Source organism: Varanus komodoensis, unplaced genomic scaffold (genome assembly GCF_004798865.1).
Source record: "Varanus komodoensis strain SLA01 unplaced genomic scaffold, ASM479886v1 scaffold2, whole genome shotgun sequence".
NCBI classification, from domain to species: Eukaryota; Metazoa; Chordata; class Lepidosauria; order Squamata; family Varanidae; genus Varanus; species Varanus komodoensis.
Window position 1 is genome coordinate 27,529,258 of NW_025335568.1, and position 72,089 is coordinate 27,601,346.

Genomic DNA, 72,089 nt, shown 5'->3' on the forward strand with positions numbered 1-72,089 from the left:
TCAAACTAACAAGCACAAGCAACTGTTAATACTGTGACTCCCAACATAATTATAACTAGGTATTAATAGCTAGAGGTTCTTTCCCTGCTAGTACTGATTCAGTTGTCCCTAGTGCTGTTGATATTCAGGTACATGGAAGTATAAGCAAATATGTTTTCAGTCTGGTGATTGCATTTTATTATATTTGTAATTTCAACATTAATATGTTAATGGTGTTTATATATATTGTACTGTTTTATATGGATTATTAGTTACGCCCTGGGCTCATTGTGAGGAAAATTGGGATATAAATCGAACATATAAATATGAATAGGTAGGTTGGACTCATTCTTTATAACAGGGGTATCCAAATGGTACCCAGCGGTAGCAGTGCACCCCCAGATACCTTTCTTGGCACCTACCAAGGAGCTCCACCCTCAAAATTTTAAAAATAGATGAATAGAGAATAGAGTCTTTTAGAATAGAGTCTTTTTTGGCAGGTTACCTGTCCTTTGTCATGCTTTTCTTTGGTACCCAGGATAATTTCTCAACATACTTAATGTACCCCTGGCCCAAAAGTTTACCCCCACTTAATGAGGTAAGTCCAATTTAATTCTACCCTTGCATGGGGATGATTAATGTCTTTTTGACAACCAGCTGGAATGCCACTTGGAAGTACTAACCATTACTAATGTGTGTTGTTGTTTTTTTGAATTGTTACTAATTTTAGTACAATAGAAATCATAGATCTATATCATATCACCTATTAATAGAATATGTGCTATATCTGAATATTTCTTATTTCTGAATATTTATTAATATTTCAGTATGTGCTACGAACTTTCTCATGAGTACCAAGAAGAGAAAAACCCCAAATAATTTACTACAGACAATGTCTCCAGTCCTATGTGTTGTACATGCTTTATGGGCCATTTATCTACTTCAGTTATTTTATATTTTATTAGTGCCATATTTCTAAGAAGGGTGCTATGCCTTTCCTCAGACATTTACAATACCCAGTTCTGCTTCTAATATTTTGTCTATTATTAACATACTTGTTCTCGGAATACTTCTGCAGTCCTTCAGTCATGTGAAAAAATAGTTCCATAAGATGGTTTCAATTTTCTAGCATCCTAAAAATGCTTGCAATTTTTTAATGATGTGGGGATGCTTTCTGCTGACTATTTATCACATAATCTATATGTGAAGTCACTTAATGGAGACCTTATGTCAAATATGGTAATGGGAATTGAACCTCAGATGCTGGAACAAAGAAGAAATGGATGGATAGGCTGAGCTAACTTTTGTGCTCCTGTGTTCATTCACAGGAGCAAATCAGTTGAGAATATATAGAAAGAATTTCCATGATCCAGCATCTGATACTAGTCAGCTGAACCAAGTGCTTCAATTTGGAGGTGTGCCAAACTGGCAGTGTCTTTCCAGTCACATATATCTATAGTATGCTTCGCCATGTTTCGCCAATACTCTGGGTCCAGACATCAATTTCACCTACTCATAAGCCTTTTGTGTTTTTCCATGGAAGGAAAAGGACTGTTCTTGTGAATTTTTCCATTAGACAGGATAGTAGCTCAGCTCCTTCTCATCTGTAGCACTCTCCACTACTTAGAAAGCTTCAACTGTGGGACAGTATAGAAAGGAAATAAAAATAAATTTCCCCCTGCAAGTGGTGTACATAGGCCTAAGGCTTCTAATACTAGAGGCAGGTTATAGTCGTCAAGACCAATAGCCATTGATAGTCTTATCTTTATGCAGTAACTTTTATCTCATCATAAAACTGGAAGCGCTTGTACCTTTTCTAGACACTTATGTTCTAATGTCAATATGTGAAACTTTGTGTAGTTAATTCCCTGTCTTCAGAGGCCTAATGAACTCTTTTACTAAGTTATGATGTGGAATATTCTGTGAGGAAAAACACCTTGTGGAGTTGAATTATACCCACTTTTGGTGCTTATGAGAAGCAAGTTTATATGATTGGAAGGAGACCTACTGACAGCTATATATACAAACACATACCAGGGGATTAAATGAGAGATAGACTGGGTGGTCCATGTCTCCATTTACAAGGGAAAAAACCAATCATCAGGAGATGATATATCCTGTAATATAAACCTTTCTGCAAAATGTCATGAGCCATGGATTTTTTTTCCTTTCAATGTTGTTAGAACTGAGAATAGACTCCCTTCACCTCAACGAAGAAGAATATCCTTCAAGTCTTCCACCGATAAAGGAAGGCAGCCCTTAGACAGGCAAAAGCTTTCCCAGCACCACTGGGATCACACTAAGCCACTGTGAATTGTTCTCTTGAGGGGCCACTGTCCCCCTTACCTTAATGTCTGAACCTGGAATAGTTTTTTCTCTCATGGGTTTGAAATTTGTGCCATTTTTCTTTGCATTTTACTACTCTCCTATAGCATTTGCTCAATTTCTCCTTAGTTCTCCTGCTCTGAAATTTGACCAATATCTTCTGCTTCACTGCTCTGTTATGACAACTTTGTAGGCTTGGTGATTCTGCTGTGTAACCCATCTATACATCTGACAGCTGACAAAGAGTCCATTAGAGGAAAGTGACAAGCACAAAGGCTTGTCAAAGGCAAAGGGGGTGGCTTTGCTCCAGAAGGGCTGAAGTGGAGGATGAACTGAAAAAGGCATTGACAATGTACAGGAAGTTCCAGAAAGTATGCCGATGTAGGGGGACAAGGAAATTAGGATTTATGCCAGAAAGATTCCAGGAAACTGGAAGGACTGAGAGGACCTGAAGGAGAAAGAACACACAAAAAGCTAATGATCATTTGTAGCCAGTAATGAACAAGCTACCCACCCACCATCTATGGTTTACACTCTTGGCATACTGTACAAATGCGATAACCTGAGATTTGCAGTCTCTGGATTTCATAAACGCGTCCTTTAAGCACCAAATTTTCATTGGACTTGAGAAAATTCCTACTATTCTTATTTTCAGTCATTTCCTGATGTTTCCTTAACTTATATTTCATGATACTAGACAATACATATTGTTGAATGTCTGACAGTTTTGCCTCCTGTAGAATTTCCCGCATAGCAGGCTGTTGAATTGTTAAATTGGAGGTGAGGCAAGGAAACTCATAAGGAAAACATAAGGTGTCACTATTTCCAGGGTAATGTTCTTTTTGTGGTGCAAAGGCTACTAACAATATGAAAACAGAAGTCTAAATGGAGGTGTTTCAATTTTTTATTTTTAAACCTATTGTGGGATGGAAGATTTTGGGAAGTAAATCCTAATCCAGACTGGAGCTGTGTGTATTTATGCTGGAATCAAAAATGAAAAAGATAAAAGTGGGCTCAGCTATACTGTGTATAATTTTGACCTTTAGTTGCTACTGTTGAGAGGTGTACCATGCACTTATAATTAATTCTATGTCCTGAAATGCCAAGTATCAGCATGGCCTCAATATTTATTTCCTTGTTAATTGGCATCAAACTGCTAATAATGATTTATTTCACACAGCACAAAAGTCAGACTTAAATAAGCAACATACACTTGAAAAAATTGTGAGTTTCTGGGGTAATATTCTTGTCTTCCTATATTTTACTTCATTTTAACCAACAGCCAATTGATTTTCTTTTTCAGTGTGAGTATACTGAAATTTTGCTTTCTGCATGGACTACAAAGCTATTGAACTAATGGGCTATCCAGAAGATTTCTGCATGACTTTCAATTCTGTAAGGCCCAATCCTACAGAAAAAAGCCCTATAGCTGCCAACATAGCCCAGCCTGTAGGACTGGGGGTTATTTGCTCTGCTGTTCTATATGTTCCATTATGCAACACAAGGCAGTGATCCTGCAAAGGCTTTATTTAGGCTTCACTCAGCATTTCTGTAGTGAATAATGGCATCACTCAAGAAAATAATGCACCATCCTTGCTCTAAAAACCCCTGCAAAATGGCTGGAAAACACTAGAGAGGCCCTGGCTGCTAATGATGTTGTGTAAGGACCTGCAAAGCATCATGAGTGAAGAAGCACACAATAAATGCCTCATGTAGAGAAGTTCTTACTCCTTATATTAAAAATGCTAGTATTGGTAATACTGAACTGTAACAGTGCTATTTAGATGTCCTGCTTTTATTAAAGGCATTTAAATGAGATATTCCTTCTGTTCCTCTACCTTAAGAGGATAGTCTGTTGGAGAGAAGTATTTACTGAGATCTGGAATTCCCTTTCCAGGCACTTGTGTCATTAAGGTACCTGGCAAAACCGAACCCATGCACCTGTGCTTTTAACACTGTGACAGTGCATTACTGAGTAACTACCATACTGATGTTGACTGCTGATTCTTATGTTTATTAGATTGCTTATTTATTCTGTTTTGATTGTAGATTTTCAATGTTGTAAGCTGTTTTGGCAATTTTCTTATTGCAAGAAAGATGTGGTATTATTTAAAGAAAGTGAAAGAAAACTGTATTTCCTTTGTGTATTTGGGCTAGTCTGCTGTACCACAGTGCCATCCAGAGGTTGTGTAGTGGAAAAATAGGGAAAGAAATGCCCTTTGGATAGTGCTTAGATTGTAATTCTGCAATGAAACTGAAAGTAGATGTAATAGATTTAGAGCCTCATGCAGAAAAGCTTACAGATACGTGTTCCCTATATTCAAAGACTCACAATGATTCTTTATATAATTCATGCTAACCTGGGGATAGATAGCCTGGTGCCTGCCCAGGGTTGGATTGCAACCCTGTAGGTGCAAAACAAACAAACAAACAAACAAACAAACCACACACAAAAAGACCCTGCTTGAAACCCTAGAGAACAGCTGCCAGTCAGTGATGGTAGCAGTGCTGGACTTGATGGATCAATGGCCTGAGTTAGAATGGATGTTCCTGTGAGGCTCCTCTTGCATTAGTGGGTCCTGGTGGGCTCATAAGGCGGCAGCAGTGAGGAGCTCCTGTATGTGGCTGCCATTTGCTTTACCTACTCTGCTCAAGATGATGCTATGTCAGGAGCATTGCGGGAAACTAAAATAGCCACTAGGCTATTTTAACAGGGAAACTCAGGACAATCTTTAGCGGTCAGCCTTGGTAGGATCCTGGCAACATTGACAGTATGGTTGGTGCTCAGACTGGTCTTGATTACATTACTAGCAAAAAAAATGTGGTGGGGGGGGGGGCAAAACAGCCAGGGATAGAGTTATGTAAACACTACAAACAGTATCCTGCTAGTGTAGTAGCCACTGTTTATATTTTTAGTAAGGAAAAGAGGAAAGGAAAGGAAATCAAGCACATTACCTGTTCAATCTTTTTTGTGTTTACAGAGCAAAAAGTCCTATTACTCCCAGCATCCTCTAGCCAACCATATTGCTTGGAGAATACTGGGAGTTATATGACTATTTGCTGTCTAGACATATGTAGGAATGTGCAATTTTATTCAATTCAATTTTAATTATATCTGAACAGATCTAATGAAGAGTACAGCTCCTATTAATATATTGAATGTAAGGAATGAATTATCTTTCCTACCCCCAAAATGCAATTACCTTCAGACCTCTCTGCTGAGTGACAGATCCAAATCTGTGTTTATCGGGCCAGTGTTGAATTTATGGTGTTGAGCTTATATAACTCTGCAGCTGCAGGGTGATTAGTTCAGCCATCTGCAGCTTCAGAGTAGTTTTGGTCAAGAGGAAAAAAAACTCTTTAATTGTTCTTTACAGTAATCAAAAGAAACTAGAAAGTATGACCATTTTTGGAGAAAGACGAAAGGAAATGTCCAGCTAAGAATTTAAGGGCTGCAATCCAATAAATATATCCCTCAGAGTAAGCCCCATTAAACACACTGGGACTTACTTCTGAGTAAATAAGCACAGGATTACCTTGTTAGCTTGCAATCTTATATCCATATCCTGGAGAGTGAACTCTAATGAATGTAATGGGGCTTGTTTCTAGTAAACAACTGCTTCAGGAATAATCTGCCCACACTGTAGCAGTGTGTGTTTTTGGCAGGTGTTCAGTTGCTGTTTCTTATAATGGCGGCCCCAAAGGCAGCAGCCAGTTTTTATAGTGGCAGCCATTTAGAACTTCCTAAAATTCAAAAACACCCCAGGGGAGGGGAAACAAAATGGTGGTTGCTCTGATTTCCCTTCCCGCCAGGAAGGTTGTTTTCTCACCAGACAATATACCCAAGATAAAGTAGCTGATTTTAGAGTAGGCAAAATGGCTGCAAGATAGTCCTTATCTGTTCAGTACAACATTAGCATCAACTGTCCAATGTCTTATGGCTTTTTCAGCTTTGCTGTCTGAGAGACTACTAAACTGGAAATATTGGAAAGTAAATCAGACAACTGTTGTATGCAAGACATCTGTTCCGCCTTGGCCTTTCACTGGAACTAGCCTTGCAGGGATGCCACACGAGCACTTTTGCATCAGCAGGACAATGAGGGCATCTGCCACTGCCCTCAGACTTCCCTGTTCCCTCTGTGCTGTTGGGATCATTTGGAATAGGAGGCATTGGAAGTGGTTACTATGCAGAAGCACCCTCAGAGCTAGTGATGTTATAAAAGTGCATTGATCCAAGATTTCATGTTTGTCTACACATACTGTGCTATTTTCAATTTTTATGGTTGCTGTTGTGTTTGCCATTTTTCTACTTATATTATGTATTTTTTATTTTATTATTAGATTTATACCCCACTTTTTTACTTTTTTTAAAGAACTCAAAGCAGCTTTCCTCCTCCTCCTCCTCCTCCTCCTCCTCCTCCTCCTCTCAGTTTTATCCCCACAACAACTCTGTGAGGTAGGTTGGACTAAGAGTCTGTCACTGCCCCAGAGTCATCCAGTTGGCTCCATGGCTGAGTGGAGACTAGAACACAGATCACCTGAGTCCTGGTCCCACACTCTTAACTACTATGCTGCAGTGCAGTTCTGAACAGTCTATAAAAAGCTTAAATAAATAAATAAAACATCACTTCACTTCAACAGCACACTGTGAAAGGTTACATTAAGATTAAACTGTGGTTCAGATTGAAAGTGTTATTCTTAAAAATATGGTACGTTTATTCCCCAGCCAAGATTTTTGCTCAAAGAATAATACCACATATTGGAAGGACTACAAATATATACACAGCTGCTTAAAATATCTTGGTTCATGCATGGGTCATGGTGTCAATATTTATAATATGTTATTGGAGTTATTTCTTGGGACAAAGCAAATGATACATCTGTTATATCAGTACATCTTTCATATCAGACATGTTGATACAAATTGGCATTAATTAATTAAAGGGATGGATAACATAATCAAACTGGCAAATGCTACTTTATTATAATATGGAAGTAAATTGTCTTACCTCCTAACAAAATAGGCAACCAACTACAAAGGTTGGTAAACTGATCTCAAGATGGGCGTTGTGAGATGAATACCATATAAATATTGCCATACAGGCATAAATATAACTGTGGTGACTAAAAATCATACTCCAATAAGGAGACAAAGACATTTAATCCCATTTATTTTAAAGGATCCAAGGTAAACATATATCTGATTTCTGCCTGTGCAGTTTAGTGCTCCTGATTATGGGTATTTAATCTCACAGTATGAAACTAACATGATCACAGTTTAAAATATTACTATTATACTGGGGAGAAAGCATCACAGGGAGTAATTTAAGAATAGAAATGGACTTCAGTTTAGGGACTGCAGAGTGAAATGCTGAACTTCATGAACAGTTTGGAATAGGGAAAAATGTTCATCTAACACATCTATGTGTTAAGAAAATAAGGTGGGAAAAGCACACCCCTTGCATCCTTTTTCTCCTGCAACAACAAATTTGAAAAGTGTTGCAATGATTAAAATAAATGTTCAGGAATAAACTAACAGCACAAGCAGGACAGATATCACTAATCTGTTGTGACTAGTGTCTCCAACTTTGTTCAAAGGTCTCCTCCCTCCTGTTACTTTTATGTTCACAACCACAAGCACCTTTTATTTCTTTAGAGTTCTGTTGAACACAGTTCAATGTCAGGTTGTTCTTCTGAGGTGGAGATAGCCATCATTGGAGCCAAAAGGCACAGTAGGCATTGCAGATGCTTTGCCTTTTTACGCCACTTTCCAACCCATTCTTTGTTCACCTTCCCTCACATTCAGCTGACTACTCTCAGTCTGTTGGTTTCTTTCTCCCTCCCTGCATTCCTCCTGGTCCAACTTCACATGTCACAGCCTTGCTCACTAACCATCTTCCAAGAGCATGGGTGCCTGGAGGCAGCAGCTGCTGGCACCAATCCAACCAAAAACCTGCGAGGCAGGTAAACGAGGCACTGGGCAGGTTGTGTACTGAGGCCCACCTGTAAGTGGGTTGAGGTCTCTTGCTGGTTCTCAGCTCACTGTTTAAGAAATGCTGTATTCTATTAACATTATCTCAGTCCTGTGCACACAATTCAGTGTTGTACACCCTGGACAAGATTGCCTTGCCTTGCCTATGTTTTTGAATTTTGCACTGCAACATGAGTGTTGTTGTTTTAAAGGAATCCACAAGGCATTGCATGGCAATTAGCACAGTCGAATTATGTTTTCTTGGACGGATTGCTTCTTGGCTAAGCCTCAGCGATCCTATGCAAAGTTACCTGGGTGGGGATAAGCCTGATGGATTCTGTGGGACTCGTTCCCGAATTAATTTGCATAGTATTGAACTATAAGTGAATGTGTTCTAATTCTTCACCGTGTGCGCGCGCGTGTTAATTTCCCCCCTTTAAGTTAAAAAGAGAAAAAAAAATAATCTAATGTAAAGGGGGGGGGCGAAACGCTGCAGTCTATATTTCATACCATAGACTTTTAATCTTTAGATTTACAGATGCTAATCCTAACGCCCTTTTGGAAGACTGGACGGAACTGAGAACTGCTTCTTTAGATCAGTGCGAAAAGCTACGATATTATACCGTAGCTGCGCTTGGGAAAAGTTTGTCCTTCCATCCCCGCGTCCCAAACGGTCGGAGGAAAGTTTCTAATCCAGATTTGAATACGCACATAACAGAGAAAACCACAGCCTTGAGTTTACAAGCGCTGAGCAGCGCTGTCAAGGGCAGGACATTTTGGAGCGCGGTTATATGGTCACCATAATTTGACGGCACATAAGAACAATACCACACGCACACAAAAGCTGTGTTTGGCTTGGGGGATTGGGTGGGTCTCAGAGAACAATTTAAGAGGCTTGATCTTTGTTGTAGCTTGTTTTGTGTGAAGAGTTTTTCCGGAAATAAACTATTCCAAGCTCCGTTTGAAAGGAGTGGCTAACGCAGCAATCTCGTACGCGTTTAGACAGGCAAATAAATAAGCCCACATTTCGCAGCATGACCTTATGCCTGGGAACTGTGTGACATTTTCTATCCAATCATACCCGGGAGAGCGCCTTGAGACATTTTTTCTCAACAGTAGAAACATTTCGGAATAGTAGAAACACTTTAAAATGTTTAAAAACGCACCGTCATCACCTCTATCCTGCCCATCAATAAAATCTGAGTTAGAAAACTTAAGAACAATTTTCTTTTCTGCTACATATTGATTCCGAGTGACCAAGCTGATAGATGCTGTTCTATCATAGGAAGACAAAAAAAAATCTCGTATTTTAACTTAGATTTTTAGAGGCAGCTATCACCTTTCTTTTTGCCCTGCCAGAAAACCGCTCAGAGTGAACCTAGAAATTTCTCATCCCGCTAATGAGATGAGTTCTTCTAATTTCTTATCTCTATAGTGCACTAAACTACCTCTGTGGGGCAGAACAGCCAGCAGAAACGCTCTTAGAGTGAACGCACGCTATACAATAAAGATATTAAGGCGCATGCGCTTAATGCCAAGGCATTTCCTTCCGTTTTGGGGGGGAAATCGGTCGATTCCAACTACGCATGCGCAATAGTGGCATAGAGGAGCCGGGTGACGAGGAAATATGGCGGAGCCAGAGTAAGTGCTTCAGGCGTTTGGTATATCGAGGGAGAATCTGCGTCCATCCCCAGCAGGGTGGCTTTCTGATACGTCTGTGGGATAGACTTGAAGTCAGATACGTGTAATAAGAATGGGTGTCTTTGAATGTACGCTGTATTTGGTTGGAAAACTGTAATATACAGGAAATTACTGCTAATAGGAAGCTGTTTGTGGGCTTACCAGAACATGCGGACCTTAAGTGAAAGGGGCTTCAGAGAGAGACAGTGTCATGAGATATTTCCGAATTTAGAAACTACTGGTGAGGGGGTGGAAATCCACATTCTACCTGCATTGAAAAAAATTAACTGCTGTTCAGGTTTGTTGTTTTTTACTAAACATGCTTTCTTTTGAATATGTTCTTGGATGTTCCCTCCGTTGCCTAACCTGCATTCACTGTTTGTTTAGACCACAAAAGAAGATAACTTTGGTGCCAGAAAATCTACTGAAGAAAAGAAAAGCATATCAGGCAATCAAAGCCACCCAGGCAAAGCAGGCACTATTGGACAAGAGAAAGGTAGGGAAAATATAATGTAGGGTACAGCATTCTACAGGTGTTTGTATATTAAATATAAAATCGGCTCTGGTGTGAGTCTTTGCAGGTTTTAAACTTAGAAGACTATTTGATTAAACAAATTGATTCACTAAAGGTACCGTGTAAGAAATATAGAGTGAACTGAATATTAGAGAGTGGAAATGAGATTTAGGTTAATATTATTGAAAAACTTCTAGAAATAAAGTTACAAGCCTTAATGCTTAATGTACACTCATAACGTTTCCTACTTGGGCTTCTGGGGATTGGTGTTGGTCTGATAGATTCTCTGGCCTTCCATTTTTTGTGCTGTAACTCTGAGGATAAATACTTCTCCAGCTCTCTTTCAGTTGCAATATCTTCCCTTTTGGTTCATTAGAAATTTTGGATCCTCTCTTCACTAAGCTTAACAAAGCCTTGTCTGAACCATTTTAGTGTGGCATATGCTTTACATCTTATAATAGATAAGTCAAGCATGTTGTAGATATAGTCACCTCTAGGTGATGCCACTTTAGGGCAGCAGAAAGAAACCTGAATATGCAGTCTCCAAAGCAGGGGTCTCAAACTCGCAGCCCGTGGGCCCATTGCCGGGATGGGCGGTGCACGGGGGAGGAGCCCTGTGGCCTTCAAAGCGCCAGCGGCGCCCGGGCCGACCTCCGGATGAGCAGCCCACCACCACCACGGTGGTGGAATACTTGATGCGGCCCAGCCTCACCCAGACTCTACTTCCAGTGGCCCCCAGGTAAGTTGAGTTTGAGACTCCTGCTCTAAAGGGTCTTGTGGAATGTTAACGACTAAAAGTTATGTTACGGCATAATCTTTCATGGACTGCAGGACACTTAATTGGGTACATTAAGTGTTACACTGAGTTGAAAGCATATATAACCAAGGCTGGTGGTGGATGGGGAGGAATTGACTTCAAAGGAAGTACAAAATGTACCTACAGTGACATTATTTATGGTATGGATCACTGTATTTTCTACATTTGAATTCCCTTTCACAACACTGTTTACTATTCTGTCTGCTCTATGTATATATTTTGAACTTGGAATAAACTGTAGTCTAAAAGTTTGTGCCACAAAAAAAATCTTTAAGTTGCCACAAAACACTTTGTTGGTTTTGATACAATGGGCTAATGTGATGGCTCTCTTGAATATTGAAGATGTATCGCTGACCACATCTGACTGTACGAAGATATAATGAAAAGCACTAGTAATTCTGAATTCTTGGCTTGAATTAAATTGCTTATATGCCTTCATATAACCAAAAACCAAATAGCCATTCTGTCTCATCTGCTTTTACACTGTATTCTCTCGTCCTCTTCATAGTCAGTCCCTGACCTCTCTTTTTACTCACCTGTCAAATCTACATTTAAAGCTGCTTAGGCAGAAACTATATTGTTCTTGAGTTCTGTGCAGCAGCTGGCAAGTCATTGGTAGTGTGCAGATACCTGGTATTAAAACAGCATGTTAAATTTCTTTAAGCATGACATACAAAACTGGGTACAAATAGTGATGACAAAAATAGAATTATGGTAGCTTTAAAAAGAAACCTTTCTTATCTTAGCACCAAAAAGGAAAACAGATAAAATTCAAACGGCTTGAGACATTTTTGCGTGACTCACATCGAAAGCACAGAGATGATGTTCGTTTGCGGCGTATGGAACAGAAACCTGGAGTGCTGCTGATGCCTGAGGGACACAAGCTGGCATTTGTTGTACGGATTGCAGAGTAAGAAACACCTTTGGATCATTCTCCAGTAATCTTTTGGTTCTTTTTGCTTTGCTCATATCTACTTTGATGCATATTGAATGCTTGGTGAATAAAACTAGAAATGACTATGTGCGTGTTCAGCAATAGGAGAGTTCTTTAGTAATACTATATATAGTCTAATTGGGCATGGAAAAAAGTAACAATTTTTCCATTTTAAAACATGGTATATTTAAACTTAGTGTACAATGCCCATGCGTACTTCTGAGTTTCTTCTTTCACTAGAATCCTGTAAGTCAGACCATTATTTGTCTGAAGTAAAGATGAGAGATAACAAATACACATGGCCTTCTAGAAAGCCTCAATGAGCACTGGACTAAATTTGGTATATCTTTGTGATACGGGAAAATGCAAAGAGTTTTGGAGTTTGAAGATGTTTTCTCCAAGATGAAAACTTGGCTACATCTAAAGTTTGTTTTACTTCTTTGATTTAGAATTAAAGGGGTGAGTCTTCAGGTGAGACATGTCATACAGAGGCTACGGGTGAGAAAGATTTACAGTGGCACATTTGTTAAACTGTCACCAGCGTCACTAAGAATGCTGCGAATTGTGGAGCCTTACGTAGCATGGGGGTTAGTATGCTTTTGCTTCTTATTTTGTACTGAGAAGATCACTCAAGGAAATTAACAGACTTAAAGTCCTATCTCTGTATTTCCTTTTGTTTGTTTTCTATATTGCTGTTCTGTGATTTAGTAATGAAAGACAATATTGATATTAAATTGTATTTGCATTGCTGGTTACAGATTCAACAGCTTAGTGAGCCCTGTTTGAGTGCCTATTATAAAATGGAACATTTCTTATTGAGATATTGTGTTAGCCATACCCTGCATCCAAATGGAGAGAGATTTGTGCTTCTGATGAGGGATTTAAAAGTCAGAAATATTTAGCAAGTAGCAGAGAATGTAATGTATTATAAAATGACTCTTCTTGTTATATTCTATCTGTTGGACCTAAATATTCTCCAGTTAGCAGTTCACCATTACTTGTAGAAGTGAGTTGCAGTTTCAGTAGGTTGTCTGTTTAAATTTCTGTAGCAACATACCACCAATTTTATATTAATGCAGATATCCCAATCTGAAATCTATCCGAGAGCTGATCCTGAAACGAGGCCATGCAAAAGTCAAGAATAAAAAGCTTGCCTTGACTGACAATGTGCTGATAGAGGAACATCTGGGTAAGTGATTAAATGAAATAGGAACTGAGAGGTATAGGACATGGTAAACTTAGGGGAAGCCTGTGCTTCATTTCTGTCTACCCAAAGGGTAGTTAAGTGTGACCTGACGAAGAATAGGAACTACTATGTTTCTAAAATTCTCTTTTTTATTTCCTTAGGAAAGTATGGTATTATTTGTCTGGAAGACCTCATTCATGAAATTTATTCAGCTGGGAAGCACTTCCATGAAATCAACAAGTTTTTGTGGCCATTCCACCTGTCAGTGGCTCGACATGCTGCCCGTAATAAAATAGGGTTCCACAAAGAGATAGGCGATACTGGATTTCGAGGCAATGGGATCAACCAGTTGATACGTCATTTGAACTAGAACCTGGTGGGTGCTGTTGTCAAATCACATATGAGGAATGCATAAGCTCTACATGGCCTTTGGCTTTGTGCTTCTGGGGAGTTCTGCTAACCCACAGCTGATCAGCCAGCAACTGTAGGGTGGACAAGAGATAGCTAATAAAAGAAGAGAAGTTGATCTGCATTTTGGGATTGCTGCCAGGAGTTTGGGGTTATTTTAAAGCCTGCCCTCACACCCTGAGCCATACTGTTGCTTTTCCAGATACTGTTAGTAGTGACAAAATAGATTACAGGGGAAGAGGGTGCAGAGGTTTTAATCTTGTCTCTCCCCAGCAGTTCTGTCCCGATTTCAACACCCCTATCCCTTTAATGCTTAAGGGTATGTGTGTATGATTAAATCTTGTGTACCCCTCAACCCACCACTTTGACCAAAATGTCACCCTCTGAGGCAAAAATATTGCCCTTGAATTAAAATAAATTTAAGCAGTGAATTTAGGAGTTCCAGTGTTGTTTAAAATAAATCTCTGGGCTTTCATCTCTTGGATGGTCAATTATCTGTTGGAAAGTTACGAAGTTAAAATCTCAGCCAAACCATTTTTATCTTGTCTGTGTCATCAGCCACCTTATTTATTATATTTATAGCCTGCTAGTTATCCTTTCAAGGAACTCAAGGTGGCTCACATAATACTCCTCAATCTTATCCTCACAGCAACGACCTTATGAGGTAGGCTGAGCTGAGTTTGTGACTGGCCCAAAGCCACATAGTTAAGATTCATGGCTGAGTGGGGACTACAATTCAGATCTGCATCCCAGTCCAGTGGTTTTTAGAGAGTGTTTCATAAGACTCCAGTCATAATTATAGGAAGTTCTAACATTCTGTATATTCTATTTTTTTCCAGAAAGGTAATCAAGAACAGTATGGCAATGTTCTGGAAGCATTTATTTGTACTCTGTGATGTACATCTGTTCTTCAGAAATGCTCAGGATGGTGCAGCACTACATTGTATCTGTTCTCTTTTAGATGCTTTGAGATGATAACATAGCTGATGAAATGACTTCATATGCATTGGAAGACATGTAATGTGTGACTTACCTGCTACATTCCATCACAGATTTGTACATTGGATGGAATGGAAAAACCTAAGAGAAGGCCTTTTTACTTCTCTCTGAAATTAATAGACATCTGCAAAGACATTGGAAAAGCTTTGAAGCCAAAGTACTGTTTTTGTGTTCAGTTGCATTATATGCATCTTAGTTACTAAAATGGAAGCACCTGCCATGTTGGTTCCTTTCATACACCATCCATTCTGCTAACATGTAATTATGAGAAGGAAACCTAATATAAACTAAACCTGGTGAAATGCTTTGACAGTTGTGATCTAAATGCATCAGGATCACCTCCCTCAGGATTGTCTAATCAGCTGGTGCTTTACTTTCTTACCAAGTTTCTTGATGGCCTGCCCACATCTCTAAAATTGGTATTTTAGAGGAAGATTGTGCAATCTCCTTTGGTTTTTTCCCAAAGAGTAAAAAAGTACAATATATGTGTAGTAATAAATTATAACATTTTGAATGTAGTCCTGGAACTATACTTGTATGTAGAGACTCTGAAATAAAAAGCTTTATTAGTTTCTTCTTATTGTGGGACGTTTTTCCCCCTTACAAATGCCAGAAATGGATTTGAGAACAATGTAAAGTTCTGTTTGTAATTAATGTGTTGTCTTTAGTTCTTGCACTTTTGGTTAGAAACAAAAGAGGCACTTGTTCCTATAGCTTCTGGAAAGATAGCCTTAATAGTATGCCATTCATCTTAATGGGTAATTGCTGAACTATGTAATCTAATTTAGAACTAAACCTCTCTGAACCTAAAAATCGGAATCAATCTAAGGTTATCCTGAATGTGTAATGCAATGGGCAATATCCAATGGGGTCACTGTGCCTCTGCAGGTACTTTTTGGTTTGTGGAAACCATGGCCCCCTCAGCAGGCAATTGTCACTTCTTTTTTTTAAAAAACCCTAAGAACACTGGTTTCATCAAGGCAGGTTAGTAAAGCTCCCTCAACTTCTGGTAACCTGTGAATGTTACAGCTCTTATTAGGTTATGTTTAGAAATATCAAAGCCCCATTGCAAGTATATGAGCACAAGAGGATATTATCTGATGTAGTAATGTTAAGATTATACTCCACTGGTGTTGAATTTGTAATAACTACTAGTTTGCTTCCTTGAATTCTTTGTTTTGATTGGTCAACCAATTCTGAAATATTCTTAGCTTCTTAATATATGAGACAATGAGAAAATTGTGTGTGCAAATTTAATTTAGGAAGGTGAGATCTTCACTTAGTGAAATTTAGCTCACTAGTACTAAAACCTTTATTACACTGCAGAGGAGGGGCTGAGATAACATTTCTTATATAACTGTATTCTACCTCTATGGAAAATGAAAATGTCTCCCAGAGCATAATAGCTTTAGGTAGATCTTGGATCCAGATGCATAATGTTTGCTCACTTGACAATTGTGTTCTACTTAGTCAAGCTGAGTCTGCCTGGAAGCCTGAGGGTTGCTCTGTTGGCTTCTCATGCACATTTAGAAATTATTTTCTTCCCCCCAGAAAGATAAAAATGCCTCTTAAAAGACATGAAATGTATTTACATGCTGTTAATGTATAACACTATGTTTGAAGGTTTTGTTAAGTACAAAGACCTTTGGTTGAATCTTTGAATAGAAGGGTTGTTTGCAGAATGTCACTCTGTCCGGTTTTCAGATGTTCCTGACCCACAACTCATCCTCTTGCAGAGGATGTGCGATGCTTTAAGGAGGCAAGAAGTGTTGCTGCAGGAAGTCAGTTTGCCATTCTAGTTGTGTATGCCTAAATCTATAGCCAGTCCCTTGATTTTAATTAAAACTTAAAGTATTTATTCAGTGGTAAGAGATGAAACAGCAAGATGCTACATTTGAAGTGTTTACATATTATTTGATCTTTCCCTAGTTACAAAGTTTGAGTATTGATATCTGCATCATGCTTAAACAAGCTCTCACTAAGTATATATACTTGAAAATAGCTCAGCTTTACTTCTGTAATTAGGTTCAAAAACAATTCCTGTTTAAGTATCCAGATCTCCAAGGATGGCATGTTTGCATCAGTTAAAATACAGAAATACTTGTGTGAATTCATTCCTTAAGTTGATGTATTTCAAACAGTGTAGTTAATAGAAGATGTAAGAACTGAGGTGTTAGTGTGCAGTCCTCGCACCCCTGGCAGGTGCACATAAGCCTCAAAACATAGACCTAGATCACTGCTGGTGGAAGCAAGGTGCAGGAGTGGTGGTTGTGGGGGAAGAGATGTAGAGCTTCCACTTCTTTCTGCACCTACTGGGAGTGGGGGCTGATCTTTCAGGCCACAGGACTGAGTCCTTAAAGGCTGAGCCACTACAGCATACTAGCAGTACCTGCAAGTTTTCTTTGGAAGCCCTCTTTGAAAGAGATTAGGAGAGTAGCTACCCAGAGAAGGGCCCTTCTCTGCAGTGGCACTCCAATTGTGGAACATACTCCCCAGAGAGATGCACCTGGAGCCAACACTTTATTCTTTTTGGTACCAGGCCAAAACCCTTTTCCCATTAAGACCTTATTTTAATAGGGCTTTTTAGCAGCACATGTGATGCTGTGCCTTTGTTGTTGGACTGTCCTGAGACTTACATATAGGACAAGATACAAAAGTTTTAAATAAAGTGCCTTCCTCATCAAACCCGTGGTAATCTAGACACAGTAATGTTGGTGACATTATTCATATCTTTGAAAGCTGGATATAAGCATTTGCAAGGAAAAAGCTGTTAACTTACCTGAATATTTTTTTAAAAAATTAAGATGCCATCCCCACAATGTTGCTATACTTAATTTCACCAAGTGTTCACATTGGCTGATGGAAACCCATGTAAATGAGCGTAAGAATATTCAGCAAGAGATTCTCAAAAGCTGCTATTAAATCAGTGAGAGAAAATGACTCTTCCAGTAGACATTTGTAGTTTTCTGCAAAGCATCATTTCCAGTTATTACCAGCAGTCAAGGTAATACTTTTTGCAGATCGTCTACCTGATGTCCTCCTTACTGCACTGTAAGGTTATCCAATTCTCAGGAACAGCAATTCTGGAAACAGCAGGCTGAAATGGGAAGTGGTCATTGAAAAGTAAGCAACCTGCCTCAGGGCAAGTGTTTTAGATATATTTCCTCAAGTATCTATTTCTTCCCAATAACACCCTTGTTAATTTGCATTTTGTTCAAGTATGCAATAATTTGGGTACTTAAAATCAAATAGTTGTATTTATTTTATGCCTCAAAGTAAACACAGCCACCTACACAGATGGACAAGTCACTCAAGGCAGAAACCAGTTGAAAGCTATACTTTTCATGTAGTTAACATGTATTTTACACTTTTATTCTATAAAACTGCTAACATTAAAAAAGACATTTGACATACATTTATATTACAATTTCCATTATATAGAAAACAGAACAAAAGAATCCAGTTGCACATTATAAGAACAGACTCAGGATTCTCAGCAATAAATCCACAATATATTTTCAAGAGCATGTTTTAATTTAGCTGGAAGACTCAGTATTTTAAAAGATTATATCCTGTTCTGATGAAATTTTGTTGCTTATCTGAACCAAGCTGATATGTCACAGGGTTTAGAGTATTTGACATACACTTAGAATATAGCTTAGACACAAAGTCTCTCCATCTTTTAAGGGGCAATACCCAGATTGCAAATTGTGGACTCATATCTAAAGTGATTTTTTCCTGCTATTTTCATCCAAACTAGAATAGATTTGTGGAAAAACTGTTGGTTAAGGAAATTGACAAGAGGACTATTCTGTACAATATTAACTGCTTAAGTCAAGGGAAGCTGTCCTTTTTGTAGGCTACCATACTGTCGACTTTGTGTATTGTAGTTGTGAAAGAACGAAGACGAACTTCTTCAGAGTTAGCAATGAACTGTGGGCCTGACTCTTCCCACTTCTCTGGAACTTCCAAGTTTTTGTCTGTGAAAATGAGCAAGTCAAATGCACCTGCAAGAAAACACATTAATTTTACTATACAATAGGGGTGTTAAATAGCATGTAGTTCTTTGAGTGTATTTTATGGCTTGCTATCCACTCACAGCTCTCAAACATCTGACGTTCATATGAGTTCTTCCGGTGAAAAAGTCTTGCCACCCCACTATATAACTTTAAAATGAACTCTGAATCTACAATAAGAAATACCACTCACTGTCGGTAGGTAACAAGTGTGTGTATGCATGTGCATGGAGGCAGGGAGCACAGAAAGGGAACTAACAACCACCTTCTCATCTTGCAGTGTTTTAATTCATGCACAAATTTATGATGCATTTCTTTACACAAGTTAGGCACTGACCCATAGTTGGTCACTGTCTTGTCTACTTTGATACTCATCCAGTTTGAAAGGATTCTTTTGGAGTTGTTCATCTGCTTGAAATTTATAGAGCCATGTGTTATGTCACCTGACTTCCCTGCTTACCTGGTGAAGAACAGGTTTAACAACACTTGTCCTGATGCAGATATATCATTTACTTTCCTTAAAACTCTTTGCTTATTTTAATTTTGTTCATTACATTTGTATTTCACCCTTTTGCCTGCAAGGAATCCAAGACAGCTTACATCATAATCCTCTTACCCATTTTATGCTTACAACCACCCTGTAAAATAGGTTAAGGTGAGCATTAAGGAAAGGCCCTACATCACCCAGTGAGCTTCAATGGTTCAATGGGGACTAGAACCTGGATTTCCCAAATACCAGTCCAGTGCTCTAATCACTACACCACACTGGTCCTCTTGTTGAAGAACCTCCTACAGAAATTGTTAATGTTTGCATGTACAAAGATACAAAGCCACAATAGTTTGTTTCCTCAAATACTAAGAACAAACTGGCAAAGTTATTAGCATCACATTATACTTACATGCAGTTTCTAACAGAGGAAGAAATGTTACAGTGGCTGTTATCTGTCTGATAACAGACTTAATTTCATCTTGTATAGCTTTCTGAGACTTCTGTCTTGGTGCACTAAAGCAGCAGTAAAAAGTACACAAGCAATTTGACAATAATTAATCTATGTATTTGAGTACATATAAAAGAATGGTATGTTTGCATATTTAGAATATTCTTGGATTCCTCTTAACTCAGAGAATGTTTCAGGTAGCATACAATAAAATTAGAACATAAAAATACAAAAAGTCAAAACATTTTAAAAACTTTTGTGAGCAATCATTATCCACCCCCCCACACACACACCATTGTTCCCAGTCAAATGCTTTAGTTACTGTTCATTCCCTAAGAAAGGTTATAATTCCCTTCACTGATTCGTCTAGCCATATTTGCTTGTGCTTTAATTTTTTGACAATATGCAGTCCCTAGCATGGCAAAAAGAGTCAAATTTATAGCCCTAAACAAGCTGGTTTTGAAAAAATGTTAATTGTGTAAAATTTTAAAATGAAAACTACTCATTAGATAGCAGTTGTAACTAATATTTTTTCCGGGATCATATATGTACATTTATTCAGTCTGGATGGCAATGATCAACTTTTACAACTGAGGGACTATAGATAGCAGTTGAGGAGTATCAGTGATGGAAAGCTTGGGATGCAGCTTGGGATGCATACAGGCATGTTACAGTCAGTTTGAAAGTCTGCTCTTCTGTTTGCAAGAGCTATCCGGTGGATTTTCTCCACGAAGTTAAAGGTTGGCTATATAGAGTTCATTCTCTCTCTCTCCCTCTCTACTCCTTTGAAGAGGGAGTAACTTCATTTAGTTCAAAATGAATCAACTTGTCTGTTACTGGAAATGTGCTGTTAGAATACATCAGTATTCAAAAGAAAGCACTGTATCCTTACTTACGAGCTATTAAACACCATGATTTTCAGAGAAAACCCTAATCAAAATTCTCTCTCTGAAGTTAGATGAAAAGTGAATTATTCAGTAATAGCACCTTTGTTATGTAATTCTTTCCTTTACTGACACATTAGCTTACTAGCTGCTTTGGAGAAGGAAAAATCTTCTTCCAAAACGCATTTAGATTGTATGATTAAATTGTTGCTGTTTTTCCAAGATTACTCTGCTTTGAACCAATTTCATGTGATTGGGGGCAAGGAATACAGTTCTGCATTTGAAAACACCTACACTTTCCATTATTTGAAACAAGGTTTGACTATGCTTACCTTTCATCCTTTGCAGTTTTATCACATTTAATGTCAAATTGCCACCTTTCAAGAACTTCACTGGTTTCCTTGCTAGAGATCACTACCACTAGTCGCTGAACTAAGCATTCGTAGAGCCACTCTGGAAAAGCATAGTTTTTTAAGACTATAAACTTTAAAAAACATTAACCAATTACAAAATCCATACACCCAATCAAACTTTTCACAAATTGTCACCCTCACTTACATAAGGTACATGGTTCAGCTGTGTCCAGAAAAATGAGCAAGAGTGATAGGTAAATAGTAAGTTCAAATATCATGCCTATGATTAAATGAGGCGCCTTAACTATTTATCAGGAATGATCAGCTTCTGTATTCTTGGGGTGGATGGGGGAATCTTTTGTTTCATCCTACAGTCAGGAATCTAAAGTGTACAAACTGACTCTTTTGGATTAGTTCGAGCTCTAAGTCAATTGCTACCATCTACTAGTAAAGATGGCATAGTTGTGGCATAGTTGTATGTGCAAGTCTCCACACACTGCATCTTGATTAGCTAAATCCATTGTTGCAGCTGCAATTAACTCAGGACACGTGACCATCTTGTCCAGCATTCTCTTCTTAGATTGGCCAACAAGTTACCTGTGGAAAATTCCCAAGTACATGAGTGTAACAGCATCATGCTGGTCGTGTTCCCCTGCAACTGATGTATATAGACATATTGCTTTTGACACTGAAGATCATATATAGCTATCTAAAATAGTAGCTGCTAATTTGTTAAGCCTCCTGGTGCAATTAAAAAGTATTTCTCTGTTGAACAGGATCCAGTTCACCATCCAAAGTAGTTCATTCTCATTATATATATTAACACGTTCCTAAAAGAGCATCAATTCAATACATGGAAGCACTATAAATTTGATATTTAAACAGAAAACTGGCTTTTAGCACATTATAAAATTTGGTAATGGAACCAATCATTTTGTACAATTAACTATAGCTTGATTCCAGGTATGACTTAGTGCCTCTGTTTGGTTGTTTCCCTGCTCCTTCTGTTCTTTTTGTCTTGTCTTTATTAGATAAAGAAAATGACAAGTTTTCATCCTATGTACATCAGCTAGAAAACTATCTGTGCTTTATTCATGATACCTTTTAGCTGTTCCACTACTTTGTTCAAATAGTTTTTAAGTCCAGCATCTGCAGTTACAAGCATAGTTAGTCCATATTTTTGAACATGTGTAAAGGTTTCAGCAGGATAGATCCCACGTTGGTACAAGATACTATTGATGCCATATGCTGAAAGAGAAAAAGATATTCACATGATACAATGCAAGGACCAACCCCTTTTTACACCTGGCTTTTCTATTCCATTTTTTTAGGCTGCATGCACAAGATGCAGGTTTTCATTAGCAGCAATTTTGTGGCCAGCTGCTCTTGAAAGTACTGAGATATTAGCTTAGGGAAAAGACCTGTCTGGCTCCCCGAACAACCCCATAGGGAAGTAGGAAAAAGTCTGTTGCTATTTTCTTAAGACTGTTATCAGATAAGGTGTGTATAACACTGCATTATGAAGCTTACTTTAAAAGGGTCTGCATATCTACATCTAAAGCATACAAATAGCAACATTTAAAGCAAATGAAGACCAGGACTCCAATGCTTTTTGTGTGAGTACATTATCTTTTCTTTCAGTGCAACTCTGTGGTAAACTAATGCTACTCCTTCCAAAAACTTTTTTCATTTCAAAATATTAAATGTTGACACTGCATCCCTCAATATGATATCTTGTCCAGTTATACCTGGTTATTTCTCTGAATTTAAGACTATATTCTTTCATGTATACAACAGGTTACTGTATTCTTTAAACTCATTATTTACTCCCCACATCATAATTTTATCCAGGGAGTAGAACTGAAAATCTACAGCCTGTGAAACTCATACAGAGTAAATTATGATCAGTAGGAGTATCCTGCAAACACTCAATGTTGTTCTCTTACATTCTTTCAGGTAGGCAAGGTAATAAATCAAAGTGTCTATGAACAATTATGGCGAACCTTTTGGAGACCGAGTACCCAAATTGCAACCCCAAACCCACTTATTTATCGCAAAGTGCCAACACTGTAATAAAACCTGAATACTGAGGTTTTAGTTTAGAAAAAACAACTCAGTCCAAGCAAAATATATAAATCCTTGGCAGCGCACTGACCAGCCATGTGAAAGCTCGGATGAGTCGCAGCTCGTGATATCATCACCTGGCACCACTACTCCTTTCCGAGCTGTGCATGGCCCCTATGTGTGCTGTTATCTAATGCTTGGCTGCTGGGGCAACTTAGCTTGCATGCAAACAGAGAGGGCTCTGTGTGCCCACTGCGGCACATGTGCCATGGGTTCGCCACCACTGATTTATAAGATCTTCCTGATTTTCCTGAATAATTTCCAAAGAATTATTATACTGATATCAGCACCAATAATGTACAATTAGTCTTTCTAAGTGCAAACAAAACTTAGTGTGTTCCAGTATTTTCCTCCCAAGAGTATCCATAAAGACACTCCTGGAAAAACTCAAAACATGGGGCAGGTGCACAACTACTAGCATCAAATAATTAAAGATATACAGCCTCCAACATGGAGGTCCATTCTTACAAATCCTACTTTTTGCCAAAGGAAAAATATGAATTAACATGTTACAACACAAGGACTGACACCAAAAAATGGAACAAGCATTTTCTGAGGAACTACTAGATCCACAAGGCAGATTTGAGACACAACTCCTGCCAGTGTGGTGCAGGAGTTATAATGTTGGACTGGGGATGTGGGACGTACAGCCATGAAGCTGACTGAGTAACTTGAGGCCAGTCATGGACTTTCAACTTGCTACCGCACAAGAGTTGATGAGGATTAAAAAATAGAGTGGAGGACTATTTAAGCCACCTTGAGTTCCTCACAATAATAAGGAAGCCAAAATGTAATTTTTACATGCCTAGTTAGAAGTCTACTAGTTTTAATGAGGATTAGTCCTAGAACAATTGGCATAACACTACCGCCTTAAACACTTCATTGTACGGTTCTCTGTAGCTAGGAGGCAATTTGTTCTATATTACAGTGGAAGCTTCCCGGGGCAGAGTCCTGCCATCCGATTCGCTCCATGAACTGCAGGCTGAAAGGTGCACTCTTCTGACACAGATGACATTAAACATTAAAAATGTTTTAATAAATAATAAATAAATAAATTATGGGCCACTACTTATTGCGAAGAACCTAATGCTGGGAGCGATTGAGGGCAAAAGAAGAAGGGGACAGCAGTGGATGTGGTGGCTAAATGGAGTCACTGAAGCAGTTAGTGTGAGCTTAGGGGGATTCTGGGGGATGGTGGAGGACAGGAAGGCCTGGAGGAGTGTTGTCCATGGGGTCGCGATGGCTCGGACATGACTTTGCGACTAACAACAACTTATTGCGGGGACTGAAGACAGCGGCCAGCTCTCTCCTCGCTCCAAACCACCCCGTAGCCGCAGCTCGGGCGCCATTCCGCCCTCGGCGCTCAGTATTGGCATCAGCCGCCCGATCACTTGCATGTCTATTCGAAAGAAAGTTTCACAGAGCTTGCTCCCCGATAAGTGATTTACCTCGGAGCAAGCCCCAGTCCGCGGAGGGCGGCCTGTTTCCGAGCTGACATGCCAAGTCTTCCTGCTGTGGTGACCCAACCCAGGAGCCCACCTCCTTTTTGCTACTCACAAAAGAACTCGGCCACAGTCTCGGCGCTACCCCGCAAAGTGATGCCCTGCTCCCGGCTCTGCTGCTTCGCCATCGGCGGACAGAGAAAAAGAGTGTCGATGGCTTCGAATATTAAAAAAAAAGGCCGCGGCCCCGCGTCCGAACGGCTGGACCCTTCCCGAACTCGTAGGCCTTCCCGCCACCCGGTTCAAAAGCTAGTCCCGCCCCCTTCGCATCACGCGGAGAGGAAACGCCAGGCCGCCTTGGCTTCTTATTACGCAGGCGCAAAGAGCGTCCGTGCGTGCGGGAGCAGCGTATCCTCCACCCTCCCCTTATGTATGCGCATGCGCAGAAGCTGTATGTTCCGCTGTGTTCGCGACGTTGGGAGTCCGGTGTCGTGCAGGGTATTTGTTTTGTGTTTGCAGCGACGGGGGAAGGAGAGTTGCACGTTAGTCATGAGGCGGCAATGCTTATCATTTCGCCTCATTAAGAAAATGACAAGACTCCTGGTCTCGTAAATTGTGGGCCACTGTTTCAGCGACCGAGAGCGCAGTCCTTTGCATGTTTAGACAAAGTCCTACAACTTCCAACGTTCCCCAGGAATGGCTATACCTGCAAAGCGCTGCTCCTTAAGTGGCTTGTGCATTCAGACGTTGTTTGTACAACCTCAGTATTCTCTTGAGGAGGTAGGCAGAACTGAGGTGTACTAGAGCCATTATTACTCTAACTTAATTACTGTGATTAGGCCGGGAGGATTGGAATTGAATGCAGTTGTCAGGACAAAATGCACAAGAGCCTTAGTAGGTTATAAAAGCGTCTTGCACAGAATCTTACCTTGGTACTCCCTTTGGGGACTGTCTACATGCAAACGTATTTGCTTGTGTGTCCAAAAAAGCTGTAAATGTTCTTTTGATTTTACACCCCCAGGAAAATGAGTGTTTTTTCACTTTTAACATAGTGGAGATGCCTTTTAATACTGCAAACAGGAAGAAACCTTCAGCCAGCGGAACTGCTATATAACCATACTCGGTGGGGAATTTCCAGATTCCTCCTGCCCCAGGGGCTTTTTGTGTGCACATTGGCTCATGTTCTCAGATTGGTGCATCTCACTTCATCAAGCAATACTGAGAGGGCTTGCACAACTGTAGTGCAATGTACAAGCAGAGCTCATCCAAGCAGTATTGAGATGTGTTATTGGACCAGTTGCAAGTGGAACTGTTACTAGCACAAATTTTATTTATTTATTTATTACATTTGGTTGCCACTCCCTATGCCTCCCCCTACTTGAAATTTAGTTCATGCCTTCCTTGGAACCTAACTATGAGCCTAGTTTCCATTAGTGCAGTGGACATTGCACTAAATTTGAAATTAGTATACTTGAAGTTTCATTGAAATGAGTCAGCCTTATTAAGAAGGATTGGTTTGCACTTTCTCATGTCTGAATTCAGAACCAGTCTTATCAGTTATTCAGAACAAGGTGATATTGGGCTCAAGTAGAATCACTACTCCTTTAAAATTGTATGTGGAGAAGTCAGTTTTTTGTGTTTCCCCATTTTTTAAACAACCATCCCTAAAGGAAGAAAAGCGTCTGATCAAAGAGAAAGTTGGAGCAGAAAGTTTTGTATTTGGGAAGATTAAAAAGTGTATCCCACTGCTATCTGGAGTAGTATACTCCAAGTTTGAGATCAGGGTGATGGAATAGTTAACTCAATTGAGATCTGGGCTTAGATTCCTGGTTGGTCATACATTTAATTAGGTGACCTTAAACTAATCACATTCTTGGGTGGATAAAATGAGTAGAACAAAACCATGAGCCCTGAGCTCCTTAAAAGCAGGTAAATGAGATTCATAACAAGAATTCTGTCTCCCTATTCTGTATACTGTATAACTCTTTATTGGAGATAAATTCCACAGCCACAGATTGAATAATACATAAGGATAGTGTTTGATAGTGACCTCTAGTGACTAGATTTTATCAATACATGTCCTACCTAAGGGAATTTGATCAATTTCATCTTTGCTACTTAAAATACTTTAAGAATTAATTTATGTATATACAGCTGAAAAAACATGTGAAATATTCAGCACCATGCTAATTCTGATTCCAGACTGTTGTTTCTAAAAGTAGTGCTGAAAAAGAGACATTGGTAGGCATTTAAAAGATGTGAATTACAGGGCCACAGGTAAGAAAATCCTGTCTGCTAATTTATATTTATATATGCAAACCCAGAAACAGTTACCAAAACTGATATATATTTCACAGAGGGTAAAGCCAGCCAATTAATTGTTCATCTAAATAGACCCAAATAAAATAAATCTTTAATTTACACCTCACTCCCAGATTATCTCAATTCAAAATAGCTGTGGACAGTTGTGAAGAATAAACCAAAAGTGATTGGTGTGCTTGTTTTTTCATGAGCCCTTTCTCACAGGTCACTCTCTACAATACAGTAGGGAAGATAGGACTGCACAAGTGAAGAAGCAGTTCTGGCTTGAGCATCTACCCAAATAAATGATGGTTTCAACCAAGTGTCAGTACAACAAAATTCAGGAAGGCACACCATGTCCATAAGCTACTGAAGCAGCAACATCTTTGGTAGAATGTGTCCTTACTTGTCCAGTGAATTCTAGGGCCAGCTACTTCATGCAGCAGTTATATGGTGTGAACTACACAAGATGCAAAACCATGCAGAGGTGATTGGGAAGCCTTTGTAATCTCCACAGCAGATAAAGAGCCCAGGTGACTAAGGAAAAGCCCTTTTTGACTTAGCATTTTATAAGTCTCAACAAAATCTTATTTGAACTTGATGGGTTTCCAGTAAAAGGAAGTCTTCCTTCTCCTCCCATCCCCCAAACGTTAGAGGCATTCTTAGCATTTGGGGGTCATGGTGCCATCCACAAACACAAGGGGGGAATTATTTTTATTATCAGCTGCCCAAAAACTGAAGGTTAAAAAACAGCCTTGCATAACAACAGAATTCAGTGTAAACATAATTTTACTACATTAGTAGTGAAGTGAGCAACCCTATTGACCCTAGACAGCATCTGGGGTGCTATAGGATGCTGCAGAGTTGCTTCTTTGTTCGTGTATATGGAGCTACCAGCACAGAGACAAAGATCCAGTTGTGGATCTTCCCCCACTTCTAGCTTTTGCTTTTCTCTCATACAAGTCAGAAAGAGTATGTGCTGGTGGGCAGGAAGGTGAGACCAGTATGTGAGTCAGGTAGATTGGCTTGGAGGCCATTCGGGCTGCATTTTGTGATTTGAATGGAGGCAAAATGGCCCCACTATTCCTACCACCTTACCTGGCTTTTGCCAACAGTTGGACAGCTCCAAATTCTGAACCCACTGTTTACTGAAAGTGCAACCCATAGGATTGTGTTCTAAAGTGGTTCTATAGTTCTTGTCTGTAATACTTGAATCAGTAAAAATAATTTTTACTGTGACCCCCCCTCCCTTCCACCTTATGGGAACTTGTCCTATATCTGCTTGCATCAAATTAGCACTTTCTCTGTTGCAGTGACAATTTTGGAAAACATGTTTTCTTTTTCCCAAGAAACTGAAACACTTCTTTTCTATTGGGCATTTATTTGCACATCCCAATGTGTTGATAGTTAGATGCTATTTTCATTAACATGCCTGCTGATCTTGCTACTGCTAATTAAAGAGCACATTTACAGCATTATAAGCATTTTTGTGGTTGCAGTTAATCAAGATAATTAGTATGCTGCTGCTTTAGAAAAAGCGTCATTCCTTGAGCACATCAGAGAAGGCTTTCAGTTCTGCAGGTTCTGTTCAGGAGGGTCTTCTCTGCGGATGAGGAAGGAGTTATAAGCAGTGATAAGATTATGGTTCAAACTTTTGATCAGAAGAATAAAGCAGTACTTTATACCAGCAACATTTGAAGGGAATTGGTATTAGTATTTATTACATTTCTATACTTCCTGTAACCAAAGCTTTCTGAGCAGTTCACAACAGGATATAAAAATAATAAAATACAGTACATAAAACAACATTAAAACAGCACTGAAATACTTGAAAAATGTAATTTAAAAAAAGCCAAGAAGAAAGGAAAAAAGGCACCTGGGATTACCACGGAAGTCTTTAAAGGCCTCCATAAAGAGGGCTGCCTTAACCTGGTGCTGAAAATTTGGTGTCCTGCAAGCTGCAGTAGGGAGGTGGTTCCTAAAGGGGGGGGCACAACATAACCCTCTTACCCTCGTGAAAGCTTGGCATTCAGAGGAAGGCTCCAAAGATTGTGCATAGTATCTGGGTAGATTGCGGTTGGGAGAGGCATTCTGACCAAAGTTATGGTCCCAAGCCATGTGGGGTTTTATAGGTTAAAACCAGCACCTTGAATTGGGACCAGAAGTATACAGGCAGCCAATGCAGGCAGGCCAGAACAGGTCTTATATGATAAGATCACCTGGTCCCAGTTATTAATCTGGCCACTGTGTTCTGCACCAGCTGCAGCTTCTGAATCATCTTTAAGGGCAGTCCTATGTAGAGTGTGTTGCAGTAATCCAATCTAGAGGTTACTAGAGCATAGATTATGGAAGCCAGGCTATCCCTGTCCAGGTAAGTAAGGCATAGCTATACCACCAGCTGAAGTTGGTAGAAGGCATTCTGATGCCACCTGAGCCTCAAGTGATAAGATGGATCAAGAAGTATCACCAAGATATGAACCTTGTCCTTCAGGGGGAGTGCAACCCTTTCTAGAACAGGGATACAAGGGTCTTGTACCCCCCCTTTACATTATTTGACAATGACTTTAAAAGGGAATTGCTATTTTCAATAAACAGTTAATGCAGGAATGCTAGGGGTGTGCAATCAAAAGAACACTACAGTTTATTCAGACATGAAGCATGTAGGTAGCCCCAAAAGCAACTGTAAAGATGGATTCTGTACTTTTATAATATATTAGTTTTGCTTTTATAATTTATTAATTGTGTAGGCAGGATGCTTTTATAATCTATTTTATGATAAATGCTTTTATAAAGTCTTAGTTATGTAGGCAGTCTGGAAGAGGGTGGGCAATCAGGTGGGCACTTTGTGAGAAGCACTGTGAGAATGGAAACAAAAGGGTTCAATGGATTAAGACAAGGAACAAATGGGAAAGAAGTTTCAGGACAGACAAATATTAGAACAACTTGCAATACAGTTTCCTGTTCAGATCAGGATGTCCCTCTGTCAACCTAACAATAATTTGCCTGCAAAGGGGTAGCTGAAAAGGTGTCTCGGGCTTCATGTCTCTTTTGATACTTCTTGAGAGTGTCTCTGAAAAGTGTATTCAGCAGGGGACATGGAGTAATCAGCAGCTAGGGAACAAATTTATCTGGAATAGGAATTAGAAAAGCATAATAGTTCCTTTGGGAACTTGGCCTATATTATGCAAAAGTTAGTTCCACTAAGTTCTACAGGAATTGCTTCCCAGGTTAGGGCAGCAGAACTCAATGGTTTTTTGAAACTTATATTTCTCTGAATATTGTGATGGAGTTCCCCAAAAATGATACATAGAGGTACATATTAAGGGAAAGTCCACACAAAATATGCATTAGAAGAAATACAAACATTTTCAAGTTTTTCTGTGCACTTAAAACATGATTAACGATCAAAATAAGCCAAACATAAGGTTAGAAAATTGAGAAACTGGGAAAAATGGTGGTTTCACTTGCTGTGTATTATTTCCAATTATGTGAGGATGCAGGCAAAGCCAGCAAGCCTTGCCATTTTGATTAGGCTGATAAGTGGCATACTAAGGGGAAGGACTCATGCAGCATTTGCAGAAGGTCCTACAAGCCAGTCAAGTGCCCAGCCTGGCTTCTGCTGGAACAGGAGTTACTGCAAGAGCTGAGTAAATGACTGCTCCCTCATTAGAATCCAAACACAGACTGGAAATAACAAATGAAGTCCCTTGTAGCTTCCAGAGCAGGGGTTGTAAAGGGGATAGAATAATAGCCTCACAAAGGATTAGAGTAATAGCTGGCTATTTGGATTTTTTCTTCCTATATTTTCATAGTTAGGGTATTGAACTGTATTAAATCTCATAGTTCTTATAACCATGAAAGACTGCCAGTAATGCCTGTGTGAAGATTTCTCATTTGTGTAGTTTAGAGATATTTATGTGAAGATGGACATGTGAGGGTCACCTTTCTTAAGACAGAACTTCATTGCATGTAGAAATTGTTTAGTTTAATGCTTGCCTTAAAACACAACCCTAATCTCAGTATCACCACCATTTATTGCCCTGTTGGGTGTGGCTGCTCCTGAGTATAATAACCAGCAGCTGATTTTTCCCAGAGCTTTTTGTGCCACCTGGTGTGACCATGGAGAATGTTGCTAATAAACACCTTCTTCAAAGTGACTTTTCCAGCTGACTCAGAGGGATTCCAGTCACTCTTTTGATGGCATATTAACCAATATGTGTTGCTTAAATTAAATAAGGTTTAGACTTCAGCTCTGGACAGCATCAAGAATCTTTGGATGCAAAATGGTTGAATCATGGAAGCCTTGCTTTGTAATTAATTACTGCTGCATTTTTTTTCAAATGAAAAGCAGATTGAGGTTTAAAGTTCAATATGTTAAGACACAACATGTGCAACAATGTAGTGTCAAAACAAACAATGACTTGTTTACCATTAAAAAAATGAAAAAATGATTATACTCAGTCATAAGGGAATCAATGGCAGAAATATGTAGAGGTCTGGCTGAAATGTTTGTCACTTGCTATTAACAGATTGACAAGACTGTTTTAGGTGTAATATTTTGGAATGTAATTATGATTTGATAGAATTATTCAGATGTCCTTCCTTTTGTTTATCAAATGAGAATTCATGAAGATTGCCCAATAATCATGAAAAATCATGGCTACTGGCTATTGTTGTATTTCCCAAATCTAATTTAACCATGCAATCCTATATACATGAACTTAGAAGTCCCACTGAGTTTAGTGGGACTCTCACATAGGTGTGTATAGCATAACAACCTAAATAAATTAAAAGATAGTATAACTATGTTGCTCTGATACTTATACAGTTGTAATAAATGTAATAACCCTAACCTGGCTTTTGCGGTGTGTGTATACGTTTTCTCCTCATCCTGGGTGTTGGTGGCAATAAGAAAGTGCAGCCAAGCAAATCAGTTCATTGAACAGTGAGACTACACCACCTGCATTTGCTATTGTGCGGTTCTGATACTAGTTGCAAGCATTGTTTATCACCTGTAAAGACTCAAATGGTTTGGGACCACAGTACCTGAAGAACTGTCTTTACTTTTACCAGCCAGCTCACGCTATAGGGTCAGCAAGAGAATTCGTTCTCACTTACCCAACTGGGAGGGCAGTTAGGTCGGTAAGTACACAAATGAACACCTTTTTTTCTTTTTTTGAAGTTGCCCTACACTTCTGAAATAACTGGCTATTGGGAGTTGGCTAGGCCCTGTCATGGCAGGCTTTTAAGAAAGCTCTGAATACTTCTTTGCTCTGGTCTTCTACGTTTTCTTAGACTGAACCACAATTATACTGATGTTTGCTGAAACTTTCATGCTTTTATTACTGCATCTTTTTCTTATGTGCATTTTACTGTGTACCAATTTTAGAGAGTTCCTGCTCTCAAAGGGCCTATAAATATTTTAAATTCAGTTACTTAGAATTTGAACTACAATAAATCATAGGCTGCTTCAGAAACATAGAGTTGAAGGAAGTTTACAGAAAATCTAGTCCATTACAGGAAATCTGCTTCTACAGCAACCACATTTCCTTTAGATATAATCTGTTTAATTACTTAGATTGGGCTTTTGAAATGAAATATAATCAAAAAGGATTAAAATAAAGTTTTGTTGTTTGTAGAAGAAGGTTTGTGATCAAAAGTGTATATTGCACTAAGGAAAGAGTCATTTAAGGAGGAGGAATGAATAATTATGTTCTTAAAGCAGTCTAACAAAAGAACTTGTGTATGTACTTTTTGACACTTGGTAACACTGCAAATGCAAAATGTGATAAAATCTTGGCCAAAGCTTCTTACTATTTTCAAATCATATTTAAGAAAAGTCATGCCAGAATTGTTGCAATTCAGTGATTTGAGGCAAGGGTGACAGATGCAAATATTTGGCAATATAAAGCACATAGATAATCTGTTAGGAGAAATTAATTTATTTTGTTGGAAAAGAGTACTGGAAGAAGAATGCTTTTCTCAGAATTAAATAAAACAATGTGAATGTTGGATGGAATATTATTAAAACTACTTGAGCACAGTTTCCTTTAACCTGCAGCAGCACTAATGTGCTAAATTTCCCCCAGATACCATGGTAATGTTTTTCAGGCTCTAATGACTATATCATTTTAAAAATTATTTTTGTGATTAACAATATTAGTATTTCTAAAAAGCCACCCAATCCTCTAAGGCTTCTGGGTGTGCATGCACATGCACACACACACGCGCTCGAAAAAAAGTCATATTGAAACCATATGTTACAATATGGTCTTTCCTTTGTTAAGGGGACTCTGCATAATGATTGGGAATGGAGCTATGTTAACTGGGGTATCTACATATTGATAGAGGAAGCCTGTGTTAAGCAGTTGTTTTGTCAGAGCCTATATTGAATCAAGGATGCCCAACTGTGTAGGGGTCCCCATCACAGGGTATCCTGCATAGGTGTAAAGGGTTTTGCACATAAGAATTTAACATATGCTCATTCCCTACTCACATGACTTAACATATTTTTAAAATGATGTTTTTAAAAGTGTGTTTATATCTTTAAAGAGCCCTTTCAGTGAGTTTATTTTTAAGCAGGGAAAGTATGGTATCAGTTTGTAAAAATAAAAGGAAACACTTGTGTGTTTGTGCTATTCCACAATGCCCCAGTGCCACCTAGAGGTTATGTAACAGAAAAGCAGGAAAGGAAAGGTACAGTGTAGTATTTGGATTTCAATTGAAAGTAAGCACAGAGAATTAATAGGATTGTTCAGGAAAGTTCTAAATTAAATAGGGTAGAAAGTCGAATATAGTATGAATAGATAAAATTGTAGGCATGTGCTTCGATTTTGGATGGAACCCAATTACTGATCCAAATCTGTCTGTTTAGAGCAAATCTATGAAATGTCAAAACTGAAGTGGATCTCCTCCAAAGTGAACCAAACTAGAGCCTGAGCACTTGCAAAGAATTTGGATTTGGAGGAACATGGAGAAACAGTGTCTCAAAATAGTGATACATTTCTTCCCAAGCTGTCCATATATGGAAAACTTCATAGAAGGAGAACAATGGTTTCACTGGGCTCTCAAAACCTACAGCTTTAAGGAAGGATATTTAATATATTGCAGGACTTTCCAAGGTTCAGAGCTCTTTTGCTAGTTTCCCAGTAACAGAAATGTTAAATAAGATTTGGTCTGTGAGAACTGTTACGGTATAGCATAGTGTGTCTCCCAAGCAAATGCTGAAAGATCAAGATCTGCCTCTGCTACTATATGTTCCATGTCCATCGTCTATCCCTATCGTATTGCATTTTATGTAATTTTGTTGCAGAGCAAAAACCAAAACAAATCTTATGACTATTTTTCATTCCTTATAAGCCCATAGCCCCTGTACTTTCCTCAAAATGTTCAGGTTTCTTGCCTAGGAATACCTCTCTGCCATTTGCCATTTTCTTGTACAAATTGACCCAACAGGGATACGGGGAAAGGAGTCACCTTCACCACCCTAAAAACTGGAGACTCCTGTTCCACATATCCTGCTATTCAGCTATTCTTCTGACACTTTTCAGGCTTCAATCTTAGGGACAACTTAAGCTGTCTGTGTTTTTCAGATCTATGCTTCTCAAGGAACATGGAGAGTTCTTTTCAATATCTTTTCAATGTCAAGGCCGCTCTTACTTCCCTTACCCAGCGATCACTCTAAATTTGGTCCCTAATTCTATCAATAAATGTTATTGGCAATTTTCTTCAAACAAATCGACATATAAATGATGTGTTTTGATTCTTTCAGATTTCTCAGCCAATGCCAGTTGAATTTTCAACCTGTGCACGATATAGAGATTTTTCTCTTGCCCCAGTCTATGCTGCTTTCTTGGAAATTGGCAGGTGAAGGCACAGCACATTTTATCAAGTTACTCATTTTAGATATGATTGATTGTCATGAGTTGGTGATGTCAATTCACTGAACTGATCACCCTATTAAATAAGATGATGCTAACGGGTCAAGATGATTGTTGACATTCTCAAAAGGTTTAGTCAAGTTTACTCAGGTTTGAAGCTGGCAAAGGAACAATAGAGTGGAAGTATTCTGTATTCCTCTTTCTAATGCAGATATGAGAATCTTGACAAGGGCTAAACTATACACGAATTCTAGATTGTGTCCAATATTGCCTTTTATTCATGCAGAGACTACTAATTTGAAGATTACCTCATCAATGGAGGAACCTCAATGCATCCTGTCCTCAACATGATCTTTTCTATCAGGTGTGCTGCTCTGACTGTTTACATGTTTCCCATTATTCTGTAGAAGTGCCATTTCTTTTTGCTATTGTACATTGTGATTTATATGTTTCTGTCACATCTAGCTTTCAATTGCTTTTTATTTGGCTAGCTTTTATTGTGTTATTTATTTTATTTGGATATTACCATAACCTCCAATGGATTAGGCCTCCAAATCTGCTTTCTCATAAAATACTTACTTATGGACTCCTTTCATGTATTTGCTTCCAAGCTTATACCTTACTACTAAATTAGTGGAAAGTTGACCTTTGCCAAACCTTCTTATTTGAAAGGAACTTCAACCTTCCCATTCCCAAGAACACACTTTTCTTTTTTTCAGATGTCTTTTAATCTTATTTAAGTGTTCTTTTTTGGCTGATGATTTTTCTTTTCCCTAATGGAGTGCCCAAGTCTAGAGTATTATTGTTCTTTTTCACTTATTTATTTTATTCAGATTGAGGACTTTCCCACCACAGAGGTATTTAGAATGATTATCAGAAAAAAAAATCTGTTCAGTGATTGGCACAGAACTGTTTTCCTTCAATGCTTCTGGTTCATCTCCATCTACTTCTATGTATCCCCTAAGATCTCTCTCTACTTTTTTCATTAGCTTTATTTTAGTAATAAATAATGTTGAAAGGAAGTGAATTTTCAAGTGTTAGCCCTTTAGTTTAGGAAATAAGATGAATGGGTTGATCCATTTAATTCAGTATGGACTACCTCCCCTTTCCCTGTCCTGCCTGGAAATGCCATAGAGTGACCATGGAACTTTTAACATGCAAAACAGGTGCTCTAGTTCCCACCCTAACAGCTTTGAGTATTGATTGGATAAAGATGCCCAAAATGTTTCAGACATGATCCATGCTCCTTTTTGACTGGCATCATTTACAAAAGCAGGCGCTCAGAATAATTCGATTTCTGAATAAAAGATTTCTGAAGTTGAAAGGGAAGGTGGATCTCTATACATATGTGGGAAGGCATCAAGGTCATGGCACCCAGTTTGATTTTTACTAGACTCTTGAGATCTACCAATGAGAGTCGGATGCACTAGATAGACACTTCGAATTAAGGAATTCTAAGCCGAGAAACTAATTTTGAGTACCAGAACTGATCTCATTTTGGCAGCAGGTCCCTCTTTGGACATTTTGCAGGTAAGAATGATCTTTTCAGACCTCTGTAAATGCACAGGTACACACTTGCAAAAGATTCTGTTTTTAAAAATAGTTTGCAAAATATTTGTACACGTTAGAGTATGCAAAGTATAAGACCATAGAAAGCTCCTCCAACATGCTGCTTGGATATTTTTGGTGGGAGGGGGAGGTCAGTAACTATCAGCAGAGATGGCAAAAGCTGGCTATTGAGTCAGATTGTGAACAAAAGCATGGGGGGAACAAAATCCACGGTGAACCAAAATGGTTTGTGATCATGGCTGGGAGTAGAGACCCAAGTTGGTCCATCCTGCTATATGTCTCCTGGAATACACACAGGAGAACTAACAGGGACGTAGGGGATGATCAACCAACCCAAACTGATCATCTGTCATACACACTGTAGTTTATAATCAGGGTGGATTGGCATGGCATGCAAATACACACAATGGCTCAGTTGGCATAACACAAAAAATCCATGGTGAAATATTAACATTGTGGCTCTGTTTTGTCATCCAGACTCAGTTTTAGAGTTCCTGCATGGTAGGATTAGTTTTCTAAAACCACAGAAAAATTCAACAGACTGAATTTCAACAGAAATTCAACTGATTTCTAAGCTTCACCATGGCTTCTCTGATCATCCTGACCATTGCCATTTTCCAATTATGCGTATGCAATCTCCATATAGTCCCCTGGTAAGACCAGGTGTGGAAGTGGTAGCAAGAATGAACTTTAAAACTGCATGCACAAATACTACAATCAACTTTAAACAACATACACAATTCAGTTCATAAGAGATTAAAAGAAAAGTTACATCATGATATAGCACCAATGTTGGCAGCACAATGCTGTTCTCAAAAATACTATTATGACTGCAGAAATAAAATGAAGTTTGCTCCTGCTGCCCTGATTCTAAACCCATTTCTTTTAGAATAAGCACCATTTTCTTGTCAAAAAGCATAATATGCTTTTATTGATAAGAAGCCCTTGGAAATGTTTTTGGCTGAAGAGCAGGATAACAATACTTAAATAATGTATTAGTTGCAATAGATATTTTAAAAATAAAATATGGGCCTTTGTAACTGTGTACATACCCGGCCAGCTACTCCCAGACATACATATTTTAAATGAATAAGAAGGATGATACAGTAATCATCCACAACTTTGATGGGCCCCAAGATGCCCCTTTCAGCATATACTTAAGTATTCCATTGAGAATGATAGAATTAAAAGTATGCTGCTATAGTTTAATCTTCCCCATTTCCTCAATCCTAAAAAAAAGCTGATCTCATTGATCATATTAGTCTTCTGTGGTTTAAGTCATCTTTCTGAAATGGGGAAGCTCTTTTCAATTACTGCAACCCTATAATATATACCCAGAAACATTTTTCTAGGCAAGTGAGTATAGGCTTGCAGTCTTAATTGTAATTACCCATTTCACCCGCTACACCTCCCTGCTCCCAAAAAAAAAAAAAAAAAAACCCTAAAAGAAAAAGGATAGCTAATTATAGTGGAATTATCTCCCGGTAAGAGTCCATAGGATTGCAGCCTAAATTAAAAATATTAAACATTCTATTGGTTCAAATAGAATATCTAGGCACAGAACCCCTTCCACCACTCTATATTTTTGCCGTCACAGACTTTTACACACCAGCAGGAAATGATAAAGATACATACATGCCAAACAAAATTCTCACACCAACCATATTTAAACAAACTCAGAAATATGAAAATGCTTGAGCAAGTGTGTCATTAACTGAATAGGCCATAATTCAGTGGCTGAGTATTTGTTTTGCATGCCATTGTTTTCCAGGTCAGGTGTTTCCCAGCTACTTTGAACTATGGCTTGTCTGAGCAAGCCAAAATAAAACTATGGTTTCTGATTCTGAATTGTTTGGATAAACCAGCCACCTTTTTTGTAGCAATGAATACATCTGGAATTTTGAGAGAGTTGTAGGTGTTCTCACACAACTGCCATGGCTGGGCGTGGGCTAACCCCTCATAATATAGTTAAAATATTAAAATCTGTCTTTACACACTAGCAGAAAAAGATTCAGAAAAGAGTATACAAAATGTAGAAGTGTCACAAACTTGAAACTGCCACTGAGTTTAACTTTCAACAGAGCAGACTAAAGCTGCAATCCTGTATAACATTTCTTAGAAGTAACTCCTACTCATTCAGTGGGATTTACATCAGAGTAGGCTTTTATAGGGTTGGAATGCAAAAATAGCAGCAAGAAAATAAAAAGCATGAAAGTAAAGGAATTATAAATGCCTTTTATGAGATGAAAAGGGTTTGTGCCTGGCCACTGCCCAGGAAGCACAATATACAGTCTAACACAAAAGTATTTTTTGAATTATGATACCATTGCTAGCTACCACTTTCTTCTTTCTCTGAAGCTTGTGAAGAAAATAGATCCTTTCGCACTGGCTTGCCAGTGAACTATGTATGCCAGTTTAAATAATAATTTCTAATGTTGAATGAATCAGAGGCTGTATCAGACTCCCACACTCCTCCTCTCTGTCCCTTTGCATGTGTGGAGGGTGAATTTCTGCCATCCCAAGGTCGGCCATTCCATTGATGCCATATTTTAAAGGAACCTGTTTCCTTTATGGAGGAGTAAGCAGACAGGAGCATGCACAAAGGCCTGAAACTGTGCTCTGATCAGAGGCAACAGATCAGACTGCAAACATGTAACAGAAACACAGCTTGAGTTCTAGCTCTGATTTGCTCTCTTTGGGGGTACATTTTAGAAGACTATTTATCGAATAAAGGCAAGAGGTCAGTGGAGTGAATGAAGCAGTGAAGAACTGGGAGCTTCTAACATCTGTGCTTCACAAAGTCACCCTAGGTCTTCTTTGGGTTTTTTCAGGCTATTCTAGTTGTGATGGCCTCAGCCTCAAAGAAGATCTCAGAAATCAAGCTTTCAACACTGAGTGTGCAATCCAGTGTGCATTTAGACAGAAAAAAAGGCCTACAACTCTCATTGGTCTTATATATACCCCCAGAAAGGATAAATAGGTTTCTTTTTGAAGGTGACTCTTCCCTGGACTTTGGGTCTTTCAGGAGGACAAGTCTAGTAGGCCTCAGGGTAATACACATAGCAGTTTTATTGACTGACTGTGGGCTCTTTTTTTCCTGGGCCTCTTCAGCTAAGGATACAATGGATGTGGAAATGTCTGCATGAAAGATGGGAAACCTGCCTTGAGGAGAAGAAAATCCAAATTGTTGGGCTGATTGTTTTGGATTTCCTGTTTTGGTTTGTTGTGGTTTGGTTTGTTTTGGTTTGTTTTACTCAGGATGTCTGAGGACTGCTGAGCTTCAGTTCTTCTCTTTTTAACTGTAGAAAAAATAGCTGTTGTGGCAATTTCTGACACAGGCAAAAGAAATGATAATGATTTTACATGAAACTTACAGAAAGGCAGTTAGAGGCCATATAAATTATGTAGGGCTGGGCCAAAATTTCTCTGAAAATAAGTATCTGAAAATGTTCTCTCTCTCTCTCTCTCTTTTTAGCTCCTCCTGGGCTGTTGAAGAATTCTTCCCCTCCCCTGGAGAATATAGGGGAAAATAGTTTCCTCACTTTAGTCATTCATTAGTAGTATGGACAGTTTATGGAGCATTTTTTTGGAACACTAAGTAAATTAATACTGTTGAAGGAAACTATGGGATTAGTCTCTATTCTTCCTAGATACTGTTTCTTATGTTGTTCCTCCCTCCTTTATTAGTCAGAGAAATGCACCTTAAAATAATACGGTCACCTAAAAACAGTGAGAAGTATGGCAGGCCATTTTTACTCAACCTTGAATTCTTATTGAAAACAAACATATTGTGGTGAGGCAGACCTTTCTTGTCCTAGGTTCCAAACCACCAAATAGTCCTCTACAATGCAAATTTGGCACTTCATAGCTAATAAGACAATGCAACTCTTAACAAGCTGAAAGATAAGCCTCTGCTTATGTAAAAAGTGTTGAGCCAAACTGGAAATTTCTTCCCTTTTGGTAACACTGCAGGCTCTACCCTAAGGATGGTTTCCACTGGTTGAAAGCCAGCTGGTGAGACTTAAACCTTCCAACTGGGTAGTTCAGCCCTCCCAATGCCTTATCATGGGGTCATGGACCAGGCAAAGCAGCAGGTCTCTCTTCTGGATCCTCTCCCATCCCTTCCAAAATATGTTTGCTCTCATGGTCAGCCTGAAAAACTTGCGTGCAGAGACCTTGATGGAGTTTCAAAGGCTTCTACCCCTGCTGCCCTCCCATCAAATCTTTCTAGTGTCTCTTCAGAATCCAATAACACAGGCTCTTGGAAAGTCAGCAGAGTGAATGCCTGGTTCACTCACTACACACAGTCTCATTAATCACTGATTCCTTCCTACACTGATTCATCTGTAATTACACAATAAACTATACTCAAGAGTTAAGTGTAGATTGAGTGTGGGCTGTCATTGAACCCTGGGTTGTTCTTGAAATTTCAGTTACTATGTTGTGAACCCAGCTGGGATATCACAATCTGTGGTGAACAACCCAACATTCACAAGAATATGTTTGCAGGAGAGAAGGACTAGAATGAATGAGGCCATCTAGAAACCTTAAAATACATAGAAATAAAAGAAGGTAAGCACAAGGACATGTGTAGCTGTTAATTTGGTAATCCACAAGTTTAAGTACTTAGGATTCATTGCAAGAAGTGTGAATGAATCTCATCACATCTAATTTTTTCACTTGAGAGTAAGCTCAAGAGGTTTGAGCAGGCAGGAACAGACTTCATTGAGGTATAATCTTAATTTGACATTGAGTCTAAATCTCAATGTCTTGCTGATTTTTTTGTAGGAACTTATTATTCATTGCTCTTTCCACATTTGTGTGCTTTTCTTTCAAGCAGCTGTAACCTAGGATATGGCAACAAACAGTGATAACAACAATTTGTGGATCACTTGCAATCAAGCTTCATGCTCTGAAGAGGAACAGCCTTTGCCAAGCCAAGTTCCAGGGACAGAACAGTCACGGGAGTCTTCCTCCTGCCTCAGTGCTACAGAGTGGCAGCTGCGACGCTATGGCAGATTTATGCCTGGTGCCCTGGGCACTGCCTCAGGCTCCTGGGAGGTATGTTTGGTTCATGGGGCCTAGAACAGGGGTCTCCAGCTGTATGGGACCATGGGGCACATTTGGCATTCTGGAAGAGGGTGCTGGTAGCTATTACAAATTGACTGTGTAGACAGAGGGTGGATGGATGGAAGATAGAAAAGCATTATGTGCTCCCCCACCAAATTTATGTATATCCCTCATTGTCTCTCTCTGCCTCCTCTTTTTTTCTGAGCTTTCTTTGCATGAGGAGTATCTTATTTGCAATCATCATTTCTTACAGTTGTTTCTGGGTTCTTTGAATGGATTTCTGTATCTGAAGAACAGTTTTTAAAAAGTAGGGAAGATGCAGTATTTAATTGTAGAAGTGAATGAAAACCACTGGCTTTTTTCTTCCCCCTCCCACACATCCCTCTGCTACTGAACTGAGCATTTTTTCCATTTATATGCATGGTGTAAGAAATCCCCCCTCACCTGCCAATAATCAGCTGGACAGAAGACAAAGTTCAGTGATCCTGTTGGACCAAAAGTTCTTGGGGCGGAGATATACTTTACCCCTACCAGGCATTTATAATTGGGTAATGGGCTTTTTCAGTCCCTGTACATGCATATAAGGAATTGCTCTGTAGGCTTTTATGGGTAGCAAGAAACACTCCTTGCCAAACAAAAAAACAAAAAAAACCTGCTAGACAGGGAGCAGATTTATCCTACGTGATGATGAATTTATATGCTAGAAAACATACTGATGTGGCTGTTGGTCTTTTTATTGTATCACTATATTATTCTTCAAACTGATCTTTTTTCTTCTTTGATTCAAAAAAGGTCTTGGAATCCAGCAAAGAATCTGGTTTTCTTGTTCTTACCATAGTTATTTCAGGCCACTTCTTCATTTCCAGAGAAAAGGAAGTATTGGTAAGTATTCATTTTCATAGGTCTTGAAAATGAATTTTCTTAATCAGTTTGATGATTATAGGCATGCCAAAGCAGTTTTCTAGGCACTGATTAAATTAGGATGTTCACAAGTACAATGCTAGACACTTCCAAGTTTATACAGTTATGCTGTCATCCTGCACCTTGTCAGCTGACGTGCTGTGGGCTGGTGAAGAGTTGCTGCTGCACTGACAGGATGGCACACCCGCAGAAGTGATACAAGTAAGCTAGAAGAAACCTTTGCAAGCAAAGATATACCACAACATCTTGGATTCACAACATTTAGTATGGAGACACATACTGTCTTTGGTACTGGAAGTGCCATATAAGCATCATGACTAGTAGCCACTGATAGCCTTATTCTTCATGAACTGGTCTAATATTCCTTAAGTTATCCAAGCTGGTGGTCATTTGGTAACAAATTCTATAATTTAACTCTATGTGGTCTGAAAAAGTGCTGTTGTTTATCTGTCCTGAATCTCCCACCAGTCAGTATCATGGAATGACCCTGGGTTATAGTATAATGCATAATGTTATTCCTCTCTATTATATGTTGCCTTCTTTTCTATGCTATGCAGTTATGGACTTTGTAACATTTCCTTATAGGGACTTGCTTCAGCCCTTTGATTGTATTAGTTCTTTCCTAGACCTTAATTGACCTGTGGGAGGAAAAATCATGACACTCATTCCAGATCTGGTATGATTTTCCCGCATGTTGGGGAAGTGAGGGGGGCTTTGTAAGTTGTGATTCTGAGGCATTCCTTGATATGTCTCCTATGTGTCTCTTCTTTCCTACTACCAGCAAGGGTCCACTGGCACCTCTGCAGTTGCCTGCCAGCCCACTGGGAACTGAGTTTTTATTCCAAAATATTATATAAAATGGAAATAAATACAGATGAAGCAAATACAAATAAAAGAGTAAAAGCTTTCCAAAGGAACACCAAGTTAATTAACAATCTAGAACAATCATTTACTTATAGTACATTCTTATATAAATTTTAACAAGATCAAGTCCCTTTTATTATATATAGAATTATTATTTAACAATATTTGTGAACCATTGATTTTCTTAAAAATTCTAAGAAACATACAGAAACAAGTTGAAAAAGTATGTTTTCTGTAGGTGCAAAAAATTCATAAGGGTTTACTCCTTCCTAATTTGTAGTGTTAGGGAGTTCCAGAGATTGACTGTTAGAATTTCCATATCAAGAAAATTGACAAGCATGTATTCCAATATATGTTATGCTACACAGTATGGATATTATGGAAAGCCTTACATTTAGAGCAAATGAAATGCTTCCATAGTCAGCTTAATTTGGATGTGATCAATGGGTAGTCAATTGTCGTTTTATTTATTGTTGTTGTTCAGTGCCAAGTAGGGCATAATACCACTGCCTCAGTTCCCAAAACAACTTGACTTGCCTTTAGTACTGTACACCTTGATCTTGCAAGAAGTGGGATGGAGGAATACAGTCACGCAACATCTGCTGTTCTGCCTCAGAAGCAAAAATGGGTCTGGATATCATCTGGACAGAATTGAAGTTGTTTATACAGCATTTTCATTACATCATATTCTGCTTCTAGTATATTGCAACAACATCACTTCCACTTTCATTATTATTTATGCACCTTTGTAAAATGTTACATATTTATGTAGAAGAAAGAAAACATTGAGGGATGCACTAGCTCACTGCTAGTCTGAAAAAATTATTGTGCAGTGATTGTAAGGTATAAGTGTGCTGGTGAAATTTTTAGTTTTATCTAATTAGGTGATATAAGATCATGGCATTTGGTCCTATTACTTCCTGGCAAATAGATGAGGAATAAATGAAGGTAGTGACATATTATTTTCCTGGGCTCCAAGATCACTGCAGATGGTGACTGCAGCCAATAAATTAAAAGATACTTGCTCCTTGGGAGGAAAGCTATGGCAAAGCTATGACATACTAAAAAGCAGAGACATCACCCTGCCAACAAAAGTTCATATAGTCAAGACTATAGTTTTCCCAGTTGCAATGTATGACTGTGAAAGCTGGACCATAAGGAAGGCTGAGTGCTGAAGAACTGAGGCCTTTGAATTGTGGTGCTGGAGATGACTCCTGCAAGTCCGTTGGACTGCAAGGAGATCAAACCAGTCAGTCTTAGAGGAGATCAACCCTGACTGCTCTTTAGAAGGCCAGATACTGAAGATAAAACTCACATACTTTGGTCACATAATGAGAAGGAAGGACTCCCTGGAGAAGAGCCTAATGCTGGGAGCGATTGAGGGCAAAAGAAGAAGGGGACAGCAGTGGATGTGGTGGCTAAATGGAGTCACTGAAGCAGTTAGTGTGAGCTTAGGGGGATTCTGGGGGATGGTGGAGGACAGGAAAGCCTGGAGGAATGTTGTCCATGGGGTCATGATGGGTCGAACATGACTTCGTGACTAACAGAACATACATTTGGTGGTAACAGTAGTACAATTAAACATTATGCAGTATGGGCTAGACTGGAATATTAGAAAAGGATGAAGGCTGGTAGGACAAAGATGTAGAGAAACATTTAGCTGCAGCATACTCTTTGATTGAATCTCTAGGAGTCCTCTGTCTGGGCTGACCCTGAGAACTGCTGCTCACGTGCTTTACTGACTGGGACTCGTTAGCATCAACTAACAGGGAATGACAGTTCTGGTGTTATCAAAGGATCAGCTAGGCCAGTTGCCACATGTTCATGGGATTGGTCATACAAACACAGAAGCGACATACAATATTTATCACGGGAACCTAAGCTTTCATTAAACAAATCTTTTCATGTTCGTAGTTCTCATTGCTAGGATAGCCTCCTTTGTTCTGTCTGTCCACCATCACCCCTTTCTCTGGAAAAATGTAATCAGAGTTGAAAAATGATATACAGATTCATAATCTACTGTTCACTGTAGAAAACATGCCTTTAAATGTTTATCACACATTTCTCATGATTTTTTAGATCTCCGTATTGAATTTTCTAAAATTTCACATAAATTAATGGAGAGTTTCAAGATTCTGTGATTTGCGCCTATCCTTCAAGTGGTTCCCATAAACCATGACACCACTTGTTCTCTGCTTCATAGCTTTTGGAGAAGCTGAAAAGTTTTTTGGCTTTATTTCAGGAAGGTTTTTCTTTGATTGATGCTTCTCAATGGCTGAAGATAGTAAGAAGTGCAGATTGCATGTTGTTTGGTTCAAAATTAAAGGTATGATGTTTTGAACACTAACTTTCCCCCATATTTTTATTAATATTTCTCACTGGTGGCCACTTAATAGTTGGCCAGATATCTTTCCCTCCTCACTTTGGCCTTATATGCTTTTTTCCTTAATAAATCTTAGTTCTATACACATATGTGCTTTCCTCATACTTATTTTAATGTTAGAGTCCTAAGATGATAGTATATAGATGTGAAGGAAGCATTTTCCTCTATTTGCATTTTGCTGTAGAATGCCATTGTGAAAGCACAGAGCACTACTTTTTCACTACTCATAGCACTAGGTTGATCTTGATGGCGTGTATCAGTTTTATTAAAGTTTGTTTGTTTTTCTTTCTAATTTTAATTTTTTTTGCTAATTTTGTTATTTCACTGCTTTTCCTCTTTTTGCTTTTGCTTCTTGCTACCTGTTCTATAAATCTACCTTAATGAAAGAATGATCATAGAGAAACAAGGTCATGATGTTGAGAAAAGATTTATAAAATTTTATTGACTAATATTCAAGCTGTTTATATTGTATTTCAAGTGCAGGATACCAATGACAGTTTTTAAACACATGCATACTGTTATGCAATCTGCCAAATGATGTGTTTCTGTGTATGATCTATTGCATTTGTGAATTTTAATTTAGTACTTTCTAATGGTATATTCCATGTAGACCTGCCTGGCTTCTAAGATCTGCGGGTGAGGTCCTTCTTTGGGGGCCCTCTTTGAAGGATATCAGAAGAGTGGCTACCCAAAGAAGAGCCTTCTCTGGGTGCTGCCTTGACTATGGAATGGGCTCCCCAGAGAGGTGTGCCTGGCCCTGACACTTTTTTTTGGTGCCAGGCCAAAACCCTTTTAATTTCCCATTATTTTAAATGTTAGTAGTGTTTTAAGATTGATTTTATATATTATCATCTGGATGCTGTATCTTATTTATTTTATTGTATTACCTCCCTGAGACACTTTGAGGGTGAGATATAAAGGCTTTAAATAAATAAATAAATAAATAATAAAATATTCATTCATAGAACTCTAAAAAGACCGATATTATTCATTTTAGAGTATATTTGCTTTTCAAAGTTATATTTACTCATACCTTAATTTCTATAGATTGTAAGTCCCCAATGAGCAATTATATCTGATCTAAAGACTGTTGCAATGATCAGTAGTTCACACAATATTTTTCCTTTGTGTAGTTGTATATCTGGTAATAATTTATATAGTTAAAATGACCATATGAGCCAGACCAAAATAACATTGATTGAAAAATAATGTGAAAAACAGACTTGAGGCGATGGCCTATAGGTTGAATTTACAGTAAATTAGGGTGCAGTTCTGTGGCTTTTAGATGCTGCCTGAATGGCCATAGAATAGGTTGGAGCCTTAGCTATGACCTCCGAAATGTGTTTTGAGGTTTGAGCTAGGGTTCTAACCCCAGAGCACCCCTGCCACCCTTGCATGGATGACTGCATAATATCACAGTGGTTGAAATATGATGGGGACACTGGTTTTAAAAATTCACCTCCTGCTACCTGAGATATGCAGTTGAATATCTTGTATGAATTAAATTAGGAAACTTGAAAGTTTAATGTAATTTTATCTTTATGGGTTTGAAATAGAATAAACAACGTATGTTCCGTGTCCAGTTTATGGGAGACTCCAAAACACATGCAGAGGAGCACTGCTGTCAGTGTATGCAGAAGCTTGCTGACTATGTTCCGCTTCAAGAAATGGATGCTGCAAGACAGGAACTGCGACAAGGGCACAGCCTGACGCTTGATGGAGAAAGTCAGCTGAAAGATGCTGAGCAAAATGTACCCATGCAGCATAATGTAAGCTGATGGAGTATTTGTAGAGTATGAGTGTAGAATCTCTTTCACCCCAAGGAATGGATTCATTTGTAGAGAAGCCCTCAGGGGGCACATTCCAGTGGTCAGCTGGGGATGGAGGTAAAAGAGTGGGTGGGAATTCCAGTGGTGCTCTTATACACACTTCTGGAATTTTAGAACAAAATGTGCTGTTTTAGGAGACAATTCTAACTTGTATCCCCAATTTAGCGTAACCATAACCCAAATGTTTTAGGGTACCTCCCAAAATATTTTCTGTTAATGTTTTGTAATAATTTCCTGCCCAAACTTTGTTCATAAATATGGGTTTAATATATTCTAGGCTGAAAATGTATCTCCAGCACAGGGACGACTATCTGTCTCAGAGGTAGCACAGGTAAATATCTGTGTTCATTTCTTTAGAAAAACTGGTAAGCATACTTCTGTAGAAAAGTAGTGTTTTTCAGAAACTGAACTCTATTTACAAGGTATTAGAGTTGTGAAAGTGCAACTGATCCAACACTTCAAAATGGCAAACATAGCACCATATATATGCCTTTTCTTTTTGCCTTCTTTCGCCTGTTCTGTCCATATTCCTCAGTAGCTCAGTGGAAATTCCCAAATTTTGTGTGCCATATTCCTTTATTTTATACAGCTCCATTGACCAAAGCCATTACTTAAGATTGATACTGAAGTTGGCTTTGATTCTGAGCTATAAGCAGTAGATTTAAGCTATTTGCTGCACCTCAGTTTTTCTCCTTAGAAGACTGCTTTAGTTAGAATTTAATTTTCACACTTTATGAAAGATATTACTGACCCATCGTTGACCCAAAATCATCCTTTTTACTTGTTTAAAGTCCTTTTTAGAAGGACATTTACCATATCTGTTTGTTTTTGCAGTATATACGGACAACAAACATTGAGCTTCCTTTTGCATATCAACAGTCTATGTGGAACGCTGAAGATTTAGGCAGCTTTATTCACTTGTGTCTCCTGGATAAGAGCTTCCCAGCATTTGTGGAAGAAGTGGAGAAGCAGTTGAAAAAAATTACGGATGGTTAGGAAGTGGAGTATTAAAAATGTAGTATCAAAAATAAAAATATAGAATTTGAAAAATGTGTGTGTGTGTGTGTGTGTGTGTGTGTGTGTGTGTTTAGAAAACTACATGGTTTAACCAATAAAAAAACTGAAGAAAACACTTTAGAGTCAGCCAAAGAATTTATAAATGTTTCATTTCAGTTCATTAGTTCACTACTAGACTGTGTCAGCTCTATTAACCCTTCCTTTCCATATATAAGTATATATTTCTTTATCCCAAATGCAACCTGTGAGGCAGTTACTTAGTGTTTACAATCCTGAACCATGGACCTAATTTGGCCTGCTGGTCTCAATCCAGCTGGGTTCCAGCTTGGATTCCTTTAGGGACAAGTCCTGGCCTCTGAAGATCTAACTACTTGACAATATATTCTGTCACACACATATGCACCCACAGAAATAATTATGATGATAGTTATAGAAATAATCATATACATTTCTAAAATCAGAAGGCTGTTTGTAATTTGTTGTTGGGTCAGTTCCATAGGTAGAGTAAAAAAAAAAAAAGTAGAAGTCCATCCAGACAACTCATGAAAGAATTTATTAGAGAAATAAACAAAAAAGGCAGTGCATAATGCAATCAAGTTTAAAGCTTTACAGTCCTGAAAGAGCTCACAAATACATCTAAAGACAATCCTGAAGGACTATCCTATATTTTCTTAGTAATGACTATATGTTATGTTTACATTAAATATGATGGTTTCCATTGGCTTTATTTTATCCAAGATCCTTGAATTTCCTCATGGACTGATCCTATTAAACTTTAAGTGCAAACTGGAAGAGGAAGAAAAACATTTACACTGAATTCATTTGAAAGTTTAACCTTTCAACACATTTGGGAACAGTAATCAAGAACAAACTGTCTTTTTACTGTAAAAATACAATTCTCAAGTATATCTCCCAAAGTCATGCTGAGTCCTTTGTTATTGTATCCCTTGATTAGAACATGGTTCTTGCTTTTCCTACATGCCTTTTTATTACCATTCTCCCTTCAAAAGGGAGACAAATTGCTTTCACATCTTGTATAGAATCAAACACTTATAGATACTTAAAACTTTTTCAAAGCCTAATAATTATTCCAGTCATTGTAAGTACCTATTAACCATTAGAATATTTTTAAAGAGTAGTAGGAGGACACTACAGTCTGTTTTCCCACACATTCAATGCATGTACATTGGCAAGATGCAAGTTCTAACATATATTTGCAAGTGACAACACAGAACCTATACATTCTGGATTACTTAATAGAAAGTATGAAAAATTGATTGAAGGTCAGCAAGCTCTCTTTGCTTCTATCAATAATTCTTAGTTAATTGATATACATTTGAAATACAATGATGGTGATAATATTAATTATAACTTGAAGTAAAATAAACAGGAAATGTGTAAAACACACACACAATCTTTAGCTATAATATTGCTACTAAACAGTATGTTCAGTTTTTAGTATAAAACTATTGGAATGTGGCATATGCTGTGTATAAATATAAATGAATATAATCATGACATAAGGTGCAGTCATATTGTGTGTGTGTGTGTGAGAGAGAGAGAGAAATGAACAGGTCAGAGAGCTGAAAGCTTGAATCCAAGCAAATGAGGAAGTGGTTACTAATTTTAAGATGTGCCAGTGCTTACAACATAAAGCAAAGAATGATTTAGGCAGTTCTGAGTTAGAGATTCAAAATGCTATACATTCAAAGCACTGGCTGTGCAAACAGTAATGCTGCAAGCACATCAGTTCTTTCTAAATGAGAAAGACCAGATCCAGGAACAGTGGAGCAGAAACACAATGGGACTGGAAAGAGTCTTCAAGCCATTACCTCAGTGTTTAGGGATAATTCATACATTCATGTTGATCACTAGATCTCTCATCACTTGATAATTCACAGCTATTCATGCAAACTGCCTCCACTGAAAAGTATCATGTTTGAGTTGATGCCAGGTCATAGGAAAACTTTGTCTTTGAAGTTTGAACCAGGCTGGTTATTTCAAACATGCAGGTCATTACTTGATGATGTATAGCAGCCCTTAAATGATGAATGTGCATGCATGGACACGTCAGTGCAGAAGATTTAAAGTTTCCCGCACAGATCTCCTAAAGACCCTCTTGTGATACACTTCAGAACTATGTCATCCTACCAAATCATTCCACCAACAAAGCTTGGAATTCAACTCTGTATGTCTCTCCAACAGTTCTAGTCAAAACCCTTTCTGTTTCATGTAAAGAACACGATCTCCTTTTCCAGAAGGAGACTTTCAAGATACAGCAGCCTGTCTGTTACAAATCATTCCTCAAATGCCCGAAGAGTGTGTTTGACAACTGAAAGCACTAGCTGTCTATAAAAGTGGTAAAAAATGAAAGGCAGTTAACAATTAGGAGACCTCCGATGATTTGAGAGGCCTGTTAAATATCGAATTAAGATCTGGGAAGGTACTTGAGCATTGTTGTGACTGCGAAATTTTGCCTGTATTATCATCTGCATCTTTTGGAGATAGGGTAAGGGAAATGAATGAAACCTAGAGTTAAGTGGTGGAAATTCACACGTTATATTCAAGAAGGCAGACAAAATTATTGGATTACAATGTGGTGACAATCTGTATTTGATTACTGGGTTTTTTTTGTTTGTTTTTTGTTTGTTTGTTTGTTTGATTACTGGGTTAATAAACAGGGTGAAAAAGGTGATGGTGATTGTGCGTGTGTGTGTTGGGAGAAGTATTTGAGACCACTGATACTAGTACTTTTGCTTATCCAAGGGACTGGTTGGTTGTACTGCATTTTGCCACCCACCACCCAGGGATATATGGCTTACACATCAGCATTCTATCCTGACTGAAGTTTCAGTATGTTCTGTATATTCTTCCTCAATGGTTGCCTCAAATCTGTTGGGTGGTCCCCAGCTGACCACCTCACCACTCTAATTATGGATTTTTAACTTCCTTATATAGAGACCTTCATTTCCCACCCCATTTGATCTATCCAATATAATAAATGAATAAATAAATAATACTTGAAAAGTTGTGATGAGTTACATGCAATAACATTGTGGCTCATGTGTACATAACCTATCATGATACCCAAGGGAAGGAGAAAAAAAATGCCAATCCAGTAGCCAAAAATTAATATCTGTTAGTGGGCTGGCTTTTACTGAACTCAGACTTCCCATGTTGGGCCTAAAGTATGACAGCCTCAGTTTTGTAATTTTTGCTTCCAAGGAAAGGTCTGACCTGATTTGATCTAGGACAAATTGTTTGTCTTCTGTCAGTCCAGATATTTTAAAAGCTTTCCTCAAGTTCCATGTTTCAAATCAGTTTTCTTCCTACCAGCTTTCTTTGCTGCCCAGCTTTCACACCCAAACATAGTGATTAGAATACAATAGTGTGCATGATCTTAGCCTTGCTCTGCAGTGACATGTCCTTACACTTGATGATCTTTTCTAGTTTTTTAGTCACTGCCATTCTAAGTTTAAATCTTTGAATTTCTTGGCTGCACTCTTCCTTTGAATAAATGATTGAACCAAGGTATGCAAAATCTTTCACAGTTTCAATTTCTTCATTGTCGAAATGAAACTTGTGTAGTTCTTCTGCAGTCATGGTTTTTGTTTTAATACTCAGCTGCAGTCCTGCTTTTGCACTTTCTTTTTTTGCTTTCATCAGCAGTGGCTTCAATTCATTGTGGCTTTCTGCCTGTAATATGGTTTCATCTGCATATCTTAAATTATTGTTGCATATTCTTCACTCCTCCTTCCTCTGTTCCTAATCTAGCTTTCCTTATGATATATTGTATGTACAGATTGAACAGTCAAGGAGATATGCCCTTCTCTGATGACTTTGCCTAAAGGAAACTATTCTGTTTCTCCATATTTTCCATATTTCTTCTGACCTTAACATTTTGTCCACAGTACAGGTTATACATCGGACAATCAAGTGCTCAGGCACACCCATTACACTTAGTAGTTAGTACCAAGTACTCCTGAATTATAAATTAGAAGTATATACAATTACAGTCTAATTCTCTATTCAAGAGCATTAAAACAGTCATGCAGGATCCAATCAGTGGTCCATCTAGTGCAGACTATTGTTCACACAGGGCCAATAAGCTACCTAAAGGAACACACAAGGAGGATATTAGTGCAATGGTCCACTCCTGTCCCAAGTTCCCTAAGAATTGGTGCACGTAGGCATACTGCCTCATACCAAAGTCTGGCTTTTTACTCCTTGTTCATTTTTTTCTTCAGTAGATTGTTATGCTTGGAATATTGTGCTAGCTTTGCTCTGATCTTTGTAATCCTTTCTGATTTTTAAAAAACAGCCTGAAAAATAATTTATTTTAGTTAGATGGAGGTATTTCATTAAGTTCTTCCTGCTGTTACCTGATAATTTGGATTGTAAACCTGTGGGCAGAGCTGTATTAAGTATTCAACAAATAAGAATGAAAACACCAGTAGTAGTAGTAATGTATGTTGCTTTTTCCATAGGCATGGTAGGTGCAACAAATGGTATTAAAAATCAGACATTCTTACATTAAATGGTGATCCTTCCATTTCTGCATTAGTTTATATTATTTTTAGAATTTCTCTATTTTGGATATTTGGGTGTGTTTTTGTTTTTGTTCATTGGTGATATATAGTAAATGTTGAAAGTCTTGTTGCTGTATTCAAGATACTTATTTGTAGCTGGAATCATAGCATTTTTGCCTTGAGAATGGAGAACTATGGATTTTTATAATATTGTTAGTGCAATACTACATAGTGCTGTTTCCATGCAAAGAAACAAGATCTTGTTATAAAAAAATGCTTTGTGTCAATTGTCCAGCAGATGGTACTAATGTAACACAGTGTAGTATGGTTGAAAAACCTTTGGATGTCAAAAAAAGTTGTTAAAAGTTAGTAAATTCTATTACTGAACTGAGTATGCACATGTGAGTAAGTGAGAAGGTGATGTTCCAGAAATGCTTATTTCTCACTTTGCAAGTACAAGAAATTTTAATGGGGTCTCAGTTCTCTTTATCATGTTAGGAAAGTCAGTGAAAGAATGTGAGATCATGTAGTAAAACTATATGTGAATGTTAATTCTCCAACACTGAAGCTATATTCCATACAAAAAGTAGTCCTCTTTTTGATTTAAGGACAATGCGGAGCATTGCTCAATCTGTATGGCTGGGGTCTTCAGAAAGGGGCCCATGGGAGCCACCCATCAGGGTCCCTAACCTTCCCTATTTTAATGTTATTTCTTGAGGGATTTTTTTCACTAGGAGGTTGTCATGTTGCAAACCAAAGTGCTATGATCAGACCACACTTTAGCCTGAGGATCTTTGATGAGTTATCTGTCTTTTAGTTTGTCCAATTTGCATTCTGGAAGGTGTTTTAAGGGTGTCCATGATGGAGCAAGCCTGTACCCCATGGCAGCCCTTTTGTCTGAGGACCCACAATATTCTCTCAAATTTCAGCTGTGCCCAATGACCCAAAAGGTTAGGGACCCTGGGTTCAGTGTTACTGCTCACTGCTATTGTGCATGTCCAAAGAGAGACTGGGGAATTCTGAGGAGCAGAGGTTTCCAGTAGCTGTGAACAACAGAATGCAAATGGATAAACAAGAGTAATATATATGGCTAATATTTGAACAAGAAACTTGGCCTTGTTTATTTGGGCACTTTCTGCTTCTTCAAATTGTATAAACTTTGGGGCTGAATAGGCAAAGACAGAAGCACTTTTAGGTAGGGGGTAGTAAATTTACATTTCAGTGCACTTACTGAGAATTGTTTTTTCTTCCTTTGTTAACTAAAACAAAGAACTTAGCCATAGCTTCACAGTGGGTTGACTGGCCTCAGCAGCTCAACTAACAACTCTTATCTAGCCAGAATGATGGCATGTGGTGATGACTCTGGGACAAGATAGCTCTCCTTGTAAACTGTCCATAAAATGTAGTAGCCACATTCCTAGAACTATCTCAAAAATATCTTTTGCATAGCCTTTGAAACAAACAAATTTTACCTACAATTTCATATTTCCAAGGAAAGATACCACAAAATGTTGCATGAGCCGCACTTAGAAACATTAGTTCTTTAAGGCTTTTTAATAACTACTATCACTGTTGTAAGCCTGTGAAAGACTCCAGGAGCAAGGGCCACTTGTTAGTTCTTGTGAGCACAGCAGAATGATAGCTGCTGCCAGAATGGTGTATGAGGAACATTTTAGCTCGAGCGGATGGAAGGAGAAATACATTAAGTTTGAATTCCAAATAAAAGAAACTGGAAAAAGGAGGAGAAAGGAAAGAAGACCAGACCAGTAAAGAACAGCCAAGCTCAGAAAGACTATGGGTACAATGCAGACCTATGTTGATCTTTTCCATGCATATGGACAGCATCACCATGATGTTGTTCTTTTTCTTTCTTCCTCCCAACCCCTTCCCATGTGTCTTTTTAGATCATGCACCTGAGGGCAGGAACTGTCTTCCTAGTTGCTCTAGGTGTCTCTTGATTGAAGAACAGGATAGAAAAACTTTTAATAATAAATAAATTATTTCCTCAAACCTTTCACCCAGCCCAAATTTTCTTGGGAAGGTTTTGATATTTAAAGGAAACAAATTTGTTCATTTTTCAGGTTACTCTGTGAAGTGTTCTCTATTTCTTATCTGAATTCCCCAGAGTGATTTTGGGGAATTACCCCAGTTCAATGTTAAAACTGGGTTATTGCCATCAAAGAGGGTTATTATTTTAAGAGTATTGTTCATCTTAAGATTAGCCTATGTAATTGATGTACTCCAGCTTTTATTCACTATAAAATATTAAATTTATAGGAGGTAAACTTCCTCCAGCTAATGTCAGCCTCTGGTCATTTAAATTGGATGGGTTATGTACAAAAACAGCATCTAATTTAAATCTAACAGTATCTAATTTAAATACTGCAATTTTCTTGCAAACAGTACTCACCAAGTCTGCACAATAAATGCTTACATCTAATTTTACTCTGGGCTAGAAGAATCATATTATCTGTTTTCCCTAACCATGTAGCAAATATGTCAAAGGTGAATTACACTGAAGCCAATGTTGTGCGTTGAAGACTTGTATCTGGAGAGCTCCTTTTTTAGGTTTCAATAACATGCTGGTTGCTTTGGTTTCTGTTTCTATGTCATTTGTAGCCAGTAGGAATTTTGCCATTAACTTTAGTAGGAACAGTTTCAAAGCAATGTTCAGTTCTGTTACAAAACTCCAAGCCAAAAGCATTAAAGACAACTACAAAGCCAATCAAGAACAGAATGACTAAGAGGCTGTTCTGTTTTCCAAACAAATGAAATCAGCACTGCTCATGTGAGGATGTAAACATTTAGTATCCTTCATTTGCCCTATGACTTTTTTTTCTTCCCAGATGAACAGGAGAAAGAAACGGTGTCCTCAGTAGATCAACAAGATGTACATGTCAGTGCATTTTCAACAATGTTTATGATTACTATTTGGATACCCTTGGTTTGAGTAAAAGAAACAAACTTGTTTTCCAGTAATGGCAGGACACTGAGTTTAGCATTGCAATCTTAAGATAAGCATCAGAAAAAGGACAGCCCAGCTTCTTTGCTCACTTTTAAGCATTTGGCCCACCTAAAGAGTTGCAGAGCTATCCCAGTTTTAGCTGATTCTTTTTTGTATGGCTGTAGCTGCAGTTAATCTCCAAAGATTTATCTTACTTTTCTGTGAGGCTTGCAAAGAAATGCAAGCTAAACTTTCCCCTTGTCAGAAAGGAGAAAGATCTGAAAAGTGCTAATGATTGACTCTAATTGGCCTTTGTGTTGACAGTTTCTATAGTTATTCCAGTTAAGAATTGACCTAAAAACCTTGCATATGAAAAGGAAGGCCTGCAGGTAAAGGGAGAATCATGTCAGTGACACAGTAATGGCAAGCTGTTATTTCAGCTGTTCTATGATTTGAATATGGAAAAGGATGCATAAAACAATGGGTCAGTTTGGTCAGCTCATTGTGGGTTATTCAACCCACAATAAGCCATGGCTGGTGACATTTTGAACATGCTGCTCTCAGCAGGGATTGCTCTGTTCTGCAAGCCTGGCAGCTGAAAGTTTAAAGAACCTCTCACAACCTGAGGACTCAGACTGAGGGTTCTTGGTGACAGGCTTTGAACAACACAACAACAACAACCCTGAAGTGAGGGATGCATATTCAACATCTCATTTCATGGAATACATGTCTGTCCTGCTCAATAGTGAAAACTCTTTGGGCAGTTTACATCGGTTTTAAACCATCAAAATACATTACACATAGTATAAAAATGTGCATACAAACTGACAGAAAGTACACATAGAGCCACACATGCTTATCTATATCATTTTAAAAAGATGACAATAAGATAAAACTTACTATTTTTTCTGATTAAACCCTGATTAAACTTATCCATAGATTCCTGGCACATGCTGCAGCTCATTGTTGGTTAGACAACACCTGATGAGATCAATATCAGAGCTATTACACATGCATTGCTCTTCTGTAATGTACTCTCACTTAATGCTAAAGGACTAAAAGTGGCATGCATGAAAACTTAAACAACAGAATGTCATAGAACACTACAACACTGGCTCAGCTAATTTGCTCCCCTAGCCCAAGATTGTCTGCTCTGACTGGCAGTGATTGTCCAGACTGTGATTCTCCAGGGACTGACAGGGGTCTTTTCCATCACCTAAAGTAAGGATGTTCTCTAGAAGTCATAGGGACCACGGATACACTATATGTTTATGAAGGTTATGAGATTACAGGGATAAGTGCTGGTAGTAAGGATGCAGTTGTAGCATTCAGCACCGATTCGATAGTATTGCCCTGTTCCTCAGTGAAAAATTTTAACTTGACTTAACTAGACATTGGTTAATTACATGAATGCAATTGATGTGCACATTGTATTTTGTTATGTAAATAGCTGTGGGGAAGGCTGAGCAGCTCCCCAGCTATAAGAGCTGAGAAAAGGAGTTTATCCCTCTTGTGCCATTCTGCTAACAAAAATGGCTTCTCTGAAGCACCTATCTCCATTTCATGGGAACTCTCCACTGGTGTAAGGTTTGTCCTTGGCGCCGTATCCCTCCTTTACCTTGGAGTGAGAAGAGAAATGTAGACATGGCTTTTGAATTGCTCTGCAAACTGTATGATCCATCCTATCAAACAGTCATTGCTGGTTGGCTAAAGCTGCAATCCTATCCTATCAATGAAGCTCAGCAATGTGTTCTTCTGATTACATGACCACACAGGATCTTTCCTGTGTACACAAAAAAAACAGTGATCTCTGTGTTTGTGTATGTGTGCGTGCACGTGCGTGTGCATGCACATGTGCAAATAAGATAGATAACAGACTCAGCACCAAGGGAGATCTTTCATATTACCTCAAGCCCAATGCATTTTGTTGGAGACTGTTTACAGATTTAGCCTTGAGTGATCAAGGTTCAAACAATTAAGCAGTGTACACATGTGCAAACTGGCCCTAAAATTATTGCTACTGTGTGACAACAGGTTGATGCTCTTTTGTACTAGGTTCTGTTTCAATATCTTTTCATTATACAGATGACACTGTAGTCACTGCCAGTGGAGGGTTCACATGTAACAAGATTATCAGCCTATGTGTTATTTGTGAACCCATCACCGTGAATGGATCCATGGTTAAGGTTATACTTGTAAAGCAACTTAGTTGACTTTTGGGGACTGAAGGAGTGTGCCAGTACTCCAGGTCAAGCTGAAAGAGATGTTTAATAACACATTTCAGCTGTTACCAATGTTGTTCCACAGTGGAATGCATGGAGAGTCCTCTGCAGGGGGCTTTGGAGATAAATCAATGCAGCAGGATAAGGAAACAGCATGCCACTGGTTATGATTCCATTGTAACAGGGCCTGAGGCTGTTTCACTATACAGTGTTTGTGGAGCGACAATCGGAAATTGCATATGAAGTGAAACTGCACTTGCTTAATGCTGGTTTTAATTTATCTGTTGGAAGCTGAGAAAAAAGGGGATAAACTTAAAGGGGGTGTTAATTTCTTAGCCAGGGATGGTTGCCATTTCACCAGAAGCACATGTGCGTGAGATTATCTCCTTTTCTACGCACGTCAAGTGGATCAAGGAGGGCTCTGGTCTGGTTCTCTAAGCGACAGTGGTGTGAGTGTGTGAAGCATTTTCTATTTGCTCTCTTGCTTAATGTCCTTAAAAGAACCAGTATTATTATATTGTGCTGAATTAGCTGTATTGTGTGCCTGTTTAAAGGAATAAGGACTTTTAATGGCAGGGGTCATTACTTCTTACAGCTTTTTCTGGCCAGGCTGCTTCCATTTTGTCTTCATAGCTTTTCTTTTGTCTGTTTCTAGCTGCCAAACTGACAAGTGCTGGTGGCTAATTTAGTTATTTATTTGTTAATTTGAGTTAAGCCCTAAAAACATTTTCCTTCCTGGAAACCTGACAGTGATTGTCTATTGACTGCCTGTGCCAGGAGTGAGCAACACATAGCTCAGCATGGCCATTTATGCAGCACCCCACACCCATCCCTGATGCTGCAGTTGCCACTGTCCCCCCACCTCCACAAATCCCAGCTATTCTGTTGAACAGCAAGCTTGTTTCTAAGCAGAATGAGGCTCCCAACAACCCACTAAACAGCTGTTTGTATTGCATTTTCTTCAGCAAAACAGAACATGCAAGGGTGTCACTTTGCAGAGCATGCTTCCCAAAGCCCAGCAAATAATCATTTTTTTGGGCTAGGGGGAGTTCCATTCTGCTGGTGAAAAAGGTGTGCTTTCCCTGCATGCCTTGCTTTCCATAAGAATTGTTGAGATACTGGTGAGGTTTGGCACTTCCAGTAGTTTGCCCTACTTGCTCCTCACATATTGCACATGCTTATTTCCGAGTTGACATGCAAAGCCTTGGTATTTGGAATGCTTATTTGAAGATGCTTCTGAATAATTCAATCCTGCTTAGTTGCAAAGATTTCCCGTCCTGCTACAGCCAGTAGAAGGAACAAATGCCCCTCCAATACTGATGTGTGTGCACATGCATGGACACATGGGCAGTGCTCCTACCCTGCAGTCCCTGGGGGTGGGTATTGCTGCCAAGCAAGTTGTGCATCCCAGGCTAAGAGAGAGGTAGCTGTAAAGCCATGTATCACAGTGCTCTAGCATTACAAACACAAAGATGTTTAGCTTTGCTACCTGAAATTTTTTAATAAGTGAAAAAGCATACAATTTGAGTGTTTGCTGTCAGCTTGCGATATATAATGTACACTTTTGCCTTTGGGCAATGAAGAACAAAAGTACTATTTCAGACAAGACTTTCACTAGAGCAAGGGACATTTTTGAAACTCCTTTTTGCCCACAGAGCAAATCTTTGGCAGGAGATACATCCGCACCTCAGAACATGCAGATAAGGAGAAATCATGATTATAGGGAATATGTATTTAAGCCTCAAATCCTTTCATTCCTTAACAGTCATTATGAAACTTTAATGCCTCAGCCCAGTTCCTAAACAAGCTCTATGCAGATGTTCATTGTTGGCTTAGTTTCCCACCAAAAGAAATGTATAAAAGTTTTCTGTGCATGCTATTATCTCTGTTGATAATGAAAACTAAAATATTTAAGCACTGGCATTTTGGAAGAGGAGATTTTTGTATTATGAATGGTTTTTTCCAGTTACAGTAGATTTTTCATCTTTCACTGTCAATCTATATATATGACAATAAATAGCAGGCACAGGCACACCTATATTTGAACACTGGACATACATTTGCTTCATGCTTCCTATTTTGTATAAAGGGGAGAAAGTGGCATAGGAAAAACAAGGATGAAAAAGAGTGCATTTTAATCTGGTTTTTAGGAAATTATTTCAAAGTGCACAAAAAGGAGAACACAAGAATGGATATATGTATAAATATGTGTGTATATTGAAGATATTGATTATGGTATTCAACATTTATTAATGTAATCAAAGCTCTCTGTTGGTGGTTAAAAACAACTTCAGAACAATCCTGTTGTTGATAGACAACATCTAGATGGCTGTAGGACTTTTCAGAGAACCAGCTACAAGACTGACGTGCTTTTCTGACCTCCTAGCTGGGTCTCTGAGTTGGGAATGCCTTCTCTCTCCCTGATTGCAACTGGTGCAGAGAGAGACATCCTTAGAGATGGGGTTTGGGGTGGGGAAATGTGAGTTGGGCTGGGGGGAGAATAAGGATGTCTCTGCCTTTCCTGAGAATAATGCCAAGCAGGCAGCAGATGAACCATTCAAGCCGGAACATTCCATACTTTGAGTTCAATGGTAGATAAAGGCTTTCTGTCAAAGACATCCACTGGATCTCACTTGGAAGTAGTACTCAGAAAAGGCTTCCAACCGCAAATTCAAGATCCAGATAGGAATATATGTGTAGAGATAATCCTCCAGGTGTCCTGTTCCCATGCCATTTACAGCTTCCAATGTTAATGCCAGCATATTGAATTAGGCCAGGAATAGTCTGGAACCCAGTAGAAGTGACAAACACTGCCATACTACATTTGGGGCATCCAGTCCCAATCAGGAGCCTGGCAGCCCAGATTTTCTGGACTGTTTTCAAAGGCAGCCCCATATACAACAAATTACAGTAAGCTAAATAGGAGCTTACTAGGATAACTGTGACAAAGTTATTTCTGTCCAATTAAAGTTTCAGCAGATAAAAGGCAGCTAGTCCACCTGTGTCTCCAGGGACAATGCTGGATCCATGAGCAGCCAAAGTTGCAAATATGAACCTTTAGATACAGTCTGACCCCGCCCCCACCCCCCACCCACAAAAATATTGAGTACTACATGGGCAGATAAACCACTTGCTAATAATACCTCTATCTTGTCCGGACTGAATCCAGATAAGAAAGTGGATTCCAGTAAGTTAGAACATTTGAACATTTTCATGGCATTGAATTTTGATTTAAACTGCTCATATCTTGCTTTCATACTGTTTCCAGTTGCTTGGCTCTGTCTGGTAAAAGTGTCATTTCATCTTATTCAAGTGTCAGTGTAGAATAGTGGATAGAAATTTAACTGCAAATTGATGCCTTTTTCCTTTGTATTAGCAAGCAATAATGATGTTGCTTTATGCTGCTTCAACTTCATTAGCGCTAGTGTTGTGCTAGCATTGACTACTACTGCAAAACAAGATTATATTTGATGAATTTATATGCCACAATAAGGAAATGTATCAAAGTAGCACATGGTAAATGAATCAAGGGTTGTGTGAGCAGCACTTTGGTTATGAATTTAAATAAAATGTCTTCCTTGTGCCAAGGACATGAGGTAAAGCTGACACACTGAAAGTGAGAATAAAACAAACAGCAAATGGAAGAAGAGCTTCTATATAACTTGAAGTTACCTGACCCTGCCTAATCCTGGAAGCTAAGCAGGGTTGAACCTGGTTGAAATCTGGATTAATTATAACTTAAATGTTGTGAACTGTCCAGAGAGCACTGGCTATGGGTAGTATAGAAATCTAATGCAATTATCATCATCATCATTTGCATATAATAGCAGCAAGTATTTAGAAAGGGCAATTTCATGGGAAGGTTTGGCATAGGATTACTTGTCACAAAATCATTAAAGCTTGTAGCAATGCAAATTAAGTCCATTTTAGTAGAAGAAATTTTAAAATTTCGGAAGGAAAAAACCCTGAAATTAATCTTACCATTATTCACAATCCTTGTCAAGAGGCATAATTGCATGATATATCCCCTATTCAAACCCTTAATAAGAACATTAGCAGTAATTACAGACTCAGAAGCATTAGTATTACATTTGTCATGGGGGCAATATATCAAAAGCTGTGCACATTTTCTGACAGTCTCTGAAGTCTTAGGCCATACTTCTATGGACCCTTCCTTGGTAGTAAACCCCCTTAAACTAAATGGAAGTTATTTCTTAGTAGACTTGTGAGGGATTCCACTATTAAATATTGTATGAAGGTATCAGATTCTACTAAGTAGTTTCAATACAGAATCAAATTCTGTATTTTTGTCATTTTATTAATATAAGTATTTGTTTTGTCCACCTTAGCCTGCCAGTGTGCATAAGAAGTATAAGTATTACAATTAGTATTAGTCAGGAATCATTTAGTAAAGAGGTAGGCAAGATGATGAATTCCAGATGGTTTAGACTGCAAGTCTAATAAACCCCAGCCAATAGACAGGGGTTGTGGGAGTCCCAAACATCTGGAAGTTGCCTATCCCTGTTTTAATGCATCCAGTTCAGTGACTAAGGTAAAGTTGTTGGCCTATCCAGCTCTTTAATTTGGTCACAGTTGCATTGTTGAAGGTATTAACAGGACCTAGAAAAATGTAATCTAACATGTTCTGTGCCTCACTACTACTCAGCATAATGACCCTAAAAAGTCATGTTTTCCACTTTTTGTGTGCATTCAGTGTAAACAGTCAAGGCCAGTATTTCCCCCTTTAATGTTTCTAACAGACTAATATATTCAGTCCATATCTAAGTTCAATGGCGCTTAATCCTACAAGCATATTAGGAAAGAAAAATGTCACAGAGCTCCCAGTCCATATGTCCCAAACAGCATAAGATCCCATTTGCAGCTGACACTGAAAAAACTCTGCTGGCTGTTTTTCTAAGGAAAGATGACTGACCTTGAGGAAGGGGTGAAGTAGGTATTACTGGAAGCATAAATGGAAGGAGACTTGTTGCAATCTCCTTCCCTTTCCGTCTAGCTAAATTGTAGAGCTGGAGGAACTGGGAAGTGAAGATTGCTTTTGTACTCCTCCCACATTGCATAGAAAGAGCATAAGGGCATCCCATTGAATAGTTCCCCTAGAGTAGTGATGGCGAACATTTTAGAGACGGAGTGCCCAAACTGCAACACAACACTGACTTATTTATCAAAAAGTGCCAACTCTACAATAAAACCTGAAAACTGAAGTTTTAGTTTAGAAAAAACAACTCACAGCCAGCCCAAGCAAATATATATATATATAAATGTCAGAACACTGACTGGCCATGCGAAAGCTCGGTCAACTTATGGCTAATGAGTTGCAGCATGTGACATCATGTGACATCATTGCCTGGTGCCACTACTAATTTCCAAGCATGCGGATGGCCCCTATGTGCGCTTCTATCCAATGCTTGGCTGCTGGGGCAATCCTGGGGAGACTTGGATCACAGGCTGACAGAGAGGGCTCTGCGTGCCCACTGTGGCATGCATGCCATAGGTTCATCACCACTGGCCTAACCCTACCCTGGTGCATGCCCCTAACCCTAATATAGGGGTAGAGTTCCATTGAAAAGAGGGCAATTTTGAAAAAGCCTTCCTTGAGTAGCTTTCTCTGCGCAGCCCATCATTTTTGCCCATTCTAAACACATTCCAGCCATCCAAATCATGCCAGGACACCTCATTTCTCTTACCCTAACCCTACCCTGGTGGACACCCCTAACCCTAACATAGGGTGAAAATACCATTGAAAAGAGGGTGATTTCGAAAAAGCCTTCCTTGAGTAGGTTTCTTTGCACAGCCCATCATTTCTGCCCATTCTAAACACATTCCAACCATCCAAATCATGCCAGGACACCTTGTTTTTGTAACCCCAACCCTTCCCTGGTGCAAACTCAGAACCCTAATATAGGGCTAAAATACCATTGAAAAGAAGTCAATTTCTAGAACACCTTCCTTGAGTAGTTTTCTCTGCACAGCCCATCATTTCTGCCCATTCTAAACACATTACAACCTTCCAAATCATGCCAGAACACCTCATTTTTCTAACCCTAATCCTGCCCTGGTGGACACCCCTAACCATAATGTAGGGCTAAAATACCATTGAAAAGAGGGTGTTTTTGAAAAAGCCTTCCTTGAGTAGTTGTTTCTGCACAGCTCATCATTTCTGTCCATTCTAAGCACATTCCAGCCATCAAAATCATGCCAGGACTTCTCGTTTTTCTAACGCTTACCCAGTGATGGTGAACATTTTAGAGACCGAGTGCCCCAAATGCAACCCAAAATCCACCTATTTGTCGCAAAGTGCCAACACTGCAATAAAACCTGAGAACAGCCAGTCCAAGCAAATTATCTCTCTCTCTCCCTCTCCCTCTCCCTCTCCCTCTCCCTCTCCCTCTCCCTCTCCCCTTGGCAGCACACTGACCTGCCATGCGAAAGTGGCTAATGTGTCATGGCTAATGTGTTGTGGCTTGTGATACCATCGTCTGGCACTGCTACTTCTTTCTAAGCATGTGCATGCCCCCCTATGTGCGCTGTTTTCCTATGCTCAGCTGCTGGGGTGATGCTGGGGAGATTTGGCTTATGTGCTGACAGAGGGGGCTCTGCGTGCCTGCTTTGGCACGCATTCCATAGGTTTGCCACCACTGCCTTAGAGACCTTCATTGGTCTCTTTAAGCACTAGACAAACTGGCATGAGTATGCAAATACATATACATAAAGTAAGCAGGTATGACTTAGTATAAAAGGCATTGTGGGTGGCTAAAACATTCCTCAGATATTTTCTCATTCATAATGATATCAGGCTGCTTCAGGTTCAAATTCCATCCAGTTCACATGAACTAGTGTCCCGTCATGGGCTACAAGAGGTCACTGGAACCTGACTGCTAGAGGCAAATGAAAAGAAACAGAATGCATTTTAATGTGACCCTGAATTAGTCGCTTTAGGCCTTGTCTATTGTTTGTTAAATTTATACACAAGAAATATAGGGAACTATGATCATATATAAAAATCTTCTCACAGTCTAGAACAGCCATACATTGTTGACCACTTCTAAATAGATTAGTTACATAGACTGATGTCTGTTCACAAACATTTAACAATTTTGGGATGCTTTGAGATTGTATTGATGTGAAAAAATCAATTGAGTTCTTTGTACACGTACAGAACAGAAACCAGGAAGATAATTTGTTTTCAAATACAACATTACGTCACTGCGGAGTTCAACTGCCTGCTTTGGGCATTAAAACCTTGGGTGGTCAGCAATTTTTGTCAAATATGAAATTCAGACTTTAGTAGCAAGAATAATAAACCCAATAGAGAAAGAAAATCTAGCAGAAAAAAGGACAACTATAGAAAATACCTTTTACCTCTTTTGTGTATTGTAGTAGACAGGCAATTAATTCAAGAGTTTACCAACGATTTGTCATGGTGTATGATTTTTTCTTACTCTGATTAAGAATATAAGCATTGAATTTAGATTTCATAATGTAGTGTGTATCATAAGGCACACAAATGTAAGACATAGACCAAAAGTGTGAAAGTGGCCAAAAGAATATGCACCATGATTGACATGCTTCTTTTATGATAACTTGTTATCAAATATTAGAGAAACCAAGTAAAATATTCAAATATCTGACATCATTTAAACCCAAAACTAATATATTCCTATTTGCACATAATGCCAGAAAATTGTAGATTACTTCACCCACATTTTGCTGCTGTTACATGCTCACCAAGTCTATGTTTCACTTTGTTAGTAGAATTTGCTACCATGACAGACTAAACACTGGGGCTGTGTTTTCAGGAATAGGAAATTCAGGGAGATGAAATGCCATGGTGGGAATCCTATAATTCTTTTAAAAGCAAATTGTTTAAAAATTCTGTCAATGATCCATGGAAAATGATCCCTTTGAAAGTTAAAACAGAGCTATACCAAAGTTTACTAGCACAAAGAACTAGCAGCATGTGTGGCCTCTTTTGGTAAAATTTCTTACTAACCTTTCTCTCCACTGGAAGCAAATACCAGATAATTTGGATCCTATATTTGGGCAAATGACTATATTGGAGTGTGTTCTTCTGCAGGAAACTAGTTGACTTTATCTTTGCTTCTTCTAGCCCCCCTGGGAGTGTGACAGGGATAATTCTTGAATTGATTTGTTTAGAGCAATTAGAAGAAAACAAATCACCCCAAAGAGCAGATAATTTAGTTACATTGCCATATAACACATTAACCATGCAATTTATCTAGTTAGGAGAAAAATAAAAATAAGAACAAGCACATTACTTCACTTCATGAAGCAGCAACTTGATGTGAAGTTCATGTGGAGCAAGATAAGTTACCTTATCATTCATGTCACTAGTAATTAGCATTTGTGTGCTGTCACCATCCATGTGGTCTGTTGGCAAACTGTCTGCTACATCAAATGCCAGTTTAGCTCATGTTTTTCTCTGCCAACAATAGCTGGACCATATAGAAACCTGAAATTTGTCAACTGTAGATGGCTAATGTTAGTTAACCATGGCTGTTTGACTGTTTCCTTGGGAAGGACATGAGACTTTAAACCTTCAGGGCATGACCCAATCATTGGGTCACCTGTACTAGGCACTGAATGTCACTCTCAATTAATCAACGTTCTGGTGGTCATAACATGTCTTTTGTTCTTGTACTCCAAGAAGTTGGGACTGAGAATTGCCTAGAGTCATTGAGCTTGTTATCTCACATTCCATCAGCAACACTTTAGACCAAGATAATCAATAGATAAACTCTGACATAGCACATGGAGGTATTAATAGGATAGTCTACTAAGGTGCAGTACAGCAGATAAGGAGCTTTTCATTCCCCTGCCCCCCCCCCCCCCCCCGAATATAACTATGTATCTCAAAGGACAGATTCTTTTCCATAGGATAGGAGTAAGGACACTGTGTCCCAAGTTCTGTGATGAACTAAATAAAGAAGTACTTCCATGAACTAGATATATGGTTCAGAATTCATTGATATTTCTGTAATCCTGAACGTAATGAATTAGAGTGATATGTGACTTTACCATTTGTCATTTTGTAGAACGAACCATTTCAGTAGGTTGAATTATGGTATAAAAGCAGAATTTTTTGAAGGATAAAAAGTTTACACTAATATAGCAATATCTGGATACACAGACACAACAGTCTGTACAGTTTTGCTGTTTGTTTGGATTATGAATGAGCTTTGCTTAATGTGTCAGAAATAAAGAACAAAAACCAAGAGGTAAAAGCAGGGGTGCCAAATAATGCAGAATGAAAGAAGACTGAAAGATGCTAATATGTTCCAGTGGAACGAGTACAAATAGTTGGCTGTAGGATTCAGAAGGGAGGCATGGCAGAAAGGATGCTTTGGATTTAAATGGCCACATCTTTGTCAGCAAGACTTACAACACGCAAAGGCATTGGTGAAGGAAGCAAATCACAATATAAGATCAAGTTTTAAGCAAAGTAGACTAATGTACCATGATCTCTGTATACGATGGAGCTAGAAGCTTATTGCCAGCCCTCAAATGAAGAACCATTTTAAATCTATCTGAATGCCATGCCATTATTCATGAATAACCTAGACATAATATAAGCTAAGCTCTTAGGACCTACTCAGGGATACCTGCTCATAAAGACACCTTTCCTTCCCTCACCACCCCCAGTCAAAGGGTTAGCAGAGAAAGCTCCCCATTCTCTCTTTTGCACTGTGTTCTAAGTTGGCTGCCATGGTGCCTCCTCTTACAATTGCTGCCCAATTGTGATAAGGTATCGTGCATTAATATCAATACTGCTTGGCTAGAGAAGGTCACAGCCCTCGTCAGAGTGATGCACCCAGTCAGGACAGGAGAGCACATTAATCTTGGAGTCCTAGGCATTGACTTATTTCTTGAAAACAATGGACCAGTCCAATACAACATTAGTCGTACTTGTGTTCATTGAAATAATTAGTCTTAAGCATAAGTAACTCAGCATCAAGTTATATAGCCTCAAAACAAATATGAAGAAACAAATTTAGATATCTCCTTATTATTACAACATTGCCTTATATTTATGACAACACAATTTGACTAGGAAGATAGCATTAAACTATTTGATCAAGAATCCAGTCATCTGATAATTGTATAAGAATGACAACATTTGCCAGTTTACAAAGATCTCTGGTTGTTAGAAAAGTTATGTAAAGTTTTCTTTTTCATAGCATAAACTCTGTGGGCAAGATCTTTTAAATGTACTTGCAGTCCAGTTTTATATCTTTTATTTTGAACACCTGATCGGGTTTTATTGTTGCATTCTGTTTTCTCTTTTGAATCATGTGGACGATGCACTGTTGCTTAGCTTCTCTTGACACAAAACCTCACAAAGTACAACTACTAATGTGTAAGGCATTCTCAACACAGTTACTGTAAAAGTACCAGTTGTGAATAGATCTTTTCTTTATCCTTCCACCATTTATTTTATTTAACAAATAACAAAACTCTGGGGAATTACATGCTGTAAAGCTATAATTTTGTTGAATGGCTCCAGTGCTAAGAGTGGATCATTCAAGCATTTGTAGCCCTAATAAGACATTGGTTAGCTATTGCTTTTCCCTTCGATATTTAATTTCCCCCTTTTTGTATGTATGTGTATGCATATAAAGAGACACATATGGATTCACACCACCAGATGTTAAAAGAAACTGCTGCATGCAGGAGGTTTATTTGGCAGGTCGGGTTGTAGAGGAACTTTTATTTTTGAATGGTTCAGCTGATAGGCTCTCTCTTTCTCAATAATTTTGGATGAAATCCCTTGACAATATTACAACATCCTGTATTAGCTAGGAATGAAGTGCCCTTAAGAAATAAATAAAACAATTGCCAAAAATATTATAATAGTAAATCAGTCATTCACACCAAATTCCATGAGCTCTTCTATATTCTACACCACATTTTTTTACCCATCTAGAGAATTCATATAATTTCAGCCAAATGTATTTCTATTAGTTTTCCCTTGAGAATAGCTGACACTGATGCTTTCAATCTTTATAATTTTACCAAAGTACTGCAAATTATTCATACTGTTAGTGTTAGGCTCTTTATTCCTACAGTGTATCTACTGTGAATTAATATATCATGAGGAAGTGGAATGAAGAAAAGGAAGGCCTTGGGATCTATGCTTACAATTCAACATTATTACTATAAAAGTGGACATTAACAGTGAACACTGGGGTAAGGAAACTTAATTGCTGTTAAGAAAAAAGATGGAAGTAGACACAGGAAAATGTAAGAGAATAACAAATGGAAGATGTCTTCTGGGTCTTCCATTAAATTCTAGGCACTATATTTTTTTAAATTCCATCTTAATCTACAAGCAACCCTTATTTGTTTCTGGATGTAAATTAGGAGTAGATTGGTTTATGAGACATGAGATATTTTCTACATGCCTTTCCTGGTTATGGGCCAAGAACTACCTTGGTTTGTTTGATGTTCCATCTTTTATAAGATGTGTATATCAGATAGACATGTATTGTCTGATTATAGTTAGCACAGGGACAATGCCTTTAGAAGCTAGAAGTGGATGCTGTGAGTATATTTTTTGTCTGCATTTGAGCTATCTTTATGACAACATGGAAACATTTATTTTTACTTCACATATGTGATGCTGGTGGCCTCCAGCTCATCATATGTGCTTTCCAGAGCTAGTATTCAAAGCTTGGTTTGCATGAGAGAAGCTTCAACAGCCATCTTCCACTGAAAGATTTACAGGACAGTTTCTGACTTCAGTTACAAAGAAATATATTTAAGAAATGGATACCAATTTGAAATAGAGATCTGAAGAGAAAGCATTATTTTAGAGGTAGTAAAGTATTGGGTGGAAAGTAGTCTAGCTCAAAGACATCATGTACTTAGCTAATGAGCAACTTGATAAATTCAATTCTATTTTTGAACTGAAAATCTAGTAAGTTAGAAAATCATGTTTCAAGCATCTTTGCTAACATTTTTAGCATATAGGAAACATGGATAAGACTAATCCATTTGACACTGCATTCTTGGGATGTCCCAAAGTTACTGGCAAAGAGTGCCAAGAAAGAAACTGTCTTCTGTTCATGTGCTAGGGACTAAGCACCAATGAACACAACAAGGCCTAATTCCATGTTTATTTGCATAAGACTGTGCTGCGCTTTGACTTTCAATACATGGAAGTTTGTGTGCATGCATTTTCATGGATCAATTTATATTTAAAAGGTGATAAATAAAGACAAAGGATGAATAGTGATTTTCAGAATTTAGAAATAAGCATATAAGTAGTTGGAACATCTGTATTATTGGAATCAAGACAGTATGATACAGGAAAAGTCTAAAGAGGTAAACAATGAGATATATAATTTGCAGATACTTATTCAAGACAGGAAATGCAAAGCAGCCTCTTGAGAGCTATAGAAATCACACAAAACTAGATGACTGAGCAAGAAAATGATGGATAAAATTCAGTGTTGACAAGTGCAAAGTAATGCATATTGGAAAAAGAATAGAACTTCACTATATTTGCACAATGGTTAAATTAACTGTTTCCCTTTCTAGAAAAAAAGATAGACCTTTTAGATACAGTTAGCTCTGTGTATTCTGTGTTAAAATAGGATTCAAATATAAAAGGGTGTAAAGAAAAATTCATTTATGAAACTTAAAATGGATTATATTTCATATTTCTAACTATCCTTGCTTTAATGCAAACCCTTTACAAAAGTCCTTTTATGTTAAGCAATGATAATGTATGCTTGTAATCTTAGTTCATAATGCTGAGGGGCATCAACATATTTTTAAAAATGTTGCAAAAAGTAATTATTGGACATTTGTGTGGTAGTGAACAATTTTGTAATTTTTTTCCTGCTTTTGATAATCATATCCTCCATTCATTAATAAATATAAATAGTGGATTAGCCAAACAGGTGGAGTCACATTTTAAGGTGTCATACTCTGTGGGAAAAATGCATTAAAGGAAAAAAAATCAGTAAGGGCAGGAGAATGCTATCCACTGATAATAATGGACTGCATGATCCAGAGAGATTAAATGGTATAAATCCATGAAGAGCCATCAATGCAATGTAAGTGCATATTTAGCAAGTTTGCTGAGTATTTGTCTCCCAGTGGGACCGAGGGGTGTCTGACAATTAACAATTCAATGAACTAATATAACAGTGGCATGAAATTAGATTATTACATTGAAGTGATCACATGGGTAAGTTCACATGAGTAAGTCCTGCTAGATCAGTATGGAGAGGCAGGGATGAAGAGAAGGGAACCATATATATAAAAAAAACAAACAACACTTCATTGAAACGTTAATTCTACTTAGTTGAAGTAGACCCTTTAGAATTTATAAATAGAATTTATCAACTTGTGCATCTTAGGTTTACAAAAAAACAACACTATCTACCATTACATTGTAGCTATTTCATTTAAGCATGTATGTCTGAAAGGTAATTTATTTAGAAGTTTATGTTGTAATCTTAAAGTATTCACCTGGAAGCAAGTCCTTTTAATGTCAGCAGATGTCCTAGTCGATATAGTTACTTCATAGAACATAAGCCTAGATTCTTCTGCACACTCCTATTTCATCTGATGAGATTAGTGTATGATGCCTTTCTCCAAATGCCATCTCCTTAAACGATAAAATTGTTCATGGGAACACTGATTTGTATTTTGCCAAGAACTTGGGGAGTGATAGATTTCTTCTGTTGCCAATTTTTTTTAACAGCATGTTCTGTTATTTCAGCTATGAACTATTGTGAATCATCTTGGATATTCTTTGGGTTGTACAAAATGACCTGTTTCACATGTAAAGACAATTCATAGGTTGTTTATTCATGAATTGTCAGGGTGCATGTTTTCATGAACCATGTCAGGGTTCATTCTTCAGGAGCAAGTGAATATGCTGCTTCCTGCTACTCACTACTTCCACTTTACCTCTATCTTAAGAAAAACCTCGCAACAT

General features: G+C 38.4%; 3 protein-coding genes across 12 annotated transcripts; 2 read left to right on the forward strand and 1 right to left on the reverse strand.

The window, feature by feature from the left end:
- The first annotated feature begins 9,848 nt into the window (after positions 1-9,848).
- On the forward strand, positions 9,849-15,387 carry RPL7L1 (ribosomal protein L7 like 1). 3 transcript variants are annotated; one of them, XM_044429029.1, is made up of 8 exons: positions 9,849-9,916; positions 10,343-10,451; positions 12,033-12,196; positions 12,670-12,807; positions 13,300-13,409; positions 13,568-13,782; positions 14,654-14,657; positions 14,776-15,387. In XM_044429029.1, the coding sequence occupies exons 1-6, from the start codon at positions 9,903-9,905 to the stop codon at positions 13,774-13,776; spliced, it is 744 nt and encodes a 247-aa protein (XP_044284964.1). In that variant the 5' UTR covers positions 9,849-9,902; the 3' UTR covers positions 13,777-13,782; positions 14,654-14,657; positions 14,776-15,387. The 3 variants fall into 3 exon arrangements, with proteins under 3 accessions (XP_044284964.1, XP_044284963.1, XP_044284965.1); XM_044429028.1 differs by having other exon boundaries at positions 14,654-15,387; XM_044429030.1 differs by lacking the exon at positions 14,654-14,657.
- A 2,889-nt stretch (positions 15,388-18,276) lies between these two features.
- MAD2L1 (mitotic arrest deficient 2 like 1) lies at positions 18,277-24,790 on the reverse strand. Its single transcript, XM_044429031.1, has 5 exons — positions 24,686-24,790; positions 22,106-22,252; positions 20,984-21,104; positions 19,729-19,832; positions 18,277-18,820 (listed from the first exon to the last, which is right to left on the reverse strand). Exons 1-5 carry the CDS (start codon positions 24,756-24,758, stop codon positions 18,648-18,650), a joined length of 618 nt encoding a protein of 205 aa, XP_044284966.1. The 5' UTR covers positions 24,759-24,790; the 3' UTR covers positions 18,277-18,647.
- A 246-nt stretch (positions 24,791-25,036) lies between these two features.
- Positions 25,037-48,439, forward strand: REC114 (REC114 meiotic recombination protein). Of its 8 annotated transcripts, XM_044429020.1 has the most exons (10): positions 25,037-25,068; positions 31,945-32,013; positions 34,643-34,737; positions 35,038-35,115; positions 41,161-41,381; positions 42,183-42,272; positions 45,418-45,501; positions 47,115-47,327; positions 47,665-47,718; positions 48,222-48,439. In XM_044429020.1, the coding sequence occupies exons 5-10, from the start codon at positions 41,175-41,177 to the stop codon at positions 48,381-48,383; spliced, it is 810 nt and encodes a 269-aa protein (XP_044284955.1). In that variant the 5' UTR covers positions 25,037-25,068; positions 31,945-32,013; positions 34,643-34,737; positions 35,038-35,115; positions 41,161-41,174; the 3' UTR covers positions 48,384-48,439. The 8 variants fall into 8 exon arrangements, with proteins under 8 accessions (XP_044284955.1, XP_044284957.1, XP_044284954.1 ...); XM_044429022.1 differs by lacking the exon at positions 34,643-34,737 and having other exon boundaries at positions 41,158-41,381; XM_044429019.1 differs by lacking the exon at positions 34,643-34,737.
- Positions 48,440-72,089: the final 23,650 nt, after the last annotated feature.

Excerpts from the sequence above, each read along its gene's own strand:
- REC114 (XM_044429020.1), top strand. The coding sequence starts at position 41,175 with ATGGCAACAAACAGTGATAACAACAATTTGTGGATCACTTGCAATCAA. Across the intron at positions 42,273-45,417 it reads CCAGAGAAAAGGAAGTATTG|GAAGGTTTTTCTTTGATTGA; the intron begins GTAAGTATTCAT and ends GCTTTATTTCAG. Across the intron at positions 47,719-48,221 it reads CTGTCTCAGAGGTAGCACAG|TATATACGGACAACAAACAT; the intron begins GTAAATATCTGT and ends TTGTTTTTGCAG.
- MAD2L1 (XM_044429031.1), bottom strand. The coding sequence starts at position 24,758 with ATGGCGAAGCAGCAGAGCCGGGAGCAGGGCATCACTTTGCGGGGTAGC. Across the intron at positions 21,105-22,105 it reads AGTAGTGGAACAGCTAAAAG|AGTGGCTCTACGAATGCTTA; the intron begins GTATCATGAATA and ends ATGCTTTTCCAG. Across the intron at positions 18,821-19,728 it reads TCCTCTGTTAGAAACTGCAT|GTGCATTTGACTTGCTCATT; the intron begins GTAAGTATAATG and ends GTTTTCTTGCAG.
- RPL7L1 (XM_044429028.1), top strand. Across the intron at positions 12,197-12,669 it reads TTTGTTGTACGGATTGCAGA|AATTAAAGGGGTGAGTCTTC; the intron begins GTAAGAAACACC and ends TCTTTGATTTAG. Across the intron at positions 13,410-13,567 it reads GCTGATAGAGGAACATCTGG|GAAAGTATGGTATTATTTGT; the intron begins GTAAGTGATTAA and ends TTATTTCCTTAG.